Genomic DNA, 72,089 nt, shown 5'->3' on the forward strand with positions numbered 1-72,089 from the left:
CCCACATTGCAATGGTGATTAAAAATTCTTCTTGAGATGTGGTGGACTCCCAGACATTTGATCCCAAAAGTGAAAGTCAATTTCGTGTTCTTTTCCCAAAGATTTTTCATTTAAGATCCATATTGCCATGATCGGTAAATATGTCCAATTTGAGGGGTTTTATAGTGGTGGGGTGACCCACGAAACACTTAGTTCCGCAATTCGATATCAGATTCGTATCAGTATGGTGGTTGTCTAAGAATAGTCATTACCATATGACTACCTATTAAATAGTCATCATTTTGTCTTTTTTTATACCCACCACCGAAGGATGGGGGTATATTCATTTTATCATTCTATTTGCAACACATCGAAATATCCATTTCCGACCTTATAAGGTATATATATTCTTGATCAGCGAAAACATCAAGACGATCTAGCCATGTCCGTCCGTCTTTCTGTTGAAATCACGCTACATTCTTTAAAAATAGAGATATTGAGCTGAAATTTTGCACAGATTCTTTTTTTGTCCATAAGCAGGTTAAGTTTGAAGATGAGCTAAAATATATCGGCGTATATCATGATATAGCCCTCATATAGACCGATCGGCAGATTTACGGTCTTAGGCCCATAAAAGCCACGTCTATTACCCTATTTTGCTAAAATTTGGGACAGGGAGTTGTGTTAGGCCCCTCAAAATCCTTTGACAATTTAGCTCAGATCGGTCCAGATTTGTATATAGCTGCCATATAGACCGATCCTCCGATTTAGGGTCTTAGACCCATAAAAGCCACATTTATTATCCGATTTAGCTGACAGGGCGTTGTGTTAGACCCTTCGACTTCCTTCGTTAATTTGGCCTAGATCGGTTCAGATTTGGTTATAGCTGCCATATAGACCGATCCTCCAATCGATTTTGCTGAAATTTGGGACAGTGAGTTGTCTTAGGCCCTTCGACATCTTTCTCCATTTGACAGCCTCCTAGGTTCTTGGACCTAGGAGGCTGTCAAATGCCTATCATTTGAGTTTCATCAAACTATGATTGAGTAGTATTCCCATTTGGGGAGCTTATAGGGCGACTATCAATTACTTGGACGTCGTTTTTTATGTCATATTCGTAGTCTACTCCCGAATACCTTTCATTTGAGTCCCATATTGATATATACGTTCAATATGTCTATTTGGAGCAGTTTTCGGGCTTGGGCTACTTGAACCCAAGTTTTTATACCACATTTGCTTTCTACCCTTTATCTTTCATTTGATACCCATATTGTTCCTATCGGTCAACTTTTGATTTTTGGTGGCGTTTTTGTTGTAACGGGGGAGGATTCGCCCCCTTCGAACATCCACAAATTACATAGCCTACACATCCTTCCTGACCATATTCGTCTACTCTCTCGAAAACCTTTCATTCGAGCCCAATATTGTCATTATCGTCCAATAAACCAATCTGGGGGATTTTGGGGTCGGGGCGGCCCCCCAATTACTTGGACTCAATTTTTAATATAGAAATCATACTTTACTCTTGAATACCTTTCATTTAAGTCTCATATTATACCAATCGGTCCACTTTTAATTTTGGGTGGTACTTTTGGGGTAAGTGGGAGGGTTCGCCCCCCTTGCGATATCAAAAACTTATATAGCCTATTGCTCCTTCCGGACCATTTTCGTAATCTTCTCCCGAATACCTTTCATTCAATTCCCATTTTGTCATTATCGTTCTATTTTAAGGGGTTTTTGGGGTCTGGGCGGCCCCCCAATTACTTGGATCCAGTTTTTAATATGGAATTTGTACTCTACTCTTGAATACCTTTCATTTAAGTTCCATATTGTCCCAATCGGTCCTCTTTTATTTTTAGCTGGTACTTTTGGGGTAATGGGGAGGGTCCGCCCCCAATGCGATATCAAAAAATTATATTGCCTATTGCTCCTTCCGGATCACTCTCCAGAATCTGTGAAAATTTCAAAAAAATCGGTTTAGCCGTTTTTGAGTCTATACAAACAAATATAAATTAATTTATATATATATAGATAGATATAGTGCATTCCCAATTTTTAGGTTAAAGAGACCGCCTCTGGCGCGAAAAACCAGAATTATTAGTCTCTAGGAGTCCATAACAAGGAAATATAGAGGAATATTATACTGAAGGTGTGGGTAGGGGTCATGGAATTGAAACGCTAGTGATCTATTTTCGTCTAGAATTCTCTCCCGTATTACAAGATCGCATAGTATATACTAATACTTAGTTCGGCACCTGTTCCAATAGTCTCCTCTGCAAGCACGCGAGGCAATCTGTTATTCGGTAAGGATAGAATCCTATTAATATAGCCGAAGTGCAGTCTTAGCGTCTAGGAAGCCCACTTTCAATATGTAACGTATAGTTGGGTGTATTGCTGGGTAGGTAAAGTAGTTTCTTGATAAAAAAAAACCTGAACACTTCTCTACCTGACCATACCATTCATACCCCCATGCTTGAGCCCCGTAAAATAGGATTGCCTTAGCGGCTGCGTTAAATATTTTCATTTTCACCCAAATATTTGTACTCATTGACAACTTCTATGGGACCAGTACCATAATACCATGCCAGACTTCCTTCAATTCTACTAACCTTTCTGAAGATGACAATTTTAGATTTCGTTAAGTTTAGACTTAGGCCCCAAAGAGAGCATCAATCATCGACTGTAATTCCACAAGGGAGTCCGATAAAAGGACTATTTCATCCGCATACATCAACATTCTAATTTCGACATCCCCAATTCGAACTCCCGCGGGTAAAACATCGTGTAGATCATTTAAATACAGCGCGAACAAAACTGGACTCAGTAAACACCCTTGTCGAACCCCCTGAGTGACATCAAAAGGCTCAGATAATGATGAGCCGTTCCTTACCTGACTCGTTGTGTCCCTATATATTTATGACGTTCGTAGGAAGTCCCATTCTAACTAGCTTATAAAACAATGAGTTTCGCGGTATCATGTCAAAAGCGGCAGAGAAGTCAACAAAGAAAACGTATGTGTTCTTTTTATTCCTTTAGTTAAAATGGATATACTTGTAAGATTGAATATGTTGTCGTTCGTCGAATAACCACTTCTGAACCCTGCCTGGTATTCAATTAAAATCTGATTCTGCTCGATCTACCAACACTACACCAGTAAAGACAACCCTCTGTAATTTGCCAGTTCGCCCTTTTTGTGCAAGAACAATAATAGATCTACGGAAGGAGGATGGAGGAGGATTGTTCCGTAAAAAAGAACGTTGTACCAGCCTTAAGTTTGCAACATTGAACAACTGGGCTTGTAAAAGACAAAAAAGAGTATGATAACATAAATAACATAAAAAATTTTTGTAAAAGCAAAATTTTGGTAAAAACTCAATTTTTGTGAAATACATATTTGAAACAATTCTAAGAAAAAAAAACGAACAAAGATATCTTAGCAATTCTTTTTGAATTTTGTAAATAAAATTTTCCTTAAAAAATCTAAAAATAAATTCTGCCAGATATTTTTTACAAAAATACCCCTTTCCGGTATTTCACAAAGTACTTTTTTTTTACCAAAAAAAAACTCTTTTTTCACAGTTGTTGACTTACAAACTGTATAACTTTTAACTGAATAATCAGATGTGGACCGTTGTTGCGGTGAAGTTCTTGTAAATTTTGTCAAAAATCCAAATAATGCATAAACAAGTAAAAGCGTGCTAAGTTCGGCCGGGTTGAATCTTATATACCCTCCACCATGGGTCGCATTTGTCGAGTTCTTTTCCCGGCATCTCTTCTTAGGCAAAACAGGATATAAGAAAAGATTTGCACTGCTATTAGAGCGATATCAAGATATGGTCCGATTTAGACCGCAATTAAATTATACGTTGGAGACCTGTATAAAATGTCAGCCAATTCGAATAAGAATTGCGCCCTTTGGGGGCTCAAGAAGTAAAATAGAGATATCGATTTATATGGGAGCTGTATCGGGCTATAGACCGATTCAGACCATAATAAACACGTATATTGATGGTCATGAGAGGATCCGTCGTACAAAATTTCAGGCAAATCTGATAATAATTGCGACCACTCGAGGCTCAAGAAGTCAAGATCCCAGATAGGTTTATATGGCAGCTATATCAGGTTATGAATCGATCTGAACCTTATTTGACACAGTTGTTGAAAGTAAGAATAGAATACGTCATGCTAAATTTCAGCCAAATCGGTTAGGAATTGCCCCATCTAGAAGCTCAAAAAGTCAAGTCCCCAGATCTGTTTATATGACAGCTATATCAGGTTATGAACCGATTTGAACCTTATTTGACACAGTTGTTGGATATCATAACAAAATAAATACTTCGTGCAAAAATTCATTCAAATCATTTAAGAATTCCGCCCTCTAGAGGCTCAAGAAGTCAAGACCCAAAATCGGTTTATATGACAGCTATATCAGGTTTTAACCGATTTGAACCATACACTTGTTGAATATAAAAACAAAACACGTCGTACAAAATTTCAGGCAAATCTGATAATAATTGCGACCACTCGAGGCTCAAGAAGTCAAGATCCCAGATAGGTTTATATGGCAGCTATATCAGGTTATGAATCGATCTGAACCTTATTTGACACAGTTGTTCAATTGCGCCATATAGAAGCTCAAAAAGTCAAGTCCCCAGATCTGTTTATATGACAGCTATATCAGGTTATGGACCGATTTCAACCGAACTTGGCACAGTTGTTGGATATCATAACAAAACACGTCGTGCAAAATTTCATTGCAATCGGATAAGAATTGCGCACTCTAGAGGCTCAAGAAGTCAAGACCCAAGATCGGTTTATATGACAGCTATATCAAAACATGGACCGATATGGCCATTTACAATACCAACCGACCTACACTAATAAGAAGTATTTGTGCAAAATTTCAAGCGGCTAGCTTAACTCCTTCAGAAGTTAGCGTGCGGACGGACGGACATGGCTAGATCGACATAAAATGTCGCGACGATCAAGAATATATATATTTTATGGGGTCTTAGACATATATTTCGAGTAGTTACAAACAGAATGACGAAATTAGTATACCCCCCATCCTATGGTGGAGGGTATAAAAATTGAACCACAAATGCCTTCGTAAATTGCATAATACAAAGATCTCGGTCAAAATTGCAACAAAAAAATTAAAATTTGAATATCTCCAAAACCAGTGGAGATGTTGTATACCTCAAGCTGACTTTTTTGTATGGATTTTTAAGCACTATCTAGCAAAATTTTTTGAATTTTGAAAATCGGACCACAAATGAAGATTTGGCAGCCCCAACAATTTTTCGGAGTGCCGAGTTGCAAAATACAAAGAAGATCTCGGTCAAAATTGCAACAAAAATATTAAAATTTGAATATCTCCAAAACCTGTGGAGATGTTGTATACCACAAATGAAAATTTGGCAGCCCCAAAAATTTTTTCGGAGTGCCGAATTGACCAAGTTTATCGGCCTGCCAAGAGGCGCCCGGACCAACTAGTGCCTTTTGCACACGGACATGCTAACACCTCAGCTCTAACCATACCAAATTTCAAAGAGATAACTCTTCCCTTTCACACACAGCATATATTTATAAGTGGAAATAAGTCTGCCATTTTGGAACGGATAGAAATTTTACATGGTTATAGCTGAGGTGTTATCCAGTTTATATGCAAATATTTCGGGGCCCTAAAAATTTTTTTTGCGGCCTGTCAAAAGCTCATTTATGGTCCGATTTAAAAAAAAAAACATAAATAAGCCTTGATATGCGGAATATCTTTTATAGTGTCCAAGAAATTTGACTAACAATTTTTGTTTTTAAATTTTAGTAGACGCTTCTCTTTATTGGAAAGTCAATTCTTTGTAATTTTTTTGTAAAAACAAAAGTAATTTCATTTTTTCGTCTCTATACAGAAAACTTGGCCCAGCACTATTAATTTGGCTTACTGTATTGTAAAAAAGACTTAATATAGATGCGTTTTAAGTGTGTTAACTCTAACAGGAGTTCTGTAAAACACAATATTGACATTTCTTAACAAAAAAACTGGGAAACCCCTTCGAATTCTCAAAACGCAAAGCTGAGACTTTATAACATATTTTCATTGCCCCAAGTAAAAACTAATTGCATGCAAACAAATGTTTGCGCCATCCAAGAATTGAGGTCTCTACGGACATTTTACTACAGAATGCCAATTTTGCAAACATCTTTCCCCGGTGCGGGGATTTTGGGTGTTTTCATCAAGAAATGTGGCAAAATCTACAAATGTGTAAAAAATTAAAACGATATCTTTAGTAGTTTTATAATACCTTCAATTTGAATTTTATTTTTCACCAAAGCGTTTTTTTTGAAAACCGGACCATAAAGCGCCTTTGACACCCCGATCAAAATTTTTTAGAAGATTTCATGAAGATTTCTCTATCCGTTCCAAAATTGCTGACTTATTTCCACTTTGATTTGAATAAGGGAAGTAAGATTTGATTTGTTTTCTATAGCGCTTGTGAAGCAAGTCGTCTTAAAGAGCCCTGTTCAAATTCAGATGTGTGCTTTACAACCTACTCTAGTTGGGATGGTATGTAAAGCACCATGATCCATTTGACATCGTCCGCTGATGTTTTTTCTTGGTCGAAAATGAAATAGCCATACGGATAGCCAGTCAAATGCTTCTGGAAACAACACAACTTTGCTGACTTTTAAATGTTAACAAAACATTAAACAATGGTCTAAGGCCGATCAATATCCTGCAATGAAATCTCATTAATAAATATTATTGTACAATTTATGAATTTTTCTTAAATGGTATGAAAAATGCTCATAAATGTTATGAAAGTTTTTCATAAATGTTATGAAAAGTTTTCATAAACTGTATGTTCATAAATGTTATGACATGTTTCATTGATTTGAGATTTATGAAATGTGTTTCATAAACGTTATGAAAAGTTTCATTGGTACGTATTTAAACATTTTTTTCATAAATGTTATAACAAAATCATTAATATCATGAAAATTTTTCTTTCTGTGTACCGGTTTAGGGAAACTGTGGTCTACTGTTAAGTCACGCAAGGCAAGGTTGTTCAACCGTCAATTTAGTGTGCATACCGAGAGTGGCAGGCTAGGAAGAGAGCCATTCGTCGTATCCGTGGTCTCCGAGCCGAAGGAAAGCCATCATAATATACCGTGGACGAAGTTACGAATGTCATCCCCTGCGTTGGATCCGGACACTAATGCTTAATAATCTTGATCAACCTGGAGTCGAGTACCTTACAACTGTCCTCAAACTGCCTTTGAACACTCTGATAGTTCCCGATGTCTAAAAGATGGGCAGAGTGATCCCGCTACTGAAACCTGAAAGGACCCGAGTAAGGGTAGCCAAGACGCTTGAGGGACTACTCCTCCCTAGCCTCGTTGGAGAATTTCGATTCGCTGAGCATCAGCATGGACTTCGAAAACTGCATAGCACAACAACTGTTTTGTATGCCATCACCGCACACATTTGCAGTGGCTTCAATGAGCCCAGGCCATGTGATAGGTCCTCGTGGCACTGTACCTATCGAATGCATTCGACAAGGTCAGCCAAGCCAAATTTTTTGAGGACATCGCCAATATGTCCCTCCAGCCAGTCTTGAAACGCTGAATCGCGATTTATCTACGTGGTCGCCAGTCGTTTTTTAGTTAAGGGATAAAAAGTCATAGCCCCAGAGTGAAACAAGGAGTTCCCCAAGGCGGCGTGATATCTCCGGCGCAGTTTAACCTCTACCTATCCTTCATTCCACTCTCTCCAGACGGACTAAAGACCGTATCATATACGAACGATTGTACGATCATGCCATCAGGCCCCCCGCCCATTGACGACATCTGCGATAGGTTTAATGTCTACCGCAACGAACTTGCCACTTATTTCCCTGCGAGACATCTGAAGATCTGAATATATGCCACCAAATCTTCAGCCACATTGTTCACTGCGTAGGGAGCTGATCGATGGAGTGACAATCCCGACCATCAAGTGTGCCAAAATACTTGGTGTCACATTTGACAGCTCTTACAAATTCTCCTCACATGCCACAGCAATTTGCGAGAAAGTCAAATATGGAAACAAGGTCCTCAAGTCACTTGCCGGCATCATTTAGGGTGCTGACAAAGAAACCTTGTTGATCACGTACAGAGCAATTGGCCGGTCTGTGGTAAGTTATACAGCGCCAGTGTGGTCTCGTCAGCTCTGTGACGAGCTGTGGAATAATATTGAGATCTGCCAGAATGCCGCTCTTCGAACTGTGACGGGCTGTTCCTCAGTTCCAACGTGGACCACCTCTATCGGGAGACAAAGATCCTACCTGTGCGAACACATAGCTACATGCTGTCTATATCAATACCTTTTGGGCTGCCATCGAAGGAACCATCCAAATCATTACCCTGTGGATAAGTATCCACCGTCCAGAAGCCTTAAGGTAGATCTACATGATCTAGAGCGTGAGGTTCAGCGGTACAAGAGAGAACCTCTAGATCAAGCGGCATATCAAGCAGGTCTAGATAACGTTCATGCAGACACGATAGCAGATAAATAGCTACCTGGTGCATGTAGTCCTTGTAGAGCGAACGCCTCCCATTGCACCTGAAGAAATTGACCACCCCGGCAAACCAGAATAGATCTGGCTCAATTACGTTCCGGCAGATGCAGCCTGTTCAACTCCTACAGAGCAAGGATTGATGCTGACGTGCAAGATGTATGTCCCGATTGTAACCAGGGACCACATGATACACAGACCCACTCGACTCAGACCCAGATCGCTGTGCACGCACCTCATCTTAGTCGCAGGCTTTCTGGGTCTTGACACTCAACAGAATCAAGCAAACGAAAGATAGAACACAACAACAACAACAACAATCAATCATGGGAATGCAAAGACTTGGCGATACCAGGAATGACAATGGCGACAGATTTATTTCTGCGCAAGAAACCGGCTCTTTATTGGAGGCACAATATTCCTCCATAAAAATATACACAAATGTACTTGGGAACCACCAGATGGAAACACCCGTAATCAAATCGACCACGTATTTATCACCAAACTCTTTCTGGATTCGCTGATGGATGTGAAAACTAAACGAGGAGCCGACATCGAAAGTGACCATATGCTCTTAGTGCTCAGCCGTAGTGAAAAGGACTCAAACACAAAGCACAAAGTTCAACCTCTTAAACCTAAAAGACCCCGAAACAGCGCGCGACTACAAGGCAACCTTAACGGCCTGTTCCACAATACATGGATTTATTCCAACTCACCTTTCGTACAGCGGATCCATATGTTCTTCGAGCGCCCCCTCCTTCGCTGACCTAGCGGGTTCCAGTGTAGGGCATTACTCGCTATATCATCGCGCAGTCGGCGTAGGATGACCCAACCAAGTCCATTTTCTCTTTCGGATTTCTACATCGACAGGGGAAGTGTTTGTTCTTAAGGCTGTTAATGTATTCCCTTTTTGCGATATTTTTCGGCGATTACTTTTTATAGGTAATACATTTTAAAGCAAAAAAACTTGCCGATTTATTCAGTAGGATATTCCTTCATTACTTGTGGTAAAACAACATTATTTGTGCCCATGCCCCGACGAAAGACAAGGTCGAGCAGACCAAGGATATTTTCTACGAGCGCCTAGAGAAAGAATATGACCGCTGCCCCGCCCATGATAATAAAATCGTTCTGGGAGATTTTAATGCGAAGATAGGGAAGGAAGACATCTTTAGTCCAACAGTCGGAAAGTTTAGCCTTCACGAGATAGCGTCCAGTAATGGGTTGAGGCTGATAGATTTCGCCGCAGCAAAAAGCATGGTAGTTAGTAGCACCAGATTTCAACATAAATATTCACAAAGCCACATCGCTGTCATCCGATCTAAACACGAGGGACCAAATTGATCACGTTGTGATAGATGGAAGGCATTCATCCAGCGTGTTAGATGTTCGGTCGATCCGTGGAGCGAATATAGATTCGGATCATTACCTTGTTGCAGCAAAGGTTCGAACTCGTTTGAACGTGGCGAGGAAAGTACTATCTGACACTGAACGGAAGCTCGACATTGAAAAGCTGCAAACACAAAAGATGGCAACGGCATACTCCACTCGAAGGACCCAACTGCTTGCTGAAATCACTCCTTGTTCCGATCATATAATGACGTAGTGGCAAACCCACTCCATGGAAAATGCCGTACTTTGGTGCCGGAAGCTTCCCCAAAGAAACATATGGTACCACCAAGAGTGTCGAGATTCTACTAGAGCCAAGAATACGGCATATAGAGCAACCCTGCAATCAGTAGCAAAGCGCCAGATGAAGGAGAGGTATCGGGAGAAAAGGGGAGAGGAGAAACGTCTATTCTGCAGAAAGAAAAAGGAAATGGAAAGACGTGAGTGTGAGCGAATTGAGATTTACAGGAGTCAGAATGAAGTCCGGAAATTCTACCAAAGAATTAAACATCAAACCGATGGCTTTGGTACAGGCACATTCTCCTGCAGAGACAAAGAAGGAAATCTGGTAACTAACACAGATAACATGCTGAGGATATGGAAAGAACATTTTACCAACATTTTACCACAGAACCAATCAATGATGATGGTATAGAATGTTTACCTCCTAGTCAGAATGAGGTCCAAGTAGCAGTGACCCGACTAAAGAGCAACAAGGCAGCAGGAGCCGACAGATTACCCGCTGAACTGTTTAAGACCTGATAAGGCGTATGCATCAGCTTATCTGCGCAATCTGGCTAGAAGTCCCGTACACAAGAAAGGAGACAAGACGGAATGTGCCAACTACAGAGGAATAAGTCTCCTCCTCATCGCATACAAGATACTCTCGAGCGTACTGTGTGAAAGATTAAAACCTAAAGTCAATGAGATAACTGGGCCCAATCAATGCGGCTTTAGACCTGGTAAATCCATCCTGGACCAGATATTCACACTGCGCCAAATCCTGGAAAAGACTCGAGAAGGACAAATCAACACCTACCATCTCTTTGATGACTACAAAGCCGCTTTCGATACTCCTTTACGTTCAAAGGTATTTCAAGCCATGTCTGAGTTTGGTATCCCTGCCAAGTTAATAAGACTCTGCAGGATGGCACTTGCTGATACGCGTTCCTCAGTAAGAATAGGAAAGAATCTCTCCGAACCATTTAATACCAAACGACGTTTCAGACAAGGAGACAGCCTATCGTGTGATCCCTTTAATATCCTGTTGGAGAAGATTATACGAGATGCAGATGTGAATAGATATGGCACACTAATCAGAGTGTGCTATGCTACTCGCCTATGCCGACGACATCGATATCATAGGTCGGTCACCGGAAGTAATAACTGCAGCCTTTGGCAGTAAATGGAGATAAGACGAAATGGATGGTTTCAACTCCCAAAAAGCCTTGCACAACCGAGCAGATAAAGAAAATGGAGAAAGTTGGGAACGACAACTTTGACACAGTCAGTAACTTTATCTATCTCGGCACGCCGTAACCGAAACGAATGACACCAATTTTGGGATTAAGCTAAGAATAATACTGGCAAACAGATGCTACTTTAGACTAAGTAAGCAGTTTTGATTACACTATACAAGACACTGATACTACCCGTGCTGTTATATGGTTCTGAAGCATGGGTACTTGTGAAAGCAGATGAGGCAGTGCTTGGAGTATTTGAGAGAAAGATTCTTCGTAAAATATATGGACCAGTTTGCTATAATGTATGACGATGTATGACGATGACAGCATAGTTACACGCATCAAAATACAACGGCTGAGTTGGCTCGGTCATGTTGTCAGAATGGAGCATATGGTCACGTTCGATGTCGGCTCCTCGTCTACAGATGACGTGTATCGTGTGGTCTCTGCTTACAATCGGAACATACATCAGCATCAATCCTTGCTCATAGGAGTTGAGGCGGCTGCACCTGCCGAAACGTAGTTGAGCCCGAACTACTCTGGTTTGCCGGAGGAGGTCAATTTCTTCAGGTGCAATGGCAGGCGGTCGCTCTCCAAAGACTACATTCACCCAGTAGCTGATTACCGCATTTGCTTTCGTGCCTGCATAAATGTTGTCTGGAGCTGCTTGATATGCCGCTTGATCTAGAGGTTCTCTCTTGTAGCGCTGAAACTCACGCTCTAGATTATGTATATCTACCTTAAGGCTTCTGAGCGGTGGATATCTATCCACAAGATGGTATTGCTTAGACAGCATGTAGTTATGTCTTCGCACTGATAGGATCTTGTCTCCTGATGGAGGTGGTCCACATGAGAACGGAGGAGACAGCCGATCGCAGTTCGGAGGGCGACATTCTGACAAATCGGAATATTATTCCACTGCATGTTACAAAGCTGAAGAGACCGCACTGGTGCTGCATAACTTACCACAGAGCGGTCAATTGCTTTTACGTGGTCAACATGGTTTCTTTGTCTGCACCCCAAGTGCTGCCGGCAAGTGACTTGAGGACCTTATTTCTACTTTTGATTTTATCGCAAATTGCTGTGGCACGTAGAGAGAATGTGTAAGAGCTGTCAAATTTGACGCAAAATTTTTTGGGACACGTGATGTTTAATCTATCGCAGATGTCATCAATGGGTGGGGCCTGATGCCATGATCGTACAATTATCCGATCTCTATGCTGTCTGGAGGGGGGGAATGCAGGATAGGTAGAGGTTAAACAGTGCCGGAGATATCACCCCGCCTTGGGAACTCACTGTTTCACTCTACGGTGCTTCAAATTCTTCTCCCTAACTTCCACAAATGACTGGCGGCTACACAGATAATTCGCGACCCAGCTTTTCAGGCCTTGCTGGTGTTGGCCATGTCCTCCTTTAGCGATCCTTAAGTAGCACATTGTATCCGTGACAAATGTGCAAGTCCTTCCGATTCATAAAATCCACAATCTTATCGATCTTGCCACGGAGACCGTTGCAGTTTAGTTGCAAAAATGAAACACTTCGCGGCACTGGTCTGGCAATATTGGGGCTGGGATGCTGCTGTTGCGTATATTGCCGCACGGGTGAGGTCAGGGGGGTCACATAGTCCGACGATGAGGACGCAGAAGGCGACGACGACGCTTGTGACCCACTGCTGGCTATGTTCGCACAACACCTTGCAACATATTCAGTATGACTATACTCCCGTAGTGAAGTGAGGCCAAAGCAAGATCGGAAATGTTCCCACTCCACGCACCGGTAACATCTCACCCACACCGACCGATAATGGAGGCGGTTCTGGCAAACCGAACAGAACCAGGGTCCGGGATTCTTTTCGATCCCGGCACGGACCAGAAGCGTGCGGAGAAATCACTTCGGGATGTGCCTCTCCCATGACGAAAAAAGACAAAAACCTGCACTGAGGTGGCAGCCATTGGTGGATTCCATCGTTCCATCGGGTCCATCCGGTGCGTACAACCGGCTGCCATGGGATTGTATTGATTGATTGTAGATTATTGTGGTTTTTACCCACCTTGGCATTAAAACATCCCATAACAAGTTTAATATCTCCTTTTGGTAGAGAGCGTGGCACTAAGTCGTGTTGAGAATTGAACTGATCCTTTGTTTTGTCGTCATCGGGTTTGGTTGGCGCAAAGCAAGGTACAATGGATATTTTGCGGAGTTTTAAATTTGATCTTGCCTTCATGATGCGTTCAGATATAACATTGTATGATAGACCGACCACATTTATTCGTTGGGTTTCATTGCCTAAAAAATCAAGTGGTAGCCACCTTGAAGATCCATAGTTCCAGATTTCAGCCATCGTACTTAAATTAAACCGAGGATGTCAAGGTGGTAGTCTGACATCTCGTTCTGGACTTTGTAAATTCTCGATGCTTCTGAGAGAGTTCTAATGTTCTATGTTCCAATCATAAATCGTGTTCTGAATCCATAGTTTGTCATCGGGAGGTTGTCAGTTCTATTATTTCTTGTGGGCCATTATTTCTTGACGGATTGGGCCATCGCACCGGTACCTAGTGCTTGGGCTGCGAGCGACCCTCTAGACCGGACTTTCTTGACGGTGAATTTTATGAAGATATGGGAGCGACGCCGTTGGCTATTTCTTTAGCTCCTCCGCTGCCGACCATATTGCACGAACCCATCGCGAACGTATTTGTATCCGTGCAATCGGGACACCCCTGCATGCGCTAACTTGTTGGCAATTCTGATAAGCTTTCCCTATCCACCGCGCGGTGAGGCGTCCAATGGGAGAAGGAGTTTAAAAATAATTTCCAAATATTTTCTGTTTCAAAGCCTACTACGTTAAAGAAATATTAATGCTCACATATACATATTTAGTTTCAAAGCCTACAATGTTAAAACGTTTAAAATCTATTTTAAAAATAACAGGAACCATTTTAATAAATTGAACTTCAAAATTTCAATTAGAAAATGTAAGTTATCTCGAAAAAAATGCTGCCAAAAATACAGATAATAAACGGTAGTCACTGCAATCCAAGTGTTGTACTTGAATTTTTCGTATTACAAAACTACCTCAAATAAGTAGATTTACTCACATTTCCGTAAGCATCGCAAATCTAGATTTACGATAAGTGCAAGCATGATATACTCAGATTCGATGTATTTTCAAAATTAACGCTCATTTCACAACACTGTTCATGTACTGAAATTACTAAGCACACAGCAACTCTGGCTATCAGCTGATTGTGACACTTTTGGTGGATCTAAATATAATACTGGTCGAGCACCACAATAAGTGGTGTGGTCCGGCTATGGGCAAAGGATTTTAAATTATTTTGCTTAATTAACAGAGCCCACGCATTAAAATATGTCCTAGCATAAGATATACTTAAATACTCGGCCTTGCACAAACCATATATTTTAATTGTACATAAACGAATTTAATACATTGACATGGCAAGTATAGCAACCATTAATTGGCTCTTCATATGTGGTCTGGCGTTTTGTCTGGGTGGAGTTGCGGTGCTTAGTTTAATGCCTCTGCCTTCAGGTGAGTAGGCCAGCATAATATCGAAACCCTTCAATTATATATGACACGCTATGGCACTTTCTTTAGACTGCATTTGCCCTATAAGCCGGCCGAAGCCTAAAGAGTCTGCTGACTTATCACAGAAGCCACCAGATGAACTACAAGCTATGCATAAGCTCGCAATTTTGGTTCCGTTCAGGGATAGATTCGAAGAGCTTCTACAATTTGTGCCACACATGACAAAGTTCCTCCAAAAACAAAACGTAGTCCATCATATTTTCGTTTTAAATCAAGTTGATCGTTATCGCTTTAACCGTGCATCGCTGATTAATGTAGGCTTTCGCTTTACTAGCGGGGTGTATGATTATATAGCGATGCATGATGTCGATTTATTGCCCCTGAATGACAATCTACGCTATGAGTATCCTAGTGACGGTGGACCGTTACATATCGCTGCTCCAGAATTGCATCCTAAATATCATTATGAAAACTTTGTTGGGGGCATATTGCTGGTAAGAAATGAACAATTTGCGGCAATGAATGGAATGTCTAACAAATATTGGGGATGGGGTCTTGAGGATGACGAATTTTTTGTACGAATAAGGGATGCAGGTCTGAAAGTGACGAGACCTCAAGGAATTAAGACTGGAATCAATGATACTTTTAAGTAAGTGAGGATATTGAAATGTAATTCAAGCCAAATCATACTTTTCCGAATTTCTTCCACAGCCACATTCACAATCGCTACCATCGCAAACGAGATACCCAAAAGTGTTTCAATCAGAAAGAAGTCACACGTAGGCGTGACCGCGAAACAGGCCTCAATACTCTTCAGTACAAAATCAGCCATGTTCACGATGTGATGATCGATAGTATACAGATAACCGTATTAAATATTGAACTGGAATGTGATTTAAGTAAAACTCCTTGGTGTGATTGCAGTGGGAACGCCCAGGCTGCAGCTGAAGAAAAAACAAAACAGTGATAATAAAAATTCATATAAGGACGCACACAAACTTTTGATTTAGATTAAAAATCTTTTATTTTTTTAAATTAAGCCTTAACCATAAAAATACAAGTTCATACACTAGTAAACGTGAACCATGCCATACAGGAAGGTCCAAAATAGAACATATGTGCATAAAGCGCCCATGAAGCTATTTGTCAGCAAACTTTGACGATTGATGAAAAATTTCCGCCATTGTGTTCCAGACTTCATCAAAACCAACAGCCATAAAACGAAAACCGAAAGAAAGTAGAAAAGAAATCCCAGAAGACCATTCAAACCCAAAATTCCAGCTGCGCATCCGGAGATAGCTGCCATTGATGTACGACAATATTCAACGGCAGAAATATTATTCCGTATAGCCGCTTCGCTGTAAGCAATCAGCTCGCCTGTTTTGGATGCGATTGGTTTAACGCGTTGCATTTCTTATTTTTATTTAATATTCACCAAATCATCGACTAATTAATATTGGACCGTATGAATCTAAGTGCTGTAGGGTTGCCAATGTCTTTAAGAACTAATTACCGAGTATTACAGCAAGTCCCAAGCACTTCGACATTAACGACTGTCAAATAAATTTATTATCGAGGTATATTTGTGATTGCACACATGTTGTTCTAAACCAAATGAGGGAATATGCTACTGAGTGAAATCAGCAAATTTCTTGACCTGCACGAACTAACCAACGATATATCGTATGATGGCAGTACTACAGAGTGACATAACATAAAAAACTCAGAATGTGCGGAAATCGACCAGAATTTTGAGCTATGAATTAACTCATTCCATTCAGGAGGCCGTAAATGGACTTGCTTTGAAGAAAAATAAAATAATAAACGAAACTATAAGCTTGAATTTGCTGAAATTACTATTTATGCCCTTTAGATTGATTTTTGAGGTCTGCCCTCCAGTTTCGAAACAGAAATCTGGAAGGTTTGTTTTACGAAAAATGGTTCTGGGGTATGTGTGGGACATGCATCCTGCACGTCGACATCAATCAATGCTCTGATGGAGTTGAGGCGGCTGCATCCAGTCAGAACTACTCTGGTTTGCCGGTGGAGGTCAATTTCTTCAGTTGCAATGGAAAGCGGTCGTTCTCCAAGGACTACGTTCACCCGGTAGCTATTTACCGCATCTGCTACCGTATCTGCATGAATGTTGTCTAAACCGGCTTGATTTAGAGGTTCTCTCTTGTAACGCTGAACCTCACGCTCTAGATCATATACCTTAAGTCTTCTGGAAAGATGATGATTTGGATGGTCTCCGCGATAAAAGCACAAAAGGTATTGCTTAGATAGTGGAATAGTTGATAGGTAGAGGTTACACAGTGCCGCAGATACTGTTTTACGCTACGCTGCTTCGACTTCTTATCCACAAATGACTGGCGACAACAGAGATAATTCGCGACCCAGCGCTTTAGGCCTAGCTGGAGGGACGTGTTGGCGATGTCCTCAAATAGATTAGCATGGCTGACCTTGTCAAATGCCTTCGTCCAGTGTCACTAGGACCGTCCTATTACCTTGGCCCGGGCTAATTGAAGTCGTGGAAAATGTCCGGTGTTGGCATGTACCGCAGATGTTGTGCTGTGCAGTCTTCGAAATAAATGCTGATGCCTGGCGAATGGAAAGAAGAGAGATAGGTCCGTACGACTCCCTTCCTTCGGGTCTTTTTCAGTCTTCTGTAGCGGGATCACTCTGCCCATCTTCTAGGCATCGGGAACTATAAGAGTGTTCAAAGATAGGTTGGTGGCACTTGTAAGGTATTCAACTCCAGGTAGATCCAGATTCTTCAACATCAGTTTAGAGATTCCATCGGGGCCCAACGCCTTGGATGATTTGACGCCACGGATGACATTCGTAACTTCGCCCACGGTAAATTTTAATGACTGTCCATCGGCTCGGAGACCACTCTCGCCCTAGCCCTGTCACTCTCGGGTTGCACAATAATTGATTGTTGAATATCCTAAAGCATCCCTTCGGATCAGTCACAGTTACGGCACCAAAAGTGATTGAGGTCCTGTCATTCCGTCTACCGGGGTTCGAGAGTGACTTAACAGTAGTCCACAGCGTGGCTAAACCGGTACCTAATTTACATTGCTCCAAGTGTTACAGACGCAAATTCCGCCTTTGTTCGTTGACTACCCTGTTTATTTCCAGATTCAGCACGCTAATTCTGGGGTTGTTGGGGTCCGTAAAACGAATCTCATCACGCTCGTCGGCAAATACCGCTACCTAAAGAGTTACAGTATAGGTCCCAGTGCACAACAAGTTAAGATATTGATCAACAGCTCAGAATCAAAAAAGAGAAGTTTAGTCAGAGTAGAAAAGCAATGCAAGAGGAAAACATATTTATTTTAACCATCGGAGACAAACAACTTAAGCAATTTTAGTCGAAAAACGTTGTTAGAATGAGAAAAAAATTCGTAAATCACGAGGAAGCTGATTCCAACGTCGTCCTATTCTCACTAAGTACGATCTTGTCATTATATTACTCCTTATTCTAGGAATAAACAACTTTGGGTAGACCAAGAAAAAGTAAAATACTTTTAATGTACTCGGTATTGTCATATGGCGACTACTTTTGTTATGATTCTTTTTTTTTTTGCTAAACTGGCAGTTCGCTGTTAATTTTTAAGTATTCATGTGAAATTCAGTTTGCTACTAACAAGCAGGATTCACTAATAGATTCAGTGAATCCTGCTAACAAGGATGCACTAATGAGGTGAGGTCATGCGAACAGCTGAGTACAATTTTTTTTTATTTTTGTTTTGATTTTGCAATAAATCTGAATGTCAAAGGCAGCTGTGATATTTCTCTTAAATCTTAAAAACATGTTGTATTTTATTCGATATTTCACACATAAGCAACAAAGCAGTGTAATAATGATGAAAATACAATTATAAAACACATTTGTAAAAGATAAGTTGTAAACAAAGTTTATTTCTAAAACCAATTTGCGGCATTTTCCACACAAGGTATTTTCTTTTGGGGTAGATTTTTGTTGTTGTGCTATTGACGCTACCTCTTAGTTGTACCATGTTAGTAACTCACACATATTTTTTCTTAACTCTCAATAAATAGATTTAAGTTCATTATAAGAACTCTTGTTTTAATCAAAGACACAAGATTTGGTCTCACAAGTGGGATTGATGAAAATGCCACTGGAAGCTGCGAATTTAAAGGAATTGGCTTCGCTACTGAAAAATGCATTGCAAAGTACGGCAGCGGAGGTGACAACTACAGCGGCTGCAAGTATTTCACAACATCCTGTAAATGTGCGGCTGACGAATACACCTTCTGTTTCAATTGCTCCTTTCAAACCCTCGGAAACGTCGTCAGTGCTGGATCTGGTATGAGGCTGCCAGATATAAGCGCATAAAGCAGAAGACTCAACGGCAGAAAATTCAACGATGCGAGGAAAAGGACGATCTTTTTCCTTGCTTTGGTTGTGGAGAGCAACAAAAAAGGGACCAGTGCAAATTTAGAAACGCCACTTACCATGCACGCAAAAGAATTGGCCATATAGCTAGAGTTTGCAGATCCAGAAAGGCATTAATGATTGAAGTTTCGATTGGCGGAAGGAGTTTTAGTATGGAGCTAGATACCGGAGCGCCGTGTGGTATTGTATTGTAAGTATAGCAACACTTAGGAAGGTTATGCACAACACTCGATTTCAAAGTACGGAAAAAAATTCACTAGCTATACGGGACATAACATCGATTGCTCGGGATGTGAAGAGTGAATCTATACGTGGTGAAAGGCGACTTTGACTCCTTGTGTGGCAGGAGTCATGTTATTTTCATCGAACGCAGTGAACTCGATAAAAACTGCATCTTTTTTATTGTCTACTCAAGAAAAGGAAAGAGTGCAAAAGGTGTTAACGCGCTTTGAGAAAGTTTTCAGTGAAATGGCTGGTAAACTGGAGGGGCCTCTTATTAAGTTACACCTCAAGCCTGGTTTGACTCGGGTTTTTGCAAGAGCAAGGGAGAACCCTTTGCATTGAGGGATGAATACGCAGCGAAATTGAAAAGATAACAGCGGGGCTGTACGAAAAAGTCGATTGCTCGGAATGGGAGTCGACTTCCCATATGGTGTCCAAGAGGAAATGTAAAATCCGCTTAACAGGCATTACAAGCCAGCGAACCACACCCAAGACCTAAGCCTGAGGATTTTTTTAACAGGATGAAAGGTTCGAAATTGACAGATGCGTATTCACATTTGGTATTCACATTTGGTTGTAGATCCTGAGCTGGCCCATGTTCTCACTTTGAACACCCCGACCCACGGGCTAATACAGCTAACACGAGCAGTTTATGGTGCGGCGATCCATTCGTCGGACCTTATAGACAAACCTCACTATTGAATTGACAATATGGCTTATTCAAATTAATTTGGATTGTTCTTGAGAAAACCTGCAAACCATAAAGCACTTGAGACATAAATAAATAATGAGCTCGTCTTACACGCAAAGGTAGAAAAATGGCAGAAGCATACATCTTACGGAGACAGCCCCAAACCCTTCCAGACAAGGCGGCAATATGAGATTTCAAGAATAAAGGCCTGGTTATGCAGTTGTAAATGTAGGAAAACGTGTCTGCTGTTTTATTTTGGCTTATAAATACGAATAAATACACATACAAGTGATTACCGAACGTCTGTCGACCGTATATGGAAAGTAAAATTCAGTAAAAACACAATTTTACGTTCCATTTTTGTGTCAGCTGATAAAATTTGAAGTTTGAACAAATTTCAAAACCAAAAATTATTTAAAATACATCTAGTCCTATACTATGATTTGTCTGTTCATTTTCATACAATTTATTGTTAATGGCTAAGTTTGAATGGGAGAAGGCCAGCCTGGGCTCTTTCGATACCCTAGTTGGAACAAAAAAGGGTGGGCAAAAAGGAAATGAAAAAGTGAGAATATCAGAAGAAATAACAAGAAGAGAGTCAGGAGCAAGCGCCTATCTACCAGTTTTTTTTAGCAATTGTAATGGCGCATACTTCTACCTGGAACAGCATACACTTGTCCGTCCTGTTTCTGGCACGTAGCATACAGTTCGTCCACCAAGAGAAACTCGGGTGGACCCCCCATGCTGTTCAGGGCGGAGACTATCGATCCAATCTCCAAGTTTTAATATGCTCCATCAATAGCCACGAAGACGCAGTCTATCACCTTTGTTATAAGCATAATTGCCTTAGTCGCAGAGTTCCTGGGTCTTGACACTTAATAGAATCAAGCTGATGAATGACAGAACACAAAAAACTGCTACAACCAAAACAAATCACTTGAATCGCAGTGTAAACGGGTTTTGGAGATTATCTCAAATCAAGTGGATTCGGACTATAGTATAAATGTGGTTGTTGTTGTAGCAGTGTGTTGTGTTCTGTCTTTCGTCTGCTTGATTCTGTCGAGTGTCAAGATCCTCAGTATACGTGTAAACGTGGTTAAGGCCAGAGCAAGATCGGAAATGTACCCACCCCATGTTAGTGTCACCCTGTAGTACTGCCACCATACTAGTTATCGGTTGGGGTAATCGTTGGTCACTTCACGCAGGTCAATTAATCGATAAGTGGAAAATCGACTTTTGGATCCCTATTCTTTTGTCATCAATTAGAGAATTAATTTGTAAAATTATTATTTAATTAACGTTCGTTCTATCTATTTTGAATTCTTATGATTGAGGTTGGCTGAGAAAACCTTTGACGAACTGAGAGCATAGTTAGCTAGGCAGCAAACAAGAAAATGAACTTTGTGATTAAAGTACACTAAAGACCACCAAACCCACTCAGATATTGTAAATAACAACTAGAAATTGAGACAAATGTCGCCTCCGAAAGTCTGCAGTGTCTGTGGAGATAAAGCTTTGGGATACAATTTTAATGCAGTGACATGTGAAAGTTGTAAAGCGTTTTTTCGTCGCAATGCTCTGACCAAGAAGCAATTTACATGTCCCTTCAATCAGAACTGCGAAATTACCGTTGTTACTCGAAGATTTTGCCAGAAATGTCGACTAAAGAAATGTTTGGACATTGGCATGAAGAGCGAAAACATAATGTCGGAGGAAGATAAAATGATCAAACGACGTAAGATAGAGACCAATCGAGCCAAACGAAAATTAAGCACAAGAATGTCTATAGACGTCATTTCTTGTGATCTTGAGGGCGATGAGGACGAACGGGACGGAATAAGAGGTAATGCCGGAAATCGGGATGTATGTCGAGGCGATATTGCAGCGGCTGACAGCAGTAGCACTACATGCGTTACCAATGACTCGCGTAGTAGTGGCTCGTACGATCTCAACATAGGATCAAGCAGTGTGACTCATTCATCAATTGTTTCGCATTCTAAACTCCAACTACCCATCGGTGATTACATGGTGGATGTTAATCCAGACCTAATGTCTGGAGAAAAAATGGTAGAGTTTATTGTATGCGATCCAGATCGTGCTTCGCAAGCAATCAGCAAACTCATGCGTACTCCAGCAGAAGCTTTGTCTACATTAGAGAAAATTATCAACTCCCAAAAGGATGCCCTACGCTTGATATCGCACCTAATTAATTACCCAGGTAATGTTCTAACATATAGCATAAACTCTCAAAAGCCCTTAATGTTTCAACCATTATTTAAAATTTTCATTTACTAGGATTAGAATAAAATTTAAGGTTACCATACAAAAAAAAAAAAAAATAATAATTACATAGGAGTTAAGTGTTTTGCCGAAATGTGAGAATTCTCCTGAAGTCATATAGGTTTGCCAGTTCTGATCGGGCCTCAACGTCCTGGAATATTAAAAAGAACCCAAATAATTGAGTTTTGGAAAAAAAAAATTTATCGTGATTCTTGAAAAGTGATTTTCGTCAAGTGATTCCTTTCTAGTCATGTTATTAACGCGCATCGTAACTTCCAAATTGATACTAACTGTATCCCACCGTCCTTCGGACCGTTCATATGTTCATTCCTGATTCTTATCATCTTTTATTTAGGGTGTACAGAACTCTATATACGTTCTATTTCCAAAAATCAGCTAGACAAAGTACAAACCTGGAATACCATTAATTACACAATGACCGTATACACGACCACACGAATGTTATCTTAGAACAATGTCTACACAGGAAGAAAAATGTTCATGACATTAATGATTTTGTCATAACATTTATGACAATATTGTTCATATACGCCCCAATGAAACATTTATGAAACACTTTTCATAATGTGACAATAATGTTCATATACGCCCCAATGAAACTTTTATGAAACACGTTTCATTCAATGAAACATGACATAATATTTATGAAAATTAAACATATAGTTTAGTAAAAGTTGTCATAACATTTATGAAAAACTTCAATAATGAGCATTTTTCATTAGGTTGAAGAAAAAAGTTCATAATATTAATAATATTTTTTATTATACTCATAAAACCCGGTTATACTGTTTATGAAATGGTTTAATTGCATTTATAAAAAAGAAAACTAAAACCAAAATCTTGGATAATTGGTCAAATTTATTGAGATGAAATTTGTACATAAATCTAGGTATTACGTTGTAGTCACACTTGCATGTGGAAGGGGGTAGCGATTCGTGACCAAGCTGGATGAATCGCTTCGATACATAAAACCGTCGCTGTAAACAAAAACAAATGTTCCACAGTTAAAAAAAAAATTTTTCACGGTTGCCTTTTTTATGTAAATTTTGATGGTCTATCAATGGCTTCACTTTGCAATTCGAGTAACTCCCAAAAATGTAAAGATGTGTTATTAGATTATCGAATTGTAATGAAATATCACGTTATCCTCAAGTTTATTTCGTGTTGGAAAACTCTTTTTGGGACAAAAAACACTATATTGACCATAGTATTTAATTTTTACACTTTTCACTTCAATGCAAATTTAAAAACACCCAATTGCTTCAAGATTTTACGTAGAATGAATGACGCAGAGATCTAACTGTGCATATTGTGCATTGTTGTAATCTAGGCAAATTTATACAATGTAAAGTCAGGTTGTTAAATTTTGCCAGAAAAATTCGCAGTAGAGTAAGAACAGCCTTTGCCCTTTTTTGCTTTTTATTTGAATTAAACAACTGAATTTCATAAAACAGTGGTTCTGCTGGGTGGAAATTTGCAATCTCTCAATTACCAAACACATGACCTAGCCAACGCAGCCGCTTTGTGTTGATACGTGTAACTATGCTATCATCATACAGTTCGTGGTTCATATGACACCTATATTCTCCATTAACGCAACTGGTCCATATATTTTACGAAGAATCTTTCTCTCAAACACTCCAAGCACTGCCTCGTCTGCTTTCACAAATACTCATGCCTTAGAACCATATAACAACACGGGGATTATCAGCGTCTTGTATCGTGTAATCTTCGTCTGTCGAAAGGTGGCCTCGTTTTTAAACTGCTTACTTAATCCCAAGTAGCATCTGTTTGCCAGATTATTCTTCGCTTTATTTCTAAACTGGTGTCATTCGTGTCGTTTACGGCGGTGCCCAGGTAGATAAAATTTCTGACTATCTCAAAGTTGTGGTTCCCAACTTTCTCCACTTTCTTATCTGATGGGTTGTACAAGTCGTTTTGGGAGTTGAAACCATCCACTTCGTCTTATCTACATTTACTGCCAGGCCCATTTTTACTCATTTTTCATTTTCGGTATTTTGCTGTGTGCGGTAAATATTTATCAATTTTCATTTTCAGTTTCATTCCGACTGTTTAGGGCGGTTCCGCAAGCAGGATGCAAAGTAGTTAAAGGATGTGGTAACATTTCAGCCAAACTGTAAAAGGACCCACAAATCAAAACCAACCAACAAAAAAGTTTCAAAATTGTAAAGTTGAATGCTTTAAAACATAACGAGAAAATTCAAGAAAATCAATTTGAAACAGAAAGTGTGAAAAATTTACACTTTTTGCAGTTGCATAGTGTCATAAAAAGGGAAAAACCAAAAAAAAAGAAAAAAATGTGAGCAAAAGCTTTAATGTCTACTATTATAAACGGTATGCTAATTACAAGAGTGGTTGAAAACATTTTGAGAAGCTAAAAATCCATAAAAGTAAAGTAAAGTGAATTTTAAGTTAAAAATCTAGAAACGAATATTTACTTTTTTTTCTCTTATAATAAGGGAAAATGTGGTTGTTAGAATTTTAAAGAATCTCTGCACAACAAAGGAGTAAGAATTAAAAACCACCTCGAAATAGTTGCCTTTAATTTTTGACTTACCCAGAATTTGCTGCTGCTCCTGCTGCGGTTGCATATACCATATATATAGTATAGAGGACCCTGAAAATATGCTGTGTGAATTTGTGAAATTGTGAATTTCTAATTACCCCTGTCAAGAGCTGCAGTTACTACTTCCGGTAACCGACCTATGATATCGATGTCGTCAGCATAGGCGAGTAGCATGTGGTCTCTTGTGAATAGTGTACCATATCTATTCACATACGCATCTCGTATAATCTTCTCCAGCGCGATATTAAAGAGATCGCATTATAGGCTGTCTCCTTGTCTGAAACATCGTTTGGTATTTAATGGTTTGGAGAGAGAGAGCAAAATGTTATTTACATGTATTAAACAAAGTTTCATAAATATAAGAACTTATTTCATAAACGATCACATTCACAAATTTTTATTCATTAAGAATTTTAATAATATTAATAATAATAAACTTTTCATAATATTTATGAACAAAAGATTATGAGACCCGATCGTTACATTTATGAACGACATTCTCTGTGTACCGCAACGACGTTCAGAAGTTATTAGATTGAATTTATTTTCGGAACTGCGTTGAAGATTTGCGACATGGAAACAGTCCTTAGTCAGTAATGGTCCTGGCTCAGTCATGGTATTAGACCCCAATTATTAGTCGTAATGTTTGCGGCTGTGATGCACAAAAATCCATCGATTGGATAGTGAAGTTTTTAAAGTGCCGCCCAAACAACAGCTTAAAATAGCATTTAAACTAAGACAACTGCAAAACTCCTAATTTGTATTCAAATCGGCTTCAAGTCGGTGTTCCAATTACGGTAAAGTAAACTAATATTCAAAGAAATATATAGGTTTAGAAAAAGCATTCCCTCAATTGATCTTGTCAATGAGCCACATTTTTATAAGTCTTAAATAAATACTCACTTATGTCGCCAACATTAGAAACGATAAGGAGAACAATGAATTAACAACCAGTGGGCGTTAATTGCCATTCTAACAAAGACTCCAAGAAAGAACATTTTTATTTTTATGTAAATTTATTTTGCAATGAAAACACTAATGTACACAATAGCATAGATCTCTCCGGACTTGGAAATAATATGCTAATGCGTTAGTGTGCCTGCCCATTAATTTCCAAGAAAAAATATTTTTATGTATGAATATTTACTCTTATTTTGCAATTGCAGGCGATGCCTTAAAGATTATAAGCAAAATCATGAACTCACCCTTCAACGCCCTTACAGTATTCACAAAATTCATGAGTTCACCCACCGACGCCTTAGAGATCATATCAAAGATTGTTAGTTCTCCTCAGGATGTGTTGCAGTTCATTAAAAATCTAATGGACTCACCCGAAAATGCCATGGATATAATGAATAAATTTATGAATACACCAGCTGAGGCTTTAAGAATGTTAAACAGGATACTAAATGGACCCAGTGATGGTATGGACCCAACTGAAAATATTGTCGGTGACTCCCTTAAATTGTCTCAAATGGAAAACTTAGTAACTGAACCTACATGGGAGAAAAATGATACTACGACAAAGGTTTTGGCATCTAAATTACAAAAAACAAATGAACATACTTTAATACACTCAATGCTTAGCTATCCCAGTCCAAACAATATACTGCCTCCCAACCCATCACCATCTCCAAATACCCCGCTTTCAATGGATAGCAGTAATTATGTAACTCCACCCCCTTCAACCGGAGAGTCTTTAAATATGGCGGCGTCACCTTTGGGATACCACTCGTCGCCGGGCATTTCGACAACCAGTGTCAATTCCATTATATCCTCGCCTCACGATGACCAACTTCCGAGCACATCAACGGTTGGACTGTTGTCTCCCACGGAGGAAGATGCAGCCGCTGCCGCCGAATTTGCCAACGAGCACTTTGATATCAAGACATTCATACAAAATCCTTTTCCGGAAAACGCTGCTGGCGATAGTTTAAATTCCCTGGAATCCGTACTCACCGAAGTCATTCGCATTGAGTTTCAGGCATTCAATAATTTGCCACCCGAGCGCGTTAAACAAGAAAATGCTAATCCTGGGTTTGCAACGAGATGTGAACAAGCCTATGGTCCCACCGGAGGAAGACACATGGCATGCTTTCCCCAACAAATACCGCTGCAATGTCAACAGCAGCAAGTATGTTCACCCTCCAGTGTAATGCTATCAAGAGATTTAAATGAAACAGAACTGGTGAAATTGCGAGAATTAAAATTGGCCAGTGAAGCTCTCTATTTACCTGTTGATGAAGACTTGAGTGTCCTAATGAGTGACGATAGAATAAAGGTGAGTACTTCTGGTGTATTTTGATTCGAACTTTTTTAGCTTGCGACCTACAAAGGTGAGACAACAATAAAGTTAGCTTCACTTTTTGTTCAGTTCGATCGAAAAATTGTATTGTAGGAATTTCTGTCCAATCTTTTTATTTTTTTGTCTAATTCGAAATTTGTAGTTGCATTTTCATTTGTTATGTTTGCATATAGTTTTAATTATCTTAAAAATATTTTTATTACGATAAATTATGTCTTGCTATTTGGTTTAAATTTTTATTTTAGATTTTGATACACATTTCGTATTTGTATATTTTGAATCGTTTTTAAGTACTTTAGTGGCAAAGCAGTTCGAAGCCCAAAGCTTTTGACACCACCACATTCTGCTTAAACTTTTTAAAGGGTTTTTATTGTTGTTGTAGCCACATTGCATGTGTAAGTAGCGGTCCTCGTCAAACACCTAAAGATGAGTAAGTTCGTTCCGATCCATAGTCCGATCGCTGCGGGAACGTGATGGCCATTGCCATTATTTAAAGGCGCCAAAAAAAACTCGCCTTGTCATATCGAGCACCATTAAGCAAGAGCCTGTACCGCCCGGTCTCTCACTGACATTCTCCACTCGATACCGCCGATTATCCACGACTGCAGTTGCAGCTACTCCGTACACTATCCGCAACCTGTGGACGCCCGCTAGCTCTCAGCTGAGCTTTTCGTGACCACCACACAGATCGGAGCTCAAAGTTCCAGCCCGTGTGGTGTTCATAGTTATCCCGTGCCGGGTTTTTATTGTTTGCTTTTGCTATTCCAAACAGAAACAACTCGCATTGCTCCAAGCTGGACGCAATGCCAACAACAAAATGAAATAGTAGTGCAAAAAGAATTTGTTTAATTCATATTGAACGCGTTCATGGGTTAAAATTGCTTTAGTCCTATAAAAGCTTCCCATGAAAGCGGAAATCCAGGTTTCCTATGCCGATGTGATGCCTATACTCATCACTCTTACATGCTAGCCTTAAAAGAGCTCGTTTCAATAAAAAAAAATAAAAATTTCTCCCAAATCTATTTTGAATATTAAATATAACATATGTGTCAGACGATTTTACAACTTTAAAAAGTTGATAAATTTGGCATGTTATATGACGAATCATAGGGCTAGAGACTGATTAATTAAAATCCAAATGAAAACGTATCATCTGATAGCACATTAAGTCGTCATAGTTTCGCAAATGTATATTTTAATATGTTGCAAACCATTTACCCCCATTTCTTGATTAATTAATATACACTCCCTTATCGTATCTTACAATCCGTGAGTAAGTGAACACCTGTCGCCTAGAGCTTAACTATACATAATCACACGACATTACCATACCAGGTGCTAATGCAGAGGTGCTCATATGGTAGTATTTATGTGTTCATACATTTGCGTCGCTGCTCCCAACATCACCAACTTTAGCTTTGCATTTTATGATTGTTTATCATTGAAAATTTTGGGGGAGCAGCATTGTATTTTCAAGTTCGATATAAGTCATATATTATTATCTGTTTTCTTATCATTTTCCATTCAATGTTTATAATTGCAAGTAGGCGTATTCGTACAATTAGCACATTATGGAATTTATACTTTTTACATCATTGCTAGAGTAAGGAAACATAATATCGCTAGGTATTTTGTTGTTCAAACTGCCAGATTTTGGAATACCATGCATAATAGAGTCTTTGGAACAGTGTAAAAGCACGTGTAGTATATTGTTTAGTGTAATTTTTGTCTTGCGAGAGGTGGCTTTTGCCTACTTATTCCAAAATAGCTGATAATGCGGCCGCTTGTTTTGTTCACAGTGGTACTTAGGTCAAATTGTTGATTTTCTCAAAGTTATAGTTCACAACATTCTTTGTTGGCCTGATTCATAGGACGCTCCGAGCGATGATTTGTGTACGCCTTTTTTTTTGGCGCTCTCTGTATGTAGCTTTCATATAAACTCACACCCAAATGTAACTTCTCCATATAAACCAGATATCCTCCGATATACATAAATCAGATACAGATATAATTTGCGCTAACTAATGTTCGTTTTTGGCAAAATCTTGGCAAGTTTTTTGGTAATTTTACTAATAAAAGCCGAATTTATAAAGTCCTGAAGTCCCAGGTATTATCGTCAAGAAATGTGTGGACAAAATCATTGAGCATTATATAGCCTTATCTAGACTTGAAGAGGTATACCGCTTTGCTGTGACTGGCTAGAACTGATGTCTCAGTCAGTGTGTCCGTCATGACATGTCACTGTCTGATCGGAAAACATGCTGACATACTGAAGGTTGCCAGTAACGACTTTTGCTGAAGCACTGAGGATGCAGAGGAAGAAGAGACTATAGCACATCTGCTGTGTGTGTGTCCCAACTGGCAGTCAGAAGGGGTTCCACTTTGGGTTCTCATTTCTTTGAGAACTTTTTTGATTTAGCGGATGAGAACATTCGCAAGTTGTTAGGCTTTTTAAAGCGATCTGATGGTTCAACGGTAGGATGATGCCTTCTGCCGTTACTGTGATATCACAATGGACGAAAACGTTTAAGTGAATCTGATGGCAGGCTGCCACTTTAACCTAACCTACTCGTGCTAAGCTAGGTTAGGTTAGGTTGAAAAGAGGTTGCAGATATTAATCCGCCCCATGGCACTATGGACATACACCATACCAGTAATCGGCTTGTTGTGCGATCTAAAAACTATAAAGTAACCTCTTAAAAGAATACCTTAAGGTAGAAATTCCGTGCTACTTACAAAATTCTTAATTATTTTCAATACTTCTTCCCTAAGTTGGTTCATGTCTGGTATTGTGTTTTCACTTAAGTGCCGGTATCTGTTAGACTCGAAAGCCGGCCAATGACAAGGGGAATTCTCCAACGGGATTGGATAGGATTTTCGCAGTCCTACCGACCGTTTTGCCGAAAAGCTTCGGGTTAACCAAGTTTATTGACGGCAGTCCTCTGGCCTTCACTGCTAAATCGTCTGCCCTTTCAATTCCCCATACTCCGTTATGGTCTGGCACCCAAACGATGCGGATTTTGCCATTCTCAGAGAAGGCGTTAATCTCTTTCTTGCACTGCAAGACTGTTCGTGACCTTACCATCCTGGTTGTTATTGCCCTTATGGCAATTTTACTGTCCGTAAAGATGTTTACACTCGATGTCCTCGCGTTAGCGCCACACCACTTCACGCTTCCCGTGATTGTCCAGATATCCGCCTGCAGGACTGTATTATGGTCAGGCAGTCTAAAACTGATCTCAGTCCCTGGGTTCTCAATGTAGACCCCCAGGCCCACTCTGTCCTCTAGCTTGGATCCATCCGTGTAACATGATCTTCCAGATGGCAATACTAGGGTTCCGTCAATCCAAGACAGTGCCGATGGCAGCAGTTCCTCGTACTCGACTTCAAGGTTCATCTCAGGTATCCGAGCGGAACCTCTTCCCTTCCTTTTAGGTTTCCTATCATCGCCTCGATTTTACCGCGATGGTATGAGCTGCTCCCATCCACAATCCATTCTCCCATCGCCTTAAGTCTCATAGTCGCAGTGGCTGCCTCACACTTAATCTGGATGTCAATGGGTGGGATATCTAAAATAGTCTCCAGTGCCCTAGTGGCCGTGGTCCTCATCGCTCCGCCCAATGCCAAGACAACATGTTCTCTGAACCTGTTATGTTAGACTTTTTCTCCATAGCAGTCCACCAAACTAATGAGGAGTATGTATGTATTGGTCTAATCACGCTCCTATAGATCCAGTGGACTTCCTAAGTATTTGACCTTGTCAGATATCGAGATCGTTTTATTGAGGAAAAGTGGAGGAATTGGCCCCCTTCGTCTTCCTCGTGAACAGGCAATTTTCAGTCTTCTCTGGGTTAACATTGAGACCTCTAGGTCTAGCCCAGTCATATGCCATATGCAAGACCCTTTCGGCCTTTCTGCATAGCTCGTTCGGATCCTTATCCTTTAGAAATATTATAACATCGTCTGCGTAGGTTCAAATCCCTCCTCAGTCAGCATCCGTAATAGGTCATTTATGGTGGTCACCCATAGGAGTGGCGATAAAATGCCCCCTGTGGAAAAAATTGGACAGATGAGGCGCCAGATTGTCTACCTCTTTCTGTAGTAACGCCGGAAATATTCCATCTGGTCTGGGTGACTTAAATGGTTTGAAGCTCCTCAAGGATTCCTTCACCATAAATTCCGTAATTATAACCTGCGATCAACGTCATTATTCCAAGGTTCCGGTGTCTCCGTGAGTCACGTCGTATCCTGTGGAAAATGGGTTTTCATCAAATTCCAACATGTCCTCCTCGGATTCGTCGCTGGTCATGCTATTCTAAAACTGATGTAGCGATGGTCAGAAAAAAGTATTTTATGGAGACCCACCAATCCTGATCCTAATCGATTAGATTTTTCTAACATATCGTCACATCTAATACCTCCTCCCTAATCCTATTAACAAAGGTAGCGGTGTTGCCAATATTAAGTGTTATTAGGTCGTTAATATTCAAGAACTCCACCAGGGCTTGGCCCCGCTTATAAGTGTGCATCGCACCCTATTAGTACCTCATTTCCTGTCTATTTTGCTTTCCTCACCAACCGTTGCAGCTCCGACGTGGGTGGCGCTGTCGGAGTGTCGAAAGGCAGATAAAGTGATGCCGGGAATGCTCCACCGTCTCCATGTCTCACCACTGTTGCGTCCGACGTGGACAACTCTGGGGAAAATATATAATTCAAATTTTTATGACAAATAACTCAGGTCATGGGTCGAATACCATTGTTAGCATAGAATAATTGGTAGTTGATATGGTTCAGTCCAGAAACTTTGTTCCGGTTCGTCCATGGCTCTTGAATTAAGGCAATATGAATCTTGCCCTTGCTGATTTTCTTCGTCAGAGCGTTTGTAGCAGTCTCGCTCCGGTGGAGGTTTATCTGGATTACTTCAATCCTTGGTCCTCCAGGTAGGTGATGATCTCATCGTCTGCTCCCTGTTCTCTAGACACTCTGAGAGGGCAAGCACTTATGGATCAGCACTTCCAAGGCCTTGAGGATCGTAAAAACCTCAACCGGAAATACACTGCACCCGTCCAGAAGTCTATGTGATTTCCTTATTCCTCTGAATTCAACAAAAACCCCAGCCCCAATGCCCTCATCTAGCTTGAACCCATCCGTGGAAACAGAGGAACTTAAAAATGGCTGGACGATCCAAGCCCAAAGCTCCCTCCCCGGACAGGAAGTTCAACTTCAAATCTAAAATTTTTGAAAGGGCAAGAAAGGCAACTCTTGCCCTATACACCAGCAAGAAAGCCATTGGCAAAAGTTGGGGTATTATGCCGCGCGTCTTTTGCTGGGTATATACTGCATTTGTCAGACCTATAATGCTATATGGTTGTTGTTGTAGCAGTGTGTTGTACACTGAATCGGCAGCCCTTGCCGATGAAAGACTCCATCGGGCCAATCCGGTACGCACAACCGGCTGCCATGGAATTGAGCGGTGCTGGTAGACGGCGCTCCAAAAGTCCACCTACTGTTTAATACGGACACGGATCCAAAGGATGGCTTATTACATTACAGCCGCACTGAGGACGACACCATCTGATCCACTAAATTTAATGCTACATCTAATGCCTCTGAACATTGTGGCTCGACAAATTGCTGCTACCACTGCCGCGAGGCTTTTTCTTTGGTCATGTGGCGGCTACGGAAACTGTTTTATCCTTGATACAATGTCCAATGTTCCAGGCAGTGTGGGTTACACCCTGCCTGAGCCGCTTTTTGATAAGGACTGTACCACCATTCCTGATAGAACCGATTGGAACCACGATATCCCTGAAAATAGTAGTTACATAGACTTCTATACGGATGGTTCCAAACTAGACGATCAAGTGGGCTTTGGGCTCCACTCTATCGAAAAGGTTACCCGACTACTGCAGCGTGTATCAAGCGGAGATATTTGCAATTAAGGAAGTGGTGGAATGGCTAAGGTATAATGTCATAACGACGATTGGCATAATTAACTTTTTAGACAGCCAGGGAGCGTTTAAATCCCTGGAGCACGTGTTTCTGAAAACAACAACAAACTGTCGCAGATGACTGAACAGTTCAAAATTTCTGGGTTCTGGGTGCCGGGCCATAGAGATATTCCAGGGAATTGTAAGGCGGACGAGCTTGCGAGACTAGGAACTACCTTTCACATTCCGGGGAAACTGGAATCTGTGGGTATGCCTCTAGCGGCATGCAAGCTAAGTTTTTAGGATCAGGCCCGAATGGCAAAAAATGATAGTTTAAATCCCGGAACCATTCCTCCACACACCCATGGTTCCTGGATAAAAACCACGTCAAATCCCCCTGCCATCAGGGGGACCATTAGTGCCGCCGAAGCGGCCTTAAAATGGAGATTTATCTGCAGAAACCGGATCAAAGTCAGGATTCATATCTTCCACCACTGTTGCGTTAGTCTTCTGATTCCGCCAGGAGTTCATCCTCGCAAGATTCGTTATGATGAGCTTATGTACGCATCCAGGGTGAGAAAGTTGTGGAACCACTCTTCCCCAGGACACTGGACACTTGCGGTGTGGACGCTTCCTCAGGCAATAGCTCAGCAACAACTGCTGAGTCTTTTCCTGAATCCACAATCCCACCGCTTCTATAGACCTTCAGTTTCAACTTGCTGAATCCGTAGGATCCTCATCCAATCTACCAATTAGTATGGATTCAGGATCTTAGGAAGGAATATCTTCTGTATCGGCGCCAATACCAGCCTAAATCGTCACAAACTGGAGGAGACCAAGGAAATTTCGCAATTCCACTCCAATTTTTCCTAGGTATGCAGCCTTAGGCCACCGTAGCGCAGAGGTTAGCATGTCCGCCTATGTCGCTGAACGCCTGGGTTCGGATCCTGGTGGGACCATCAGAAAAAATTTTCAGCGGTGGTTTTCCCCTCCTAAGGCAACATAGTCCATAAAGTCTGCGTTCATGTGACAATTTAAGTTTTGTTGTATATGTTGTTTCTTTATATTCTGCTTTTTTGTTCTAACGGTGCTTTTGTCTCATAAAAGGAAATTATGACAACCAAAAAGTCTGCGTTCACTTTGTTTATTTCGAAAGTACCGTTACTGTTTATGATGCTTGTTCTTATTTTTGATCAGTTTCAGTTCATTATAATAACAAGTGATAGTTATACGCGTTTTTTTTTTTTAATTAATAAATTTGGAAAAATGGAAACTAAAGGAAAGGAAATATGCATATCTGAAAGAAAAATAATTATTAAATTGTGGAAAGAAGGACAAAGCTTTAGAAATATTGGTGGAACAGTTGGAAGAACGTATTAATAATAACAAAGAAACTGGCATTATAACTTCAAAGCCTCGGCCTAGGCGTCCAAAAAAAATTATCCGTTAGAGAAGAGCTCAAAGTGATTAATATCGCAAGCGACAATCCTCGTATAACATCAACCAAATTTGTTGAAAATATTAAAACAATTTTTAAAAAAAGCATCTGTGCCGAAACTGCCAGAAAAATATTACACAGAGCTGGATTTCATGGAAGAGTTGCTCGAGGAAAGCCGTATATTTCAGTCATAAACAGACAAAAGCGGATTGCCTTCGCTAATACTTTCATCAATAAGCCTTCTGAATTCTGGAAACAAATTATTTTCTCCGACGAGAGCAATTTCTGTATTTTTGGCATTAAAGGTCGGCAAATAGTGTGGCGCAAGTCCGGGACTGAGCTGGAAAAACAAAATTTAGTTGTAACGTTGAAGCACGGTGGTGGTGGAGTTATGGTGTGGGGGTGCATGGCTGCTAGTGAAGTGGGTCAATTAGAATTTATTGGGTCCAAAATGGATAAATGGGGTTATCTCAATATTTAAAAAAAAAATTAAACCAAGTGCTGCTAAACTAGGGTTAGCAACGACATTTTGGTTCCAACAAGATAACGATCCAAAGCATACATCGGAGGTTGTTAGGCTTTGGCTTCTATATAACACTCCAAAGCAGCTTAAAACTCCACCCCAATCACCAGATCTCAACCCCATTGAGCATCTTTGGGATCTATTGGAGAAAAAAATTCGTCAGCACGTTATAACCAGCAAGGAGATGTTATGAAGTGTCATGCAGGCAGAATGGGCGAAAATAACATCTGAGGAAACAGAGAAGTTGGTAAACTCCATGCCAAATAGACTAAGTGCAGTCTTAAAACAACGTGGCTATCCTACCAAATATTAGGAATGTGTTAATATGTTTTTATTTTGTGTTTAAATAACTCTTTTGTTTATTTTTAATTACTGAACGGAGACTTTGTGGTGCTTATATTTAATTGTTATCATATTTAAATCGCTCTAGAGTGAAAGTGCTTAACCAAACTTAGAATTTTGTTTTTTAATGTTAGGAATATGAAGAAAAAATATATGTAAAAGAGTTGATTTGATTTATAATTTTGTTTTGTGTTCTTTAACCAATCAAAAAAGTTTGTCAGGTGAACGCAGACTTTATGGGCTATGTGTATGCCAAGTAAAACTTCTCTCCAAAGAAGTGTCGCACTGCGGCACGCCGTTCGGACTCGGCTATAAAAAGGAGGAACCTTATCATTGAGCTTAAACTTGAATCGGACTGTACTCATTGATATGTGAGAAGTTTGCCCCTGTTTCTTAGTGGAATGTTCATGGGCAAAATTTGTAGTTGTATGCAGCCCTGTTCTTCTCCCTTGTCGACAACTGCCACCAAACTGTCCCTAGCGACATTACCAAAGGTTCTTGGACCCATCTTACTATTGTTCGCCCTAGTTCTTTTAAGCATGGGATGTTTACCTTTCGAGACGAGCTCAATGATCGGGGATTTGCAATGGTAGTTTTATAGCATTCGAAGCCATCAATACAACTTCCAAAAGATGTACAGAATCATGGAGTAGTGTAATTGTGAAGTCAAAAAATCTGCCGTTACACAAACCAGGGATTCGAAGCGGAACGGTGCAAGCCTATTTTTGCCGGAGTGGGAGTGAAGCGGCAGCGAAATTTTTTTGAAACCGAAGTGAAGCTATTTCCAATCTCAAAATCCGCTACGCCCCGACAAAATAAAAATCTTTAAACTACACATTTTTTTTTTGTTTACGAACTTGCAATTTTTTGAAATACTACAAAATCTAATTATATTTACAAATAAAAGCTGCATTCGTTTCCTTTTAAATAGGTTTGAGATTCATCATTTATAAATTTCGAAGGTGTGGGTTTTGATTGAAATTACAAAAACATGTATGAATTTGAGAACGGTTCACTCACTCACATTTGTGTGTACACATGCACGTAAGCAGCTGATAAATTGGTTCGTGCCGTATTAATTTTTATATTTAAATGACAACATTTTGGCCAAAGAAACCCAAAAACATAAAATGTGGTAACCATGTCAAACCGCTGAAAGAACGATAGTACCAGCCTTGACATGAGATAACATTAAAGTTATCTTTCGTTAAATCGTTACCGAAAACATATTAGAGAACAGATTTGTACCAATTTTAGAAAGTTTCGTCCTTAGGTCAAAGCAAGTGAAAACGAGCTAAGTGCGGTAGGGCCGAATATTGCATACCATCCACCAATCATCGTATTTGTCAAGTTCTTTATAAAGGCAGAAACTAAAAAGGATCAAGCAACAAACTCCATGGATTGGTATAACCACCAACATAGTAAAGGAGGTATGTCCATTTAGTCATTCCTTTTGCAACACATCGAAATACCCATTTCCGACCCTACATCGTATATATATTTCGGATCGTCGTAATATTCTAAGATGATTTAATGATGTCTGTGTCTGTCTGTTGTAATCACGCTACAGCCATATAGATCGAGCAACCGATTTAAGGGTCCGTTTATAACCCGATTTTTTTGAAATTTGGAACATCAACATCCGCATTATTTTGGTCCATATAGAACTATATTAATAATAGATATAGCTGCTATATATACTGAATTGCCAATTAATGGTATTAAGCACATAAAATCCCCATTTGATAGCCGATTTCGCTTAAATTTGAGACAGTGAGTAACACTAGGCCTTGAACATAGTCCAGATCGGCCCATATTTAGATAAAGCTGTATTATAGACCGATCTTCCGTATGAGAGTTTGAAGCCCATAAAAGTCCCATTGGTTAACCGATTTCGCTGAAATTTTAAACAGTGAGTTGCACTGGTTCTCTCTTTGTCCGAACTGAACGTAGTCAAGATTGGACCAAATTTTGATATTGCTGCTATAAAGACTGACCTACCGATTTAGGGTCTTAAGCCCATATAATTTCGCTGAAATTAAGAGCAGTGTGTTTGAATAGATTTCCCGTATATGGTCCATATCAGACCATGTTTGGATAAAGCTCCATATGGACCGATCTGCAGATCTGGGATTTTAAGTCATAAAATCCTCATTTATAACCAGTCTTCCTTGAAGTTTTAAACGGTAATGTATATACACTTCTCGATACCTAAACCGAATATGATCCAAATCGACCCATATTTGGAGATTAATGTGGAAATAGTAGGTTTTTAATAAAATAGGATAAATAATATATCCATGGTGGCGGGTACCCATAGTTTGGCATGGCAGAACTTAATGCGTTTTTACTTGTTTTTTTTTTTTTAATTTGGTTAGGAATTGCTTCCGGTAAAGTCGGATGATCTGCATATATAGGAGCAATAGGCACGGATTCAGACCATACATGACATGCATGTTGGAGGTTATAGAAATAATCACTATGCAAAATTTCGCTCATATCAAATAATAATTTCCACCTATAGACACTTAGGGAGTAAAAAGGTCGGATTATAAAGAAGTTGGAGGTGTTAGGAGAAATTATGGAAAATTTCCCCCAAATTGTATAAAAAGTACGCCGTCTAGCGGCCCATAAAATGATCAGGAATAAATATAATTGGAGTGGAATAGAAAAAAATTTCCGATCATTCAGATCGTCTCGCCCTAACGGGCAAAAAACTTGAAAATAAAAAAAATATTTCTTTAAACTTACATATGCAACTCTTACTTTTGTTTTTTTATTAGTTGTGTGCTATAAATATTAGTTAGAAAAAGAAAATCCTTCGTGGGAATTGTAAATTATTGAAATTTGTTTGTCTTTTTCAGCCCGGGGACACCCATCAAGATCCAAAGTTACTGCAGGTTATCAATCTAACTGCTGTTGCTATAAAACGCCTAATTAAAATGGCTAAAAAAATTGCTGCCTTTCGTGATATGTGCCAAGAGGATCAAGTTGCTCTCCTGAAAGGAGGATGTACAGAAATGATGATAATGCGTTCCGTTATGACATATGATGATGACCGTAACACTTGGAGGGTATTTAGAAACAACTTTCTGTAACTTAATAAATACATTTGTACAATTTTATATTTTAGATTCCTCATACCAAAGAAGATATGTCAAATATCAGGGCAGAAGTTCTGAAATTGGCCAAAGGCAACGTTTACGAAGAGCACCTTAAATTTATAAGTACCTTTGATGAAAAGTGGCGTATGGATGAAAATATTATATTGATAATGTGTGCTATTGTTTTATTTTCACCCTCGAGACCACGTATTATTCATTCCGATGTAATACGATTAGAACAGGTAAGTGATGTTTATGAATGATAAAAAATAATGTAATAGAAGGATTGGTCGATCGATAAGAATTAAAATATTTTACACGTTAATATTGTTCCATTTTTATTGTATGAAAACAAATCCTACAAAAGCAACGCGCAAAAGTTAAAAAATGTTTAACCAGTGTTGCCAAAAAGATAATAGCTTAAAAATCACTCTTTATATGACAACAAAAATTGCGGTATGTGCATATCCCAGCCTTTCTGACCTTTCTTTACCACTTTATGTTGGTGATCTTCCAGGGTGCGATTGACCACTTTCCACCACGCCGAATGAATATCCGATGGAACTCCGTAGCGACATAAAAATTTTTTCTTGAAAATATTCACTATTGTCTTTGCCTCTTGATTTGGGATGGCACAAACCTCTGGCCATTTAATGAAATAGTGCAGGACATAACGGTTTCCTGAGTTTCTAATTGGGAATGGTCCAGCCACATCCTTTGCTATCCTTTCAAACGAAGCTGGCCATATAGGTACTTGTGATTATATTTTTTAGCTTCTGCAACTGCCAGCAACTCTCTTCTCGTTGCGCAAAAATTTCTTTCAGGTTAAGACAACGAGCGGCTCTAGACTTGCTGCGACAAGACACCGCTGATACCATATGCGCCAGCGTCCGTATCTAAAATAAATTCCTTGCCAGGAACGGGGAATGCCAAAAGGGGCTGTACATAGCATCCAGCCTTTTGAATGATTTCTCTTGGGCGTCGCACTACTAAAACTTTTGGCCTTTTTGGCAAAATTTGGTACAAATCATAAGTACAGAGACCAAAAACGATGCGTAGTTCGTGTAGCTTAAGGGGACGCGGGCAATCTTTCACAGCCAGGACTTTATCCTTTGATATTTTCCGCCGTAAAACGACGTCCCAAATATTTTACTTCTCGCTGGAAAAAGTTGCACTATTTCACATAAAGTTTTAGACCGGCAACTGATAGTTGCTGGAGAACACCCTTCAAGTTCTTTGGATGCTCGTCAAAGGTTTTCCTCATTACTGTGATATCGTCCAGGTATGTCAAGCACGTTCCAGAGCCCGAAGGGCATAACGTTGAATTGCCAGAGGCCGCCATTAACCCCAAATGCCTTTTTTACCCTGACTTTCTCCGCGATCTCTACCTACCAGTAACCACTCTGCAAATCAAAGGTGGAGAACCATTTTGTCCCGGCTAGTGTGTCATCAATTCTTGGGAGTGGATAGCTGTCCTTTTCGGTGACATCGTTTAGCTTTTTATAATCCACACATAATCGAATGCTTCCATCTTTCTTTTTAACCAATACAACTAAGGAGCACCACGGACTCGATGATGGTTCTATAACACAACTTTCTTCCATTTCGATTATTAGCTTCTGAACTTCGTCCCTTTCTTCCTCGATTTTCATTTGTAAAGAATAAACCGGATGTGTGTTTAAAAAGCAAGTACGTCTTCTCAGAAGGAGAAAAACTGTTTGCCCAACCCTTGGCGTTATCCTCTAGATGTTTATTCCTTTAATTATAAATTTGCTGAGCTGCTTTTTGTTGTGTTGTAGCAGTTTATTGTGTACTATCTTTCGTCTGCTTGATTCTGTTGAGTGTCAAGACCCAGGAACTCCGCGACTAGGATGGGGTGCGTCCACAGGGATCTGGGTCTGAGTCGAGTGGGTCTGGCCGGGCAGTTAAACAGGTGACGTGTATCGTGCGGTCCCTGGTTACAATCGGGACATACATCTTGGACGTCGGCATCAATCCTAGCTCTGTAGGAATTGAGGCGGCTGCATCTGCCGGAACGTAATTGAGCCAGAACCACTCTGGTTTGCCGGGGGAGGTCGATTTCTTCGGGTGCAATGGGTGGTGGTCGTTCTCCAAGGACTACATTCACCCGGTAGCCAATTAACGCGTCTGCTACCGTGTCTGCATGAATGTTGTTCAGACCCGCTTGATATGCCGCTTGATCTAGAGGTTCTCTCTTGTAGCGCTGGACCTCACGCTCTAGATCGTGTAGATCTACCTTAAGGCTTCTGGGCGGTGGTTATCTATCCACAAGATGATGATTTAGATGATTTCTTCGATAACAGCCCACAAGGCATGCTTAGACAGCATGTAGTTATGTCTTCGCACTGGTAGGATCTTTGTCTCCTGATGGAGGTGGTCCACATGAGAACTAAGGAGACAGCCCGTCGCAGTTCGGAGGGCGGCATTCTGACAGATCTGAATATTATTCCACTGCGTGTCACAAAGTTGACGTGACCACACTGGCGCTGCATAACTTACCACAGACCGGCCAATTGCTTTGTACGTGGTCAACAAGGTTTCTTTGTCTGCACCCCAAGTGCTGCCAGCGAGTGACTTGAGGACCTTGTTTCTACTTTTGACTTTATTGCAGATTGCTGTGGCATGTGGGGAGAAAGTGTAGGAGCTGTCAAATGTGACGCCAAGTATTTTGGGACACTTGATGGTCGGAATCAATTCTCCATCGACCATCACAGTCAGCTTAGAATTCACCTCACGCGTATTTGTAGTGAACAGTGTGGCTGAAGATTTGGTGGCGGATATCTTCAGATTTCTTGCAGCGAAATATGAGGCAAGCTCGTTGAGGTAGACGTTCAACCTATCGCAGATGTCATCAATGGGTGGGGGGCCTGATGCCAAGATCGTACAGTCGTCCGCATATGATACGATCTCTATGCCGTCTGGAGGAGTTGGGATGGAGGATAGGTAGAGGTTAAACAGAGCCGGAGATATCACCCCGCCTTGGGGAACTCCCTGTTTCACTCTACGGTGTTTTGACTTCTTATCGCTAAATTCCACAAATGACTGGCGGCCACACAGATAATTCGCGACCCAACGTTTCAGGCCTGGCTGGAGGGACGTGTTGGCGATGTCCTCAAATAATTTGGCATGGCTGACCGTGTCGAATGCCTTCGATAGGTCCAGTGCCACGAGGACCGTCCTATCACATGGCCTGGGTTGATTGAAGCCACGGCAAATGTGTGTGGTGATGGCATGCAAAGCTGTTGTTGTGCTGTGCAGTCTCCGAAATCCGTGTTGATGCTCGGCGAATGGAAATTCTCCTACGAGGCTCGGGAGGAGTAATGCCTCAAGCGTCTTAGCCACTGGTGAGAGAAGGGAGATCGGTCTGCACGACTCCCCCAAACTCGGGTCTTTACCAGGCTTCAGTAGCGGGATCACTCTGCCCATTTTCCAGACATCGGGAACTATAAGAGTGTTCAATGCTGCTTTTTAATTTATTATTGTTTCTGCTGGTGTACATTTCCCAACATCACAGAACTCGCCAATTTTACTATGTTAGACCAGGTCATCACACGATTCTTCATATCCAGGTTAAGGCTGAAGGCAATCATAAAATCGGCACCATTTCTAATTTCGTCTACAATATCGGTCACTATAAACACATAATTTACGGATATACCGGCGATATTTGGCTTCAAAACAACCTTTGCTTTGACTGTTGCGGTCTCCCCCGTGGCCGTACGCAATTTTACTCCATGTAACGGGGATATCCTTCTTTTTACCAACTCTTCCCCTCTTAAGAGATTTTGATGCGCCTGTTTCCAACGGTAAGATACGCCTGTCGGCATTGGTATGACCGACGGTAGTTAAATTGAGGTTTTTCTATTGAACTATGGCTATGGAGACGGTGGGGCCATAATCTATAGGAGCCAGCTCATACCCCGTCGGCCATGAGCCACCTTTAGTTTAAAGGTGACTCATTTGATAAATTTTGAATCACTCTCACGCTACCCTGTGTTAGAGGTGGTGATTTCGAACTGAAATGTTTGCGTGTCTCTCTACATTATCGGGTAAAGTGTCCAACTTCATTACAATTCGGCTTCCTTGATTCTCGTTTAAATTCGTCCATTGCCTGCTTCATTCCTTCTTTGACTGAATCAATTAAGAGTGTTCGAATCATCATACTCGGTATCCAACATGCGCGCCTTTGGGGCTTTGCGATTATTCTCGCTGTCTCTTCTGCAAGCGCAAATGACACATTTTCTGCGATCGTAACCTTTTGCGACTCATATGTTGCACATTTAATTTCAGGATCGCGGATACCGATGACGAAAGTCTCAATCTTCATTCGGTCCACCAATAAATGGCTTTCTCCTGTATATGTCAGAAACACATATTGCGCTACCTCTGTTGCAAAATCCTATAATGTCTCCATTGATTTCTGAACTCTTCCTCTCAATTCCATTCTGTATATGTCTTGCTTATGTGCTCCACCGTACTTGCGTGGAAGTGCAGCTATAACTTATTTATAATTGTTTCTAGATGCAGCGGGGATATTCTGTATAACCTCTGTAGCACTTCCCTTTAATGCAAGCAGAAGTTATATCGCCTTATATAAATCGCTCCATGAATTTCTCGGAGCTACCGTCTCGAGCTGGAACTTAAAAACACCAAACTGTAACGCTGTCTATAACGCGCACAGGACCACCCTTGTTTTCCAGTTCCGATAGTTTCTTCTCCAAAAAAATCTGATCATACGTACGGAACTTCTTATCTAGTTCCTTAATTTGTCCTTCTACATTTTCAACTCTTCCTTCCATAATTTGAGAAATTTCCTGAAGTTTCTCATTCAGGATAAAGGAGTTTTCCCTTAACTTTGCATCCAATTTATATAGTTTTCCAGTTTTTCTTCCATTCACGGGAATTTTCTCCCATCTTACGAGAGTTTTCTTCCATCTCTCTGGAAGTGTCTTCCAACATTTTTTTAGAATTTTCTTCCATCTTTCTAGATGTCTTCAATCAATTTCTTAAAATTTTCTTCCATCTTTCTAGAATTGCCTTCCAATAATTTTCTTCCATCATTTTACGATACTTATGTCGATTAGCATTGCTGCAAAACTCACTCCACTGGCAGCTTGTGTCGAAACTTCCTCGCCGCTTGCGTCACCTCATCGAGATCACCCCTACTGTCGAACTCATATTCGTTGATGTCAATTTTATGGCACTCAAATTCCTCTAATAACCTCTTCTGCCGATGGTTGCTAACTCCATTTTGCTTAACAACTTCTTCAAGTCTTACACTTTTCTTTTCCGCGTTGCTTTTTCGTAATTTGTGTGAAGAGCAACTTCGATATTTAGCATCTTCCGATAAGTCCTTTATCGATCTTTGCTTAATTGACCAGCCTTGACAAACGCACACATAAACTTACATCTATCGAACAAGCATGGGGCGGATTTAATGCTTACAACAAAAGAGAAATAATAAAAGAATGACAGATAATAATAAAGGAATTCTAGGGAATACTAGAAACAATGTAATAAACGTAATAAACTCTTTACAATTTAAAATAACGGAAATTAAACTTAACATAGAAAAAATAGACCCAAATTTGACCGATGTAACATGGTTTTGACTTATAAAAGTCTTTTCAAACAAGGTGTTACTTATTTTTGATGTAGAAAAACGATATTTTTTGTATCACGGCAAGTGATTGGTAACTAAGGCATACGTTGAACATATTTTTAACTGTATGAATTAAATTGTTATTTAATAGTATAAATTGTTATTTATTGGAATCAATTGTGTATTGACCAAGATTATATTGTGTTCCCTTTCACACATATGTAATGCGAAAAAGAGTGCGAATAAGTCAAATACATATTTAGCCTCTATCACATACAGACGCAGAGTGGCGTGGCTAGTCAAAAAAAATATAGAAAAATAGAAGTATGGTTTTCACCTTTACATAAAATGTAATTTTTTTTGTTATAATTTTAAAGTTAAACAAATTTATTGTGAAAAATTGTAATGCAGAAAAATGCCATATGTGAACAAATCGAATGGATAAATGCCAAACCCAACAAATTGGACGACATTGTTGAATCTAAACATGGTATTTATTAATACATATTGTGAATATTATCTTACTTTAATATTTTGTTATCCATATATAGATTATATTGACTTGGGCTCTGAGGATTGAAGATAACACATGTGGATCTAGATTTCGTGGTATTCCACGCAAAATGCTAAGATTGGTATTTCCTACAATTTATTTCAAATATGTATGTATATAAATTATAATATTTATAATACTCTTTACAGACGTTGTCAGTGAGAGAGGCCCAAACAGTGAAGAGAGGCCCAAACAGTGAAGAGAGGGCCCAAATTGGAATTGAAAATTTTTCTTTTTTTAAAGAGGCCTGGGACCATTAAGAAAAAATATGAATGTTTTAAGCATTATTTTTCATGTTGTATATCCAGTTTAATCCAATGAAATAAAAAGTTTTATTATTTTATTATTTATATTACAAAAATACAAACGTTATTTAAAATAAATGGCAAATTTCAAATGAATGGTTTATTGAGCTCATAACCACTTTAATTGGATTTTTGAGCTTATCATAAATCCAAATTGCAAAATTGTTAATCAAAAATACAAATTACAAATTACTTTATAGGTCCGATTTCAGCAAAATTTTTGCATTGAATATTCAAATTTCTGAATTGAACATAGTTTTTCATTATTTCTGTGAAGGGACCTTAAAACAAATAAAACCCAATTGTAACATCATTTTTGTTAGACTATGTAGGGGCGACGGAGGTTTTCACTTAAAAATCTTTTCTTGTATCCAATCTCGCCCCTAAGGCAAACTTTCCTTTTCTTGGTAAAATTTTAAAGCATTTTTTTCTCTTTTTTAGAATTCCTATTATTATCTTCTGCGAAGGTATTTGGGGTCTGTTTATCCCGGATGCGAAGCCAAATCCGCGTTCATCAAACTTATACAAAAAATTTCGGATGTAGAACGTCTGAATCAATTTATTATCGGTGTCTATTTAAATGTTAATCCATCACAGGTTGAACCACTGTTAAGAGAAATATTTGATTTGAAAAATCACTAGTTTTCAATTGTGTGTAACTTTTCATATGTCTTTATTGTAAATTGTATTGTTTGCTTAGAAACTAGATGTTTTCTTTTAATAGATTTACTGTTTGTTATATATTTTTAAGCATAAAATGCAATATTTGTAATAACAATCTATTTAGTTTTATTTTTGCGATAGTATTTGTATTGTGTTTTGTTTTGTACTTGTGATATATGTACAAAAAATGTGAAATTTAAATTTATATTCACATGCATACAACTATATGTATTTTTACTCAACACATAAAATGTTTTAAGCATTGTGCAATTCATTAAAGTATTTATACAAAAATATATGAACGTAATAAATATTTTCTGATATAAAACTATGTACGATAAAATACTTATTTTTTATAAAAGATTACCAGTTCCTGGGTTAAAAGGAACGAAATTTTAACCAATTTTTAGGTTAGGTTTTTATTGACAGTCTGCAAGTAGACTCATTAGACGATTGTGAAACCACAGGAATACGAGAAGAAAGATGTCTTGAGGACAGTTACACCTTTCCTCGAAGTCCTTACAACTTCTACAGAAATCATTACTTCTAACCTTACTTCCGTATGTTTTTCAATCAGACACTGACCGTTGGTTTAATTTGATAGCAAAGCCGTAGGCCTCTTCAAGTTTAGATTGTGCCACATTATACCTAAACTTCTTCCTTGGGAAAATTTCATGTTAGATTTTCTAAGGAAAGATGAAAAATTCTTTCATAGCAGTGAACAGTGTGGTCGGCGAACTCTAAAGATCATATGAAAGATATTTGGTAGCCGTCAAGCCGTCCGGACTCGGCCATAGAAAGTGGTCCCCTAGCATTGAGCTTAAACTTGTATTAGACAGCACTCATTGATATAAGTATCCCCACTATTCTTTAATCGAATGTTCATTGGCAAATTTGCCAATGTCTGGTGGCGCGCACCACCAAAACAGAAATGTTGCCTAGAGAGATGTGCACGTGAGAGATTATTGTTTACCCATGCTCAAGATACGCTCATTGAAATTTTTGTAGTGCTTCAAAAAAGTAGCCGTAAAAAACATTTGTTATCACCTGTGAAAACGAATATAGTACCAGCCTTAATGAGGGAATTTCTTAGTTTTGACTTACAGTCAACATAGTTTTGAATTTTCAATTATATAGAAAAAAGAAAATACATTAATTTTTGTTTCTTATCAATTCTTTAATATTTGGTGTGTTTCATTTTGTTTTTACAAGAGGTTATGGGTGACGCAAAAGAAACTCACGGTATTCCTCAATGCAGATGAGAAGGATTGGATGACTGGTATTTCCGTGTAAAAATTCATATGTACTCTCAAAACTTATTGGATGTTCTTACCGGCAATCCTCCAAGTGATTCAACTGCCTTAACCGAACACAGAAAGAAGAATAAGAAAGCAATGGACCGCATTGTCAGTTTTGTGCATTCGGACTGTTTAAGTTTTATTCGAGGCAAAGTTTTATTAGTGGCAAGATTTATTAGTGGCAAGGATATGCATGCTGCTTTTGCCAAATAGTCTGTGGTCAATCAATTACTGTTGAGGAAGAAATTGGCCATGTTACGAATGAATGATGGAGATTCTATTGTAACGCATATTTTGGCATTCGAAAACCTATCAAGACAATTGAAAATGGATGGTGCAACAATGGAAGACTCAGACATGTTGGCTCAACGGTTTCTAACCCTACCGGAAAAGTATGACCCTTCGGTAACAGCTCTTCAAAACGTGTATGATGGAAAATTGAATCTGAATGTTGTTAAAGAGCGATTAATGTCCGAAGAAGCAAAAGTTTTTTATCGCCATGATGAAGTAAGTGACAAGACCGCATTTTCACGCAAAAAGTTCATCAAGAAAAAGAAGTTCAACGAAAGGTATCAAATCAGAAAATGCTGCCAAAATAACATTAAAACTGGATAAGGGGCTAACGACCATATGGCTAAAGAAAAATTAAACTTTTCATCAATGGAAAAACTGAGCACTCCGGTTGAAATAAATGTAGCGAAAAAATAGTGTATCTATTGTTGCAAATTAGGTAGGCGAAATAAAAGGGAGAAGCAACAAAGGAATTGGATTCTATATGAAAGATGTTTTTTACACCTATGATCTTATGATTCGATGCTAACAGTTTTCAATCTGGTTTCCGGTCACAGTTAGTTGAAGATGAAAGGAGTGATATTGACAGCGATTAAGTTACCTTTCTTGTTCTTTTAGCTCATTCGAAGGCATTTGATCCCGTTGATCCCAATATACTTTGCCTTAAACTGAAACATTTATTTAAATTTTCTGAAAGAACAACGGATCTTATATTTTCTTATCTTTCCAATAGAAGCCAATCGGTGTGTGTTGATAGCCGGCGTTCTAGTTATGCTCCAGTCTCAAGAGGCGTTCCACAGTGGTATTATATTTTTGGTTTGCGTAAAAGAGACTGGGTATCTGACTTTGCCAAACAAGTATATGGTGACTTATTTAACTCGTTCCTTAGGATACGCTCATTGCAAATGATCCACAAGATTATTTATACCAATGAACCAACTCTACAAGAGGTAATACAAAGTAATACAAATACGTCATCTATATCGTGTTTCTGAAAAGCAGTTCTTTGTTTATTCTATACGTCTCTGGAATAATTAAAAAATTATAAGTAATAAACGGCAGTTCAAATCTTCGATTTACAATCATTTTATTTAATTATTGGTTTTGTCTTTATAACTTTTTATTTATTTATTTTATCAGTAACTTTGATAAAATTGCTAAATTTTCTTTTAAGTTTCTTTTTCTGCTTTTTTAAACATTTTTTAACCTTTTTTATTTATTTATATTTAGTATCAGTAACTTTGCCTAAATTGTCAAATATTTTTTACCGATTATTGTTCTATTTAAATGAAAACTTGTTGAACTCATTGTATTTATCAATTTACCAACACATGCTATATATAAGACATTGTCTTTTGTATGGGTTTTATCATAATAAAATACAAATACATTGCAAATACAAAATTCAATCTAAGAGACAATCTATTGTCTGTGCGAAAGCTTACAAAAGCAGGATTAGCAGTCAGTTTCGTGAATAATACTGCAAATATTAAATAAAAAAAGAAGAAGATAAAGTCGCCGTTGCATATCTGAGAGGAAACCTTTACGAACTTTCGTTAAGCATTATCCCAAGTTCGACTATGTTGTGTAGCGTGAACAATGTTACACTGTTGCACAAACGTTAAGGCCACATAGGGATATCAGGAATGAAAAAATTAAAGAGTATGCTTATGCTAAATGAAAATCTAAAGGTCTAAGTGACATTAGTACCGAAGCGAAACAATGTCGAGAGCCATTTACAGGCTTCAGAAAGAGATCGACAAGGATGCTTGAAAGAATTCACTGCGACGTGTGCGGCTCTATAACACCTACACCATGGGATGGCTGCAAGTATTTTGTTTCTTTCATAGACCATTATTCTCACTCTCTGGAAAAAATCTCTGGTTTTCAAGAAGTTAAAAGAATAGGTTGCGTTGGTAACAGCTTTATTCCCCCAGTATAAAATGTCAAAGTTAACAATTGATCAAGGCAGAGAATATTTACCTACCGATCAGAAGAAATGGTACAAGGAAAAGGGTATCCAATTTGACCTAACAATTGCCTATGTATACGCCTCAACAGAATGGGGTTCCTGAAAGATTTAATAACATTGTGGCTGAGAAGATTAGATCAATGTTGCTAGATTCGGGAAGTCCAAAATATTTATGGAATGGAGCTGCACTATCAGCTCTCTACATTATAAATAGATGTCCTATAAATAGATGTTCGATCTCTTGATGTTAAGGTTACTCCCGCAAAAATATGATACGATGGAAAATCTTCTTATGCTTTGCAAGAATTTAAAAGTAACCACACGAATATTATTATTAATCACGAGCAAGAGGGGGAAGAAGATGATGCTTTTACTGAATGTTATTACTCCGAAAATTACGATGAAGTCGAACATACGCAAGAAACAAGTTTATTGACATTTGTCTCAAATCTTTGGATGTCAAAGTGGGTGGGAAAAACATTAGCCGGAAGTCGATTCCACATACGAACGGTTCGGGCGAAATAAGAATTCTCTCTATAATACATTGTGCGGTCCACTGACCAATCAATTACAAATGGATGTAAGTTTCTGGAATGTCTAGTATCCCTGACATACATCCTTACATCAGGAAAAAGAAGACGAATATCAGACGAACATACACTATAAAAGTACCGATAGAACAGCGCTAAAAAAGCCACATTGCGACGATGATAAAGGGAGGCAATAGAGTTGAATACCCCACTGTCCCCAATCAACTGACATACATCCTAACATCAGGAATAAGAAGACGAATATCAGACGAACACACACCATGAAAGTACCGATAGAACAGCGCCAAACAACCCACATGGCGACGATGGTGAAGGGAGGCAATAGATTTGGATACCCCACTGTCCCCAATCAACGCCATCGCCCTCCTCTGTGCACGGTCCAGTAGCTCCAGGGATGATTTTGAAGCTCCAGCCCATACTTGTGAGTTGTACTCCATTTTCGGCCTTATGAAAGTGGTGTAGATGTTTAGAAGATCAGACGGAGTGAAGTAATTCTTACACCATTTAAGGAAGCCTAAACACTTGAATGCTTCTTTCGACACTTCGAATACATGATTAGTCCAACGGACATCACTTTGGATTTTCATGCCCAGAACATCAAGAGCTTCTGATTGCTCAACATCTACACCGTTGATAGACAAAGATGATCACAATCGGTCGTTTGTGTGACAAAAAGCAGCACTGAGTCTTCCGTGCATTAAAATCTACTCACTTCATTCGACCCCACTCAGAAATGGCCAGCAAATCCTGGCAGAGTGTATCGTCCATAACCCGCCTCTTGTCCTCAATCTCTCGAAGACTTGGCCTGTGGTCGAATGAGTACAAATGACAGAGATTACTGTCATCCGCAAATGAGTAGATCGGATTCGATGTCTGACCCAACAGATCGTTGATGATGCTAATGAACGAGCGAGCGTCGAAGAACACTTCCGTAAGACAAGTGTTGATATGCCACCCGGCCCGAGGATTTATTAACGTCTAGATTTTCAAGAACCCTTTTAAACTCCACGAGTTCGAAAAAATATTTGGGACATGGTGCCAGATACATTTTCGATTGAGGGGAGTGGTTGATTGCTATCCGGCAGGGAAGAGTTCTCTGCAAATATACCAGCCAACAGGTTAGCCTTATCAACCGGGTCAGTGAACGTTTGATCGTCCTTAACAAGAGTTGGAATAGATGAAGAACTACCTTAACTCTTTTCACGAACGACCAAAAGCTCTTACTTCCTCGTGTAGAAGCAAGAACCTTAGTACGCAGACGCTGTTGGTAAAGAAATTTTTCGCGCCTAAGCACATTGGCACACGAAGATCTTGTCTGTTTGAGCAGCAGTTTAGTATTGAAATTTTTATCCAAGCGCCAGTTTCTGAATGCAACCTCTTTCGATCTGACAGCATCTCTGCATGTCTTAAACCAACTTTTGTCGTCTGATTTAGCCGTTATAGTCTTGGCTGGAATAAATGGCTTCATTCCATTTAAAATTATCTTCTCAATCATTTCAGCAGTAGCATTTTTGTCGTCATCTAGAAAACATAGTTTCCAATTAAAATGCTGAAAGAATACATTGAGCTCAGCCCACATGCTTTTTTCGTATAAAAATATTGATCAGGACTGGGGAGGTTGCAGTACGAAGAGCAGAAAACGAAAAAGATGCTGAAACAATACAGTGATCGGAGTTACAAAGAGGTGCAAGAGTATTAACTTCATACTTTTCAGGGTGTGAAGTTAAAAAAGTCAAGAGTATTATTTTGGTGCCCTTGGACACATGCGATATGTGTCGGCTCGTTCACTAGTTGCGCCAAACCATTGTGCGCAGCGAAAAGCTCAACGTATTGGCCCTCAGTAGTCGTATGACTCGAATGGGAAAGCCAGGAGGAGTTGTGGGCATTGAAATCCCCAGCGACAACGATTTCACTGCCCCGAAAATCCTCCAAAATATCTGTAATGGAATCAGAAAGGGCATCAAAGTGTATGGGTCTACTGTGTCTTGGTGTAACAAGAAACACCATACTGTAGCAAGTTCACCAACTGAAGCGGAATATGCAGATCTTAGTATGGCCACAACGAAAGCTGTATGGATACGGGGTATTATGCAAGATCTCGCGGAAGTAAATGAAAAATACAAAATAAAATTAAATGAAGATAACAACGGGTGCATTGGGATCACAAACAATTTAGAGAGTAAATGTGTGAAGCACATCGCTGTAAAACACCATTTTAGAAGCGATCATATTATGAAAGAGACAATCGCTGTGGAATACCGAAAGGCAATGGCAAATATTTTCACGGAATCCACTCATGCTTCGAAATGTATGAATATGCGAAGCGAGCTTGGATTAGTCGATTGAGAGGTGGTGTTGAAATACTTGTTTCAGTCAACTCAGTTTTGACTTTCAATCAACATAGTTTTGTATTTACAATTATATAGAAAATAGAAAACTTTGTCAGTCTTTAAAAAAAAAATTAATATATTCGAACATTAATTTTTGTTTCTTATTAATTCTATAATATTTGGTGTGTTTCATTTTGCTTTTACAATAAGTTTTTTGCTTCAAAATCTAGGTACTATCTAAAAAAAAGTAATCGCTAAGAGCGAATGTAGCACCACCCTTAAGCTGGTACTACACGATTTTTATTTTCAAAATTTTTTTAAACCTGACAACTCTGTAAGTGTGATACATAGGTTAGACCATCAGACTCACATAGACGTTCTCGTCTTGCCTTCTATTTAGTTCCTTGCGTTGAAACATCCGGATCGCTTGAAAAAGACCAAATACTTACGAATGTTCACATTCGCTAAAAAAGAGTAGTTCTCAAAGAACTGAGAACCTAAAGTGGAACTCCTTTCTACTGCCAGTGCGGAACACACACACAGATATTCTATAGTCTCTTCCTCCTCGAAATACTCACATTTACGGCAAAAGTCGTTACTGGCAACCTTCAGTCTGTCAGCATGTTTTTCGATCAGACAGTGACCTGTCATGACGGACACAATGACTGAGACGTCTGTTCTAGCCAGTTACAGCTCACAGCCCCCACTTTGTGACCATCTCTCGTTCGTTGTCCTCCGGGCCTGATCCTGAAGACTTAGCTTCCATGTGCCTAGAGGCATACCCACAAATTCCAGTTTGCCTGGAATGTGTAAGGTAGTTCCTAATCCCGCAAACTCGTCCGCTTTACAATTCTCTGCGATATCTATGTGGCCCGGCACACACAACAGGGGAACATTACTTGTTCAGCCATCTTGTTGAGTGAATTCTCGAGGGACTTAATCGACGCCTGACAGTCTGAGAATATATTTAAGCCAATTGTCGTTATTGCATTATACCTAAGCCATTCCACCACTTCATTGATTGCAAAGATCTCCGCTTGATACACACTACAGTGGTCGAGTAACCTTCTAGTTTTTCAGAGTACACCCCAAAGGACACCTGGTCGTCTAGTTTTGAACTATCCGTGTAGAAGTCTATGTAACTTCTATTACCAGTATTCCAATGGGTTCTACCAGGAATAGTGGTATAATACTTTTTTTATCAAAAAGGCGGCTCAGGCAAGTTGTAATCCACTCTGCCTGGAACATCGGACATTGTATCAAGGATAACGCAGTGTGCGTTGTCGCCGCAATGTCCAGAGGCATTAGGTTTAGCATTAAGTTCAGTGCATCAGATGGTGTCGTCCTCAATGCGGCTGTGATGCACAAACAAGCCATCCTTTGAATCCGGTTGGGTATTGAATAGTAAGTGGACTTTTAAAGTGCGGTCAACCAGACCACAACACCTAATAGCATTATAGGTCTGACAATTGCAGTAAATACCCAGTGCATGACACGCGGTTTAAATACCCTACTATTGCCAATGGCTCTCTTGCAGTTGTATTGGCAAGAGTTGTTTTTCTTGCTCTTCAGGAAGCTCTACGCAGTGGCACGTAGAGCTTCCTGAAGTATATCTCTAAGAGTGGTGGGAATCTTTCCCCTAGGTTAGGTTAGGTTAGGTAAGAGAGACAGTCCTTTACAGACTCACTTTTTTTAGGTCCATTGTGATACCACAGTAGCGAAAGACCAAGGCTTCTGGCGAGAATTGAAACCCAACCAACTCAGCTACCGGGCACCTTTTTCTTCCAGAGACAATAATATATTGTTAATGACTTTGTTGGTGACTGGAGGCACGCGGTATTCGCACTAAACTCCGACTGTCTCGCATTGTATCCTACAGTTTCAAAAAGTTGAAACTGAAGGTTTATAGAAGCGGTGGGGTTGGGGAATCAGGAGACGACTCAGCAGTTGTTGCTGAACACTTGCCTAAGGAACTATCGACCACATCGCTAAGGTCTGGCGGATTGCAGGAGACTGAAAATTCCCCTGCCACAATCGGGCTTATCATGACAAGATCTAACGAATCTTGTGAGGATGAACTCCTGGCGTAGTCAGAAGAAGAGGCTAACACAACGGTGGTAGAATTTCTGAATCCTGACTATGATCCGGTTTCTACAGACAAATCTCCACCATTGTAAGGACGCTTCGGCGGCACTAAAGGTCTGATGACAGGACGATTTAACGTGGTTCTTATCCAGGAACTATGAATTAAACTAATTAAGGGTACGGGGAATAGAAGACACAGAGCCTATATTCTTGCAAAGAGTAGTCTTTTTCTTCTGGCGATTTGTAATAAAGGGGATAAACCGACCTTTATTTCCATCACCGCACACATTTGCCGTGGCTTCAATCAGACCAGGCCATGTGATAGGACAGTCCTCGTGGCAGTGGACCTATCGGAGGCATTCGACACGGTCAACCATGCCAAATTGTTTGAGGACATCGCCAACACGTCCCTCCAGCTAGGCCTGAAACGATGGGTCGCGAATTATCTGCGTCGTCGTCAGCCATTTGTGGAATTTAGGGATAAGAAGTCGAAACACCGTAGAGTGAAACAGGGAGTTCCCCAAGGTGAGGTGATATCTCCGGCACTATTTAACCTATACCTATCCTCCATTCCACCCCTTCCAAACGGCATAGAGATCGTATCATATGCGGGCGATTGTACGATCATGGCATCAGGCTCCCACCCATTGATGACATCTGCGAAAGGTTGAACGTCTACTTGAACGAGCTTGCCTCATATTTCGCTGCAAGAAATCTGAAGATATCCGCCACCATCTTCAGTGCTTAGCGAATGTTGGAGATTTATCTGTAGAAACCGGACCATAGTCAGGATTCAGAACTTCCAACACTGTTGTGTTAGCCTCGTCTTCTAATTCCACCAGGAGTTCATCCTCACAAGATTCGTTAGATCTTGTCATGATGAGCTTCCGTACGCATCCAGGGGCAGGTGAGGAAGTGTGGAACCTATCTTCCTCAGGATATTTGCGATTCCTCCTTCGATGCTTCACTAGCTTCTGCCGTCGAAGTGCCTTTTGAGTTCTGTTCTTCCCCGCGGGCTCACACTTTGAATCCAATCCAACCAAATGATCCACCCTACACAGGGCTTGTCGGGTCCCGTTTCGACGCCTTTCTATACTGTTCCGATCGTGACAGGGGGACCTCCTGTCCCCTGCCGCCAGACTTTAAAGATGCTGTCGGTAGTTCCTCAGACAAGTGTTCAGCAACAACTGCTGAGTCATCGCCTGAATCCCCAACCATACCGTTTCTATAAACCTTCAGTTTCAACTTGTTGAATCCGTGGGATACAAATCCTTCAGACTTGTTGAGGTCTGCAAGACAGCCGAAGTTTAGTATGAATACTGTATGTCTACGGTCGCCATCAGCCTTATTCAATCTACCAATCTTCCAGTCAGTGGTTGAAAGATTGGGATTACAATCCCTCAGTCTCCCAAGTATGGATTTAAGATCTGAGAGAATCCTTAGTAAACCAAGCGTGTGCCATTGGTCGAGAAGGAATAGCTTCCTTCATCCTTCTTGACTAAATCCAGTTCTGCGCCTGGCCTGATCTCGCCAATCTTCTTTAGGCCGCAACGATACGTCTCAATTAAGCGTTGATCCCCGAAGGCAGTTACGTTCTATCGGTCCCGATACCAACCTGCATCGTCGCAGACTGGAGAAGACCCAGGTAATTGCGCAAGGAAATTGGAGTATACAGATGACAGTCCATTGACTATCCCACTCCAATTATTCCTAGGTATGCAGCGCTGTTCTTCCCCTTTGTCGACAACTACCATCACCATGTCCTGGGACCCATATTACTATTGTTCACCTTAGTTCTTTTGGACATGGGATGCCCCCCAAGTGACCGCATCCTTTTGGCTGACTGCGGTACCGTTTCCGAATCTAGCCGTGTAGCCTATGGTGCGGGCCGTTCAGCGAATTTCCGAACCCAATTAAGGGAGTCCCTCTTATTATCGGTGAGTCCTAGGACCATATGCACCAAGCGTCTCAATAAACCTGGATGCGATGGGCCTCTTATTATTCCAACCTCTTAAAGAGCGTGTTGGTTTGCCGATTAAATAATCAACATTACCAAGTCGTAATCTATGCTGTGCTTTTAGTTTTGGATCTCTATTTATTGTGGTTTAACTGTATTATCCGTGCGTCAATAATGTTTGCTCTATTAACCGTGTTTACCTTCTTTATCCGCGCTTCAATGTTGCTCTATTAAGTGTTTACCTCTATCATTTTACTACATTTTACGCAATCTCCAAAGGCAGCGAACAATAACGTTTTCCTTAAAGTTCTCCAACATCAAATTTATGTATTTCTTTCTTCAATGTGTTATGCTATATGTATCGAGGAATTTTCGTATGGTTTGTTTTTAACTTGTAACGGATTTACTTAGAATCTCATAGTCTGCTTTTTCTAAAATATCTGGCGAAGAATCATCTAGTACATAACCAACGGATTTGAAAAATGCTTGGGCATTCTGATTATTTTTAAGAACTGTCAATACTACTTTATCCATCTTCCAATATTTTGCGCATTCTTCCAGTGCTGACATCATGTGTTTACCCAGACCTTGTCTCTGCACGGATGGTTCGATTTGCATTTCATAGCTAAAACATTTCAAGGGATACAATTAATGTAGGGTCTTGTCTTTAATTTAGCATATGCAACATACCAATACAGCACAGGCTGCCCATAATCCATATCGAAGCGAAACATGGAATAGGCGACGGGCATTTTGTTTTTATCCACAGCCACCAAATATCGTGCCCAACCTTTGTTGAGATCATTCTGCTTCACTTTGGGTTGCCATCCCATACTAAGCTGCTTATAAAAGGGAGACACATTCCGTTCTGCCAACTTGAAAGCCCATTTTAAGGTTTTCGTGTCCATATCACATTTTGCTTTGCAATATAGACTAAACGTTTGGCTATTTTCCGCAGGCGAAGAAAATTGCATGAAATCCGGTTGTGACTCGAGCGGATTTTTGGATCTTGCAGCATTTTCTACACTTCGTTGTTGTGCTGCTGCGTTATTAACATTTGAATTCGTCATTTTATTATACTTAACAAATAATAAACTTAGAAAAAAAATGTTAGTGTATTATGGAGCGGCAAAATTGTTCGAGGCGGTAAAATTTTGTTTATAGCACAGGGTTGCTTGTAGATGGAAGATCTTCTTCTTCTTGATTTCATATGGTGCAATCAACATACACCAAGAAGGCAGTCATGCAGCCAAGTGAATACGATTATTAGATCTGTTCGCGTACATTTCCATAAAAAATTAGCAGGCGAGAGCCATTTTACTCTCTTTAAAATATTAACAAGCAAAAGTACGCGAGCGACTTCCAGTGAAAATTTGCAGCAAAACAGCTGATTGTTTTGGTTGGTTTTTTATTTGCTTGCTTGGGAAACAATATAATTTTGATGCTGGCGATACTGGTGATAAACGTCAATTTATTGACCCGGAAGTGAAAAGGCTAGAAATGAAGATATTCGTATATCCGTTATCTCCGTACCGCTGGACAGCCATCACAAATTACCGTGCAATCCCATGGCAGCCGTGGTCGGATGACATTTGTGTGACAATTTCTCGTATTGTTTTCCACTTTTTTTTGGAATCGGTAGCCTGGCGGAATTTGTTGGCGTAATAGCCAGCTTTTGCGCGATTAATTGTTTTATTTACATCAGTTCTGAGTGTTCGGTATTCTTCATGGAGCATTGGGCATTTAAAACGTTTCCATCGTCTGTAAGCCAAATCTCTCTTGTCAATTAATTTTTTAATTGACTCACTAAACCAACAGTTCTGAGCTTTTCGAGGACGTGGTGTGCAAATAGGTACGGTGCAGTCAAGAAGATACAATAGATTTTCACTAAGAAACGTTAACTGATCATCAGTAGAATAAATGTCATATATCTTACTCCAATCAATGTTGTGTATTTCAGAAGCAAGTGTATCATAATTTATTTTATTAAAGTTAAAATAACTTGTCTGTTTTTGTTCTGGTGTGTGCACAGCATCATATGTCAGAAATATGAGATCATGCTTAGAAAAACAGGGCATACTAAGCTGATCGTATAGTAGAACATTATCAGATTTTGAAACAAGAAATATGTCAATCAGGCTGTTCGAAGTTGTTGTATAGTGAGTTGGTATTGTAGTATTTACCCCATACAATCCCATGGAGTTAAACGACTCAATAAGTGTTTTTTCCTTTAAAAGGTTAGAATTGAGATCGCCGGCTATTATAACATCATCGTAGTGCACAGAAATATCAAGGATAGTGTCGAAAATACATTCATACGGTATATGACAATTTGGTCTATATGCACAACCCAATAGAATTTTACGGGTATTAATAACAAGCTCGACAAAGATTGATTCAATTTTCTCATTTTGTTCAGATTTAAAAATTACTTTGCAGGGTAAGTTATTCTTTACATATAACGCCACACCACCTCTAAGGGAGCTTCGATCATTTCTATATACATTATATCCTTCAACACTTATTATGCTGACAGTAATAGAAGAATTAAACCAGGTTTCACTCACATATATTATGTCAACTCCAGACATTTCGAAATTGTGCCGAAATTCATCTATTTTCCTCTTCAGGCTTTGTGCATTAATATGACAGATATTCAGGCCAGTTTTCTGTCTACAGAGTACTTTAATCATGTAATATGATCCGTTATTGGAACCCAAAGTACTATTGGTTAAAGACATTTATTAGAAGTGGCAACGCTTTCAATTTGAGAATTTGAAATGAAGGAGAATTTTGTAATGAATTCGTTAAAATATGTATTACTATTTTCGCTAATAAAAAAATTAAAAAATATGCAAAAGATTGGTTTGAAAAAAATATAGTTTGGAAAGACATTAAACAGTATCAATAGCATGACGAAAAAACTGGTCAAAATCTACCTCGTTTGCAATATGAATTGGCTCAGTGTTGGGGGCAGTCTTGGCATATATTAAGCCGCGAAAAGAGTAGATCGAGGTGATTTTTTTCTGTCTTTTCAATTTAATACCCGTTTGCAAGATTTTAAATTCGTCGAAGTAAGATTTTTATTGATGTATACACATTGATTGGAATCAAAACCAATGTGATGTAAACATAATTGACATTAAATTTTTTCCTGAACTGTGCCAGCATCTTTAAGATATAGTTTTTCACGAATGGCGTTAAAAGTTGAACAATTATATCAGGGCTATTGTTTCCTCTTTTACCTTTCAATCGATATATTGACTTATATGGAGGTGTTGCTACATTCAGTGCCTTACATATACAGTCAAAAATATGATCTAAATTCTCCGACGGGTAACAAGGAATGCCATTAACACGAAGATCGCATGATACCGCCAAGTTTTCTTGTTTTGCCAGATGGGCTCGAAGGTTTTGTATATCTTCTCTCATGCTAACTATTTCTGCACATTCAGTTTCAGCTTTCAGTAGTCGTTCATTTATTTCGTTTGACTTTGCCTCAATTCGTTGTATGTGTGTATCTACATAATTTAACAGCTTCAGTTCCACTTCTTCAAATCTCTTATTCATGGACGTGTTCAATCTCTCTTCAGTTTCTTTAAGAGCTTCTTTGAACATCGTCCACTGCCTCTCAAAACGCACTTCCATTTCATGTATTATATCTCTTTCATATCGAGCCAGCTTAGGTGTTTTCGCTTTGCTCTCTGGATTTGACGAATCATCTCTCTCCCTCTTTGACGATCCCGTTAACTTAGCCACCAGCTCTTCTTCAAGCTGATTGTTGGCGTATGTAATGTCAGCCATCAGTTTCTCTTGAAACGATTCACTTAGCTGAGACATAATATTTTTGTTGTTGGGGTTGAGCACAGAATGTATTTTTCTTTTTTATGTATGTATGTGTGTACCGCACTGCACTGATTTTGTTTATTTCAATTGATTCAAAACCAAAATAAAATGTTTGCTTTTATCTGATAATATACAGGACAGTTTTTCTCAAAACAAACAGATATTGTGTCAGATACAATTTCACGTGGAAATAGACAAACAGTGATGAACTTTTGTTATATTTTATTGTAAATAACCAGAAAATTATTGGAGCAAAATGAAAACAGAACTGTCTCTCACAAGACACAAGACGTTCACTATTCGCAACCGGTAGCTCGCAGCTGTACCCAAGATAAAGCTATATAAGGGTAGTGGCAGTTGACCAACAACAAAATATTAAGTGCACTATCTGTCAAAATCAGTGATTGGTGCAACTGTGATTTTGTGTACGCAACTAGTTGGCGCCATTGTTTGTGCGTGTTAAGGTTCTTAACTATAATACACACACACAACCAAAACTCGTTGACAGATAGAGCACTTCGGGAGAAAAATTTTACTCAGCTGTTTACGGTACCCTACCTGGTCATTATTTCATGAGTGTACCATAAACAGCAGAGTACAATTTTTTCTCGCGAAATGCACTATCTGTCACATGGTACAACTAAGAGGTAGCGTCATTAGTACAATAACAAAAATGTACCCCTAACGAAATTACCTTGAGTGGCAAATGTCGTATATTGAATGTCAAAGTGGTTTTAGATATAAACTTTGTTTTAGAACTTATCTTTTACAAATGTGTTTTATATTTGTATTTTCATCATTATAACACTGTCTTTTTACATATGTTTGAAAAATAAGATCAAATAAACATCCTTCTAAGATTTTAGAAAAATATCACAGCTGTGATATTAACGATAACACACAAACAACGAAACATGGAGCGAACAAGTAACATACACAAAATCAGAGTTGCACTAATCACAGATTTTGACAAATAGCATGACATAATTACCATGTACCGGAAACAGCTGAGTACAATCTTATCTCGAGAAGGGCACTATCTGGCAATGTGTTTTGGTTGTGTGTGTGTATTGTAGTTGCCATAATGGCAATAACAACCAGTACGGTTAGGTCACGAACAGTCTTCGAATGTAAGGAGATTAACGCCTTCTCTGAGGGTGACAAAATGCGCAACGTTTGTGTGCCGGACCATATCGGAATAAGGGAAATATATATATATATATATATATATATATATATATATATATATATATATATATATACAGCGGTCAAAAAAAGTATTCATCATTAGCAAAATTGATAATAAATTCACTTATTTTGGGTAATTGAAGAAAATTTAAAGTAAACAAATAATGCAGTTTTATGCAATAGTTTATTTTTCGTAATCTGTTTTAAAATAAATTCAAAAAATAAATTTAATTAGCGCAAAAAATGCAATTTTATATAATAACACCAAAAACAGAACAAAAAAAGTATTCATCATTGATGTGCTATCATCAAAGTCAAATTCAAATATTATTTGGGAATCCCCCTTTTCTGTTTTATTTAGTAAAGGAGGCTTTGCCCTTGACAGCAAATATTTAATTTCATTGAAAATATAGTTTTTGTCAAAATGGGTCGTAAGCAAAACGAGGTTTCTGATGAGGTGAAAGTTTTGATAATAAAACACCACAGGAATGGTTTAACTCAAAAAACTATCAGTGAAATATTAAATAGACCACGATCTACTATACAATCCATCATCAGAAAGTGGACAGAAACGAAAACTGTTGACAATAAACCAAGATCTGGTCGACCAAAAGCACTTTCAGTTGGAGATGTGCGTTGGCTAGTGCGGCAAGTTCAGAAAACTCCGAAGACAAATGCGACCATTCTTCGTAAAAACACTATGGAATATTTAGGGAAGGAAGTTACTACACAAACAATTCGAAATACACTCAAAAGGCATAGTTACAGAGGAAGAACTGCACGTAAGAAGCCCTTTATAAATAAAATAAACCGAGTGAAAAGGCTAAACTTCGCAAAAATGTATGTAAAACAGCCCGAATCATTTTGGAAAACAGTCATTTTTGCAGACGAGAGCAAGTTTAATCTTTTTGGGTGCGATGGAAAGGTCATAGTGTACAGAAAACCAAATACAGAGCTTGAAGAACGAAACACAGTTGCTACTGTAAAACATGGTGGAGGTGGTTTAATGGTTTGGGGGTGTATGGCGGCTTCAGGAGCGGGAAATCTTGAAATTATTAATGGAGTAATGGATCATAAGTATTACATTGACATTTTAAAGAGGAATTTAAAAGATAGTGCTGTAAAACTTGGGCTTGGTAATAACTTTCAATATTATCAAGATAATGACCCCAAACATTCTGCTTTAAATACCAAGATGTGGATGCTGTATAACTGCCCCAAAGTCATTAAAACTCCTCCTCAAAGTCTCGACTTGAACCCAATTGAACATCTCGAACGCAAATTGAGAACGCGCAATTTTTCGAGCAAGAGTCAAATGCAACAGGTGATAATGGAGGAATGGACTAATATAGACCAAAATATAACCGCTAAATTAGTCCAATCGATGTCAAACCGTTTAAAAGAAGTTATAAGACGCGGTGGTCGAATAACAAAGTATTAATTTTTTTAAATTATGTTATTTATTTTTTTGTTTTTTTGCAATGATGAATACTTTTTTTGTTTAATTTTTTGTGTTCAGCTGTAAAATGGCCCTTTTTGTTCCAATAAATACTATTTTTTTCTTTAAAAACAATGAAATTGTGTACATATATATCACACAAGCACTACTGCATCATTAGTTTAATATGTTTTTATTCCAATTGTCTTTTGTAGACTTATTAAAAAAAAAAAACATTGAATGATGAATACTTTTTTTGACCGCTGTATATATATATATATAAAGGGTGATTTTTTTGAGGTTAGGATTTTCATGCATTAGTATTTGACAGATCAAGTTGGATTTCAGACATGGTGTCAAAGAGAAAGATGCTCAGTATGCTTTGACATTTCATCATGAATAGACTTCCTAACGAGCAACGCTTGCAAATCATTGAATTTTATTACCAAAATCAGTGTTCGGTTCGAAATGTGTTCATTCACCGTAACGTTGCGTCCAACAGCATCTTTGAAAAAATACGGTCCAATGATTCCACCAGCGTACAAACCACACCAAACAGTGCATTTTTCGGGATGCATGGGCAGTTCTTGAACGGCTTCTGGTTGCTCTTCACTCCAAATGCGGCAATTTTGCTTATTTACGTAGCCATTCAACCAGAAATGAGCCTCATCGCTGAACAAAATTTGTCAAAATTTGAACACATTTCGAACCGAACACTAATTTTGGTAATAAAATTCAATGATTTGCAAGCGTTGCTCGTTAGTAAGTCTATTCATGATGAAATGTCAAAGCATACTGAGCATCTTTCTCTTTGACACCATGTCTGAAATTCGACGTGATCTGTCAAATACTAATGCATGAAAATCCTAACCTCAAAAAAATCACCCTTTATATATATATATATATATATACAGGGTGGCTGATGAAAGCCGCCCTATATATATATATATATATATATATATATATATATATATATATATATATATAAAGGGTGATTTTTTTTTATATATATATATATATATATATATATATATATATATATATATATATATATATATATATATATATATATATATATATATATATATATATATATATATATATATATATATATATATATATATATATATATATATATATATATATATATATATATATATATATATATATATATATATATATATATATATATATATATATATATATATATATATATATATATATATATATATATATATATATACCATACCAGACATTAACCAACTTAGGGGAGTGCCTTGAAAATAATTAAGGATTTTGTAAGTTGCATGGAATTCCTAACTTAAATTTTCTTTTTAGAGCGCACAACTAGCCGATTACTGGCTTATGTGTATGTCCATAGTGGAATGGGGCGGAATTATATCTGAATTGTATTATATATATTTTATCCCTCTTTTCAACCTTACCTAATTGGATCAATTAAAAAATTTATTGGAAATTTCAAAAATTTTCAATCATTTTTTAATTGAATCTCCAATTTTTTAATTGAAGATTTGTTCACATTTTTAAAAAACTGCAAGTGATGTTATAATTTTCGTGATTAAAGCGGTTCCAATTAAAAAAATTTATCGGGTCAATTAATTTCGTGATTGAATCAAATTTTTTTTTGTTGTGTATACTGTACTCTCAAAGATCTTTCGTTTAAGATCCAAATAGTTCTGATTGGCCTACATGTTCCGCTGGAGTTTTTTGGGATGGGGTGACCCCCAGATGCTTGCTTCTTGGTATTAGTATACGATTCACAAATATATACTCCCAAATATCTCTCATTTGGCGCCCATACTGTCCCAATCGGTTCAGGCGTTTGTGAGTCTATACGGAACATATAACCAAACCGCAATACTTTGACTTGTATATACAATATGTTTAGAGCGAAGATTGTTTCCGGCTGCAGCTTAAAAAAATGCACGACCAAGGATGATTCACATACTTCCATATAATTAGATGCAGGGATTTCCTAAAGAATAATTTGCAGCATCCACCAGACTCTCCTCTGAGATAAGCTATAGTCCATACTTACCCTTCTGAGGGCCAACACCGAAACTTCATCTTCCCACTATTCGTAGCAAATTACAATCCTTATCAATTTCCGCAATCGGTTGATTTTGCTGCTCACCATGAATCTGATGCGCATTTCAGATTCCTCACGAACAAATTTAATCAGGCTCAGCTTACAAAAATTTTAGTTACTGCGAAGGTAAGTTAATCATTCACCCGCAAATAGGATTCAATTTGGGAGAAATGTTTGAGATCATGGGTTTTTTGTTTAATTATGATATATATTATTTTGTAAAATAACTGATTCAATTTAGCAGAAGGAGACACAAAACTTATATGTACTTCGAAACAGAATATTTGCAATACACTAATAACATTTACGAACTCTTACAAGACTAAGGAAATTTTATTTTCTCTTTCTTGTTATCAAAGGAAAAGGTTAAAGGTTTGGTGTACCAAACACGATAAATAAACGATATTTTACGACTTTTTGAAATTTACCACAAAGATCAATTTTAAAATGAGTTATACATATATAAATACTACATTATAAAATGTCTTCATTGCTTTGCGGTAACTTTTTTAACTACTGCATACATGACCATGTTTATGTACGCACATCTAAAGAGAAAATGGATCTCATTAGGGTTAATGTATGTGCTTGTTTCTTTGTATATATATATATATAGGTAAAAAACTTTTATATATATGTGTATATAAAAATGTTCGAAAACTTTTCATCAGATGGGATGGGTTTTTTTTTTAAATGTTAACAATATGTTTTGATTTCATACAGCTACAGTTTAAGAACAAGACAAGAATACAAAAATTGAAGCACTCATTTTTTCTTAGTTGCAGTCTTTGGCCCATTGTATAAATTCCGGTAGCTCACTAACTGTCAAGTTACGCGACAATGCTTTAACACGAAGATTGCGATCGGTTGTAATAAGAACCAGCTCAGTTTGAATTAAACATTTGCCATCTGTATGAAGAAAACAACAATAAAACAAATATTTTTTTTGTGTACATTTTATAGGGATAAACTATTTCCAAGTTGAAATGTGTTACCTTTACTTGTTTCACAACTCATTGTTTTCGACATCGCCACAGCAGTTGCTAAGATTTTATCGTCGTTTGAAACATGTTCTTCCTTCACCAATGCAAAAAGAGAGGCATTAATAATAGATCCTTTGGTAGTGGCACATCTGTGGCGAAAACATATTTACTCGCGTTAAATGGATTTTGAACGGAATAGAAGTCACTGATGTCGTTTACTTACTTCACATGATTTTTTGCTGTTTTTATAAAATCCAAAGACTTCTTTGCCCTAGTGGACACGTCGTCATAGTGATGTATACGATGTTTCTGGACGATTTCTTGAAAGGATTCGACTTTTACACCCTTTGACAGACCATCTAGTTCCTTTACAACTTTAAATACGCTAGTGTTAAAACAATAGCAGAATATAGTTTGTGTGCAGTCTCTTCTTACCTGTTAATGGTACAATTAATGTGTAGCGTTTGAATTCATTGACAATTCTTTCGAAATCTTCTAGGCAGTCAATGAAGCAATTTGTATCCGGCAATAAATACTTTGGCCTTACTTCGATATATAGCTTAGTGTCAACATATTTCAAAATTTCCTAAATTGAATAAAAGAAAACATACAGTTAAATAAAAGAAATCCAAATGGTAAATCCTATGTCAATTCCTGACACCAGAACGAACAACACCTTCTATGTTAATCCAATGGCAGTCGGTCGTACGTACCGAATATCTTTTCTATTGCATGGAAATTAGCTAGAGTTACTCCCCCCTGGTACTGATTATCGTCCAATCTCCATTCTTACAGCATTATCGAAGGCATTCGAAATAATAATTAGGGGATAAGTGGATTATTAGTGGATCTTCTTAATCGCCATACATTGATTGACCCTAGTCAATCGGGTTTTAGAAAACACCACAGGACCACATCTCTTATGGTCAAACTTACTGATGAGATCAGGCGTTCTATTGATAAAGCAATCCCTGTATTCTTTCCGCACTTGGTTTCAGCAGAGCTTCCGATTCGGTTGACCATGACATTCTTTTTTATAAACTCTTTAACAATTTCAATTTGTCACATACCTCTTGTAGACTTTTTATGTCATTTTTGTAAAATCGATCACAGTATGTAGTCTGCCATGATCGTGTTTCGTGTGTTAATTCTATTTCTACTGGTTTACCCCAAGGTTCTGTCTTGGGACCAGTTTTGTTTATGCTCTATGTTAATGACGTTCGTTCTTGGGTACAACATGTAGACCTAGCAATAAATGCCGATGATTTTCAGTTGTTAAGTACAACAGACTCTGGTACGTTAGAAAGTTGCATCTCGAACCTTAATGAAGATATTGGACGAGTTTGTCAATGGGCTCAGTCCAATCACTTAACAATTAACATTGGTAAAACAAAATACGGGGGGTATTCATTAGCTCACGTCATTAATACTGTCCTCAAAATATTATTGTTCAAAACAATGTTGTCACATTGACTGATACTAATACCTCATTGGGCTTTGTAATTGATTCGGATATTGTATTTGCCTTGCACATTGCACATATCTGTTCCAAACTAAGCTTTACACTTAAAAAGCTTTACAATTTGAATGTTATTTTACCTACACAAATGAAATATATGCTGGCTCATTCGTTGCTAATGCCTTATATATTGTATGGTGCTGAGGTATATTCCGGATCCAATAGGACTAATCTGCTTAAGCTTCAAAGTGTTTCCATAGCATACTACAGTTTGTTTCTGGTTGTCGTTGTAGACGAGACTACGAATACTTTGCGAAACAATTACTTGGATGTTGCTTTGAGCAATTTCTCAATATTAGATACATCGGCTTTTTCTTCAATGTCCTTAAGTACCGCGAACCCAGTTACCTTTTTCCTTACTTTCAATTCTTGAATTCAACCCGGAATTTTCAAACTCTTATTGAAAGTTTCAATCATGTTGTATTTGAAAGATCATTTGTAATGCGCCTGTCAAGACTATGGAATACACTTCCTACTAGTCTTAAAAAACATCTCAGTATGTCAACAAACTTTTAAGTCTAAACTTATCCAACATTTCTCATAGGCAACTTAATTGAAATCGTTTCCATCACTGATGATATCTCATATTTGCTGTTTTTTCTTGGTGTTTGAACGGATAATTGTGCGTTAGATTATGTTACTAATTTTTTAAGAAACCATTTTTTTACACTCAATCAGTTTGTTAATTATTTATTTTAGGGATAGTATTATTTTAGATTTTAATATTGATTTTTGTATTATAATAACTTGAAAATTTTTAAATCTATCAATGTAAAGCCCGGGTGGGCGAAGTCTGACAAAAAAAAATTAATGAATGAATGAATTGACCTGATGAAGTCCTTCATCGGCAAGGGCTGCCGCCTCATATTTGTCCACATTTTTCAACTTGCATAGACGAATTTTTCATGTTTGCCTAGTATAAATGGCCTAAAGATAAAAAGGCACTTAGAGGCCCTTATTAATTAAGAGTAACCGTCGAGTGGAGCGGACGTGTTTTCATTTCGCTCCTCAAAGAAAAAAACTCCATATCTTGGAATAGGTACTACCTATTACGAAAAAAGAAAACATTTTAAAGCCTTTTGGAGTAGGCTCAAAATGGACTCCAAAGACCCAACAGATCATAGCATGTTGTCCGCCCCTCCTATAGGTCTGTGTTTTCGATCATGTAGATAATCAACTGCGAGTATAGAAGGGACAACTTAACGCTCCACTTTGCGTCAGCAGAATGTATTAATGCCTTCAAAAAGCTCGTTGGATGTATCCACACTCCCTGGGGCGCAAAGCTCGACATCCCCCAGCTCACAAAGGCGACGGTCTTCATCAAGGATGATGGCGGTGAATTCGCGACGGAACGTAAACCAAGAGATGGCCCTGGAGAAATGGAAGGTTTTCCACAGGGAGGAGAAGGAGGAAGAAACTCCCTTTGTGGTGGGCATTGATCAAGTCCTCATATTGAGCCATCAGGCGGTGCCGTGGCAGGGCATTTAATACCGCCAAACGACCAGGGGGTCAACCCATCACCATCATCATCACCTCCCCAGAAGCACATTTATTTAAGATTTGGAAGAACAAGATAGGCAATAATATATTTTTCCAGAGTTGTCAACGTCGGATGAGACAGGGAGATGGTGGATCATACCTGGCATCGCTTTATCTGCCATTCGAATCTCCGACACCGCCACCCACGTCCGAGCTGCAACGGCTGGTGAGGAAGGCAAAAGACACAGATGTGGTACTTATCGGGTGCGTTGCGACCTCAACATATTTCGTGGGGTAGGTACTACAACATTTATAAGAGCGTCCAAGCCCTGGCAGAATTCTTGAATACTAACGACATAATAACACTTAATATTGGTAACACCCCTACCTTTGTTAATAAGAATAGGTAGGTTTTAGATGTTACAATATGTTCGGAAAATCTAATCGATGAGGTTCAGGATTGGAGGGTCTCCATGGAGCGCAGCCAGCGGCCAATCCGATGAGGTTGAAAACCAACTGGCCAAAATTCGGAAGACTACTCAGAAAAAAACTTGGGCAAAATAATTTAATAGATTGTTATTCTCGTTATCACGCGAAGCTTTAATCCCATGGCAGCCTGTTGTACGTACCGGATTGACCCGATGGAATCTTTCATCGGCAAGGGCTGCCGCCTCGGTGTACAACACACTGGTACAACAACAACGAGAAACTTAGGTGGGAGCTACCGGACGCGTCATAGGTTCTTCGATATCACGAGAAGCTTCAATCCCATGGCAATCTGTTGTACGTACCGGATTGACCCGATGAAATCCTTCATTGGCAAGGGCTGCCGCCTCGGTGTACAACACACTGGTACAACAACAACGAGATGCTTAGGTGGGACCTTCCGGGCGCGTCATAGGTTGCGGATAGTGGAATGCTCTATACGGAATAACTGCAAAAGTTAGAGGCCTGGTGGCACTGGCTCTTGCTTAAATACTGAGTGTCAATGATACTCGATACGACATGGCGAATTGAAAGTGTCATATTCAGGAGCGTACCGAAAAGGCTCAAAGATGTTGGGCAGTATGTAGACGGACCGTAGGCTTGAAATGGGGATTGAATATGAGGATAGGATAGGTTTAAGTGTCAATCTGCCATCAGACTCACTTAGCCGATTTCGTTCATTGTTATAACACAGGAACAGAAGTTTGAAGATGCCTTCTAGTTCCTACCGTTGAACCATTCAGATCGCTTTAAAAATCTCAACAATTTGCGAATGTTCACATCCGCTAAATCAGACAGGTTCTCAAAGAAATGAGAACCTAAAGCGGAACTCCTTTTGACAGCTAGTGCGGAACACACCAACAGAAGGTGTTCTATAGTCTCTTCTTCCTCGGTGTCTTCTCAGCTTGTCCAAAAGTAATTGTTTTTCGATTAGACAGTGACCTGTCATGACGGACACAAGGACCGTTGAACCATTCAGATCGCTTTAAAAAGCTCAACAATTTGCGAATGTTCACATCCGCTAAATCAGACAGGTTCTCAAAGAAATGAGAACCTAAAGCGGAACTCCTTCTGACAGCTAGTGCGGAACACACCAACAGAAGGTGTTCTATAGTCTCTTCTTCCTCGGTGTCCTCTCAGCTTCTCCAAAAGTTATTGGTTTTTCGATTAGACAGTGAACTGTCATGACGAACACAATGACTGAAATGTCTGTTCTAGCCTAGACAGCAAAGCAGTAGACCTCTTCAAGTCTAGATTAGGCCTTATAGTTTTGGAATGCTCACAGTTCCCTCTTTGTGGCCATCTATCATTCGTTGTCCTTCGGGCCTTGTTTTGAAAACTTGGCTAAAATGTCGCTAGAGGCAAACCCACAGAAACCAGTTTCCCTGGAATATGTAAGATAGTTCCTAGTCTCGCAAGCTCGACCGCTTTACAATTCCCTACGAAATCTCTGGGCCCGGCACCCAGAAAAGGTGAACATTAACTTTTCAGCCATCTTGATGAGATATCTGCCACAGTCGGGAGGAGGCCGCCGTAGCGCAGAGGTTGGTATGTCCGCCTATGACGCTGAATACCTGGGTTCGAATCCTGGCGAAACCATCAGAAAAAAATTTCAACGGTGGTTTTCCCCTCTTAATGCTGGCAACATTTGTGAGGTACTACGCCATGTAACACTTCTCTCCAAAGTGGTGTCGCACTGCCTCATGCCGCTCGGACTCGGCTATAAAAGGAGGCCCTTACCATTGAGCTAAAAACTTGAATCGGACTGCACTCATTGATATGTGAGAAGTTTGCTCTTGTTCATTAGTGGAATGTTCATGACCATAGGGAAAGCTCCCTTAGCCTCAGAGTAGTCGTCGCAGCAATTTGTCTCGCCACAATGTCCAGGGGCATTGGGTTTAGCATTAAATTCAGTGCATCAAATGGTGTCGTCCTCAGTGCGGCTGTGATGTACAAACAAGCCATCCTTTGGATCCAATTGAGTATTGAACAGTAGGTGGACTTTTGAAGCGCCGTCCACCAGACCACAACACCATATAGCATGGAATGGTGTACACGAACACCACTCCCCCACCTCCATTCCTTGAGCGATCCTTACGTAGCACATTGTATCCGTGACAACTGTGCAAGCTGCACATAATGGTCTGGTTCTAGGGGACTTGAATACGCATCACATTTCATGGCACTCTCCCCTAGATAACGACCAGCTTGGCATAGCATTGGCTGAGTAGATAGAAGGCTGTTTAGCATGATGCCCCCACTAGAATTGTGAGGAGGTGTAGCAGCTCGCCAGACATTTCCATAGCATGCCCTGATCCCCTGAGTGACGTATCCAGGCAAGCCGTTATCTCTTTGGGGTCAGACGACCTCCCCATAATTTGGGCTGGCTTCAGAGAGTACACCAATCGCCGCTTCAGTGTACTGCCACCTCCCTCGGGTGCTAGTTGCTGAGAGCAAATTCCGAGACATAATTAACGCAGCAGCCGCTCGCTTTATACCAGCCGGTCGAATACCCCAAGTACGGCCCAATTTCCCGGCGCAGGCAATGGTACTCGCAGACGAGCGTGATGGGATTCGTTGTACGGACTCCACCGGCCCTGGAATCAGCGG

The 72,089-nt window shown here is 39.2% G+C and overlaps 6 protein-coding genes across 7 annotated transcripts in view; 2 read left to right on the forward strand and 4 right to left on the reverse strand.

Annotated features, from left to right (window-relative positions):
* Positions 1 to 6,658: 6,658 nt before the first annotated feature.
* On the reverse strand, positions 6,659 to 14,132 carry LOC131995275 (uncharacterized). The gene is made up of 2 exons (XM_059363723.1): positions 13,437 to 14,132; positions 6,659 to 6,713 (listed from the first exon to the last, which is right to left on the reverse strand). The coding sequence occupies exons 1-2, from the start codon at positions 13,725 to 13,727 to the stop codon at positions 6,696 to 6,698; spliced, it is 309 nt and encodes a 102-aa protein (XP_059219706.1). The 5' UTR covers positions 13,728 to 14,132; the 3' UTR covers positions 6,659 to 6,695.
* Positions 14,133 to 14,631: 499 nt separating this feature from the next.
* LOC106089207 (beta-1,4-galactosyltransferase 7) lies at positions 14,632 to 15,931 on the forward strand. Its single transcript, XM_013255003.2, has 3 exons — positions 14,632 to 14,936; positions 15,003 to 15,582; positions 15,645 to 15,931. The coding sequence occupies exons 1-3, from the start codon at positions 14,840 to 14,842 to the stop codon at positions 15,898 to 15,900; spliced, it is 933 nt and encodes a 310-aa protein (XP_013110457.2). The 5' UTR covers positions 14,632 to 14,839; the 3' UTR covers positions 15,901 to 15,931.
* Position 15,932: 1 nt separating this feature from the next.
* On the reverse strand, positions 15,933 to 16,344 carry LOC106089208 (ER membrane protein complex subunit 6). Its single transcript, XM_013255004.2, has one exon. The coding sequence runs from the start codon at positions 16,342 to 16,344 to the stop codon at positions 16,003 to 16,005; it is 342 nt and encodes a 113-aa protein (XP_013110458.1). The 3' UTR covers positions 15,933 to 16,002.
* Positions 16,345 to 21,485: 5,141 nt separating this feature from the next.
* LOC106089211 (nuclear hormone receptor HR96) lies at positions 21,486 to 46,056 on the forward strand. Its single transcript, XM_013255008.2, has 5 exons — positions 21,486 to 22,490; positions 26,327 to 27,441; positions 38,563 to 38,772; positions 38,832 to 39,044; positions 45,725 to 46,056. The coding sequence occupies exons 1-5, from the start codon at positions 21,746 to 21,748 to the stop codon at positions 45,923 to 45,925; spliced, it is 2,484 nt and encodes an 827-aa protein (XP_013110462.2). The 5' UTR covers positions 21,486 to 21,745; the 3' UTR covers positions 45,926 to 46,056.
* A 10,669-nt stretch (positions 46,057 to 56,725) lies between these two features.
* LOC106089209 (N-alpha-acetyltransferase 40) lies at positions 56,726 to 57,620 on the reverse strand. The gene is made up of 2 exons (XM_013255005.2): positions 57,121 to 57,620; positions 56,726 to 57,055 (listed from the first exon to the last, which is right to left on the reverse strand). The coding sequence occupies exons 1-2, from the start codon at positions 57,498 to 57,500 to the stop codon at positions 56,818 to 56,820; spliced, it is 618 nt and encodes a 205-aa protein (XP_013110459.1). The 5' UTR covers positions 57,501 to 57,620; the 3' UTR covers positions 56,726 to 56,817.
* A 7,622-nt stretch (positions 57,621 to 65,242) lies between these two features.
* LOC106090039 (telomerase-binding protein EST1A) overlaps positions 65,243 to 72,089 on the reverse strand; it is a 14,166-nt gene continuing 7,319 nt past the window's right edge. The window contains exons 9-12 of one of the 2 annotated variants that reach the window (XM_013256082.2): positions 66,431 to 66,581; positions 66,219 to 66,369; positions 66,008 to 66,144; positions 65,243 to 65,921 (exon numbers count right to left, since the gene is read on the reverse strand). In XM_013256082.2, the coding sequence (XP_013111536.2) occupies positions 65,788 to 65,921; positions 66,008 to 66,144; positions 66,219 to 66,369; positions 66,431 to 66,581 (573 nt within the window). In that variant the 3' untranslated portion in view covers positions 65,243 to 65,787. Of the gene's footprint in view, positions 65,922 to 66,007; positions 66,145 to 66,218; positions 66,381 to 66,430; positions 66,582 to 72,089 lie in introns of those variants that run through there. The other variant, XM_059362197.1, reaches the window with a different exon arrangement.

This window comes from Stomoxys calcitrans, chromosome 2, assembly GCF_963082655.1.
Source record: "Stomoxys calcitrans chromosome 2, idStoCalc2.1, whole genome shotgun sequence".
NCBI classification, from domain to species: Eukaryota; Metazoa; Arthropoda; class Insecta; order Diptera; family Muscidae; genus Stomoxys; species Stomoxys calcitrans.

Excerpts from the sequence above, each read along its gene's own strand:
- LOC131995275 (XM_059363723.1), bottom strand. The coding sequence starts at position 13,727 with ATGGCTGAAATCTGGAACTATGGATCTTCAAGGTGGCTACCACTTGAT.
- LOC106089207 (XM_013255003.2), top strand. The coding sequence starts at position 14,840 with ATGGCAAGTATAGCAACCATTAATTGGCTCTTCATATGTGGTCTGGCG. Across the intron at positions 14,937-15,002 it reads TTTAATGCCTCTGCCTTCAG|ACTGCATTTGCCCTATAAGC; the intron begins GTGAGTAGGCCA and ends CACTTTCTTTAG. Across the intron at positions 15,583-15,644 it reads GGAATCAATGATACTTTTAA|CCACATTCACAATCGCTACC; the intron begins GTAAGTGAGGAT and ends TTTCTTCCACAG.
- LOC106089208 (XM_013255004.2), bottom strand. The coding sequence starts at position 16,344 with ATGCAACGCGTTAAACCAATCGCATCCAAAACAGGCGAGCTGATTGCT.
- LOC106089211 (XM_013255008.2), top strand. The coding sequence starts at position 21,746 with ATGTCGCCTCCGAAAGTCTGCAGTGTCTGTGGAGATAAAGCTTTGGGA. Across the intron at positions 27,442-38,562 it reads TGAGTGACGATAGAATAAAG|CCCGGGGACACCCATCAAGA; the intron begins GTGAGTACTTCT and ends TGTCTTTTTCAG. Across the intron at positions 39,045-45,724 it reads ATGTAATACGATTAGAACAG|AATTCCTATTATTATCTTCT; the intron begins GTAAGTGATGTT and ends TCTCTTTTTTAG.
- LOC106089209 (XM_013255005.2), bottom strand. The coding sequence starts at position 57,500 with ATGACGAATTCAAATGTTAATAACGCAGCAGCACAACAACGAAGTGTA. Across the intron at positions 57,056-57,120 it reads GGGCAGCCTGTGCTGTATTG|CTATGAAATGCAAATCGAAC; the intron begins GTATGTTGCATA and ends GAAATGTTTTAG.